We start from the raw sequence: 70781 nt of genomic DNA, 5'->3' as shown, positions 1-70781 counted from the left end.
GAACCAGGGGTCGACTCCCCCTCAGAACCATGGAGCAGCCCGTGTGGGCCGGGTCAGGGAGGGGCTCCTGACCACCTGCCCCAGGCACGGTCTCTGGTGGAAGACCCGAGCCCCAGACTTGGATGTCTGAAAAGCAAGTGGCCAGCTCTCGGACCCCAAAGCAGAGATCCTGGGGCTGAGGGGGGATTCAGATGAGTAGCGGAGAAGCAGGCCTGGCCACCCCACGAAGTCCTGGAGCCCTGTGGAGGAAGCTTCCAGGAGCACAGCCCATCCAGGCCAGAGCCCTCAGCCCGGTGATGTCATCCCTTTGAGCCCTGGGAAGGGAGGGGCGGAGCCAGGCTGGAGCTCTGCGACTTGACAGGCTCCACCCCAGACCAGCTCAGTTTTGGGCCCTGTCCGCCCAGCTTCAGCCAGGCCTCCAGGCTAGCCTGCCTGCAGAAAAAGGCAGGCAGAAGGGTCCCACTCACCCACCCCAGCAGACGGCTTACCTGGGCCCCTTGTCCATCACGTCTGCATCCACCTAGGGGAGCCTATTTCCTGGCACCCCAGCCTCAGCCTTCCTCTCCCCACAGCAAGTCCAGAAATGTTCGTCTGCAAAGTACCAGGTGTCCCAGTGGAATTTCTTCTCTAAATAGTGCTGCGGGAGGCCAACAGCAAGCCAAGCGCTACCTTGGGATTGCAGCACTGAGCTAAAGGAATAAAGACTCTGAGCTGAATCTGGGACTGTTCTGAGCCCCAGGGCCAGACAGCACCCCCACAGGGTGGCCCCATCGCTGCTCACGTGCTCCTGGGGACAAAAACCCGCTCAAGGCCAGTTGCTGGCCTTCTCTCAAAGTTTACATCAGCCCCAGCACCCTGACCACCTCCTCTCACTACCCCCGCCTGTACCAGCCACCGTGGCTCAGGGCCCCGAGGCAGGCTGGGCAGAATCTGGCCTTCCCACACCAGGCTCAGAGGTCGAGGTACTGTCGGGGCTGCCTCGGGGCCACGGAGCTGGAGTGGCACAGAGGTAATAGCAGCCAGCCCAGGGTGCAGGACTCCTCACGCCACAGGGCCTCTTGTTCTGGACTCAGCTGCTTGGCACGGCCCCAGGGCCCAGGGGCTGAAAGAAGCCCTCCCAGGCACAAGCCCTTAGGAGCCTGGGAGCCAGGACCACAGCAACCCACGTGCCAGGACAGATGCTGGGCTCCGTGCCAGGCCCTCCTGGCCCTTCTAAGACCTTGGCTCCATAGCCAGGACCTGTCTGTGGCAGACAAGAGTGAAGACGAGAGTGAAACCAGCAGGAAGGAAGGATGACTAGAAATGAAATTTCTGCTTTGTTCACTTGCCCAGGGCCCCTGGTCCTTTGTTCAGGACCAGGGGCCCTGGGCAAGACCGGCTCTGGGACCCACTCACGCTGGGAAAATGCTTGGCCGGATCTCTGACTGGACTTCACTTGTGGGACCACCCATGGGTCACGCGTGTCACACTTGCCAGGCTGCTTCCTTGCATATCAGGTTTGGTTCCCGTAACATTGCCATGATTGATGGAGATAAGGCAATGTTTTAATCCACTTCATGGATGAGGAAAGTGAGGCTGGATTTAAGAGTCTGTTTATTGATGGCCTCACAAGGCACATGAGGTTGCCCAGAGATAAATGAGCAATGGAACTTATTATGAGCTGGGCTGAGCAGAGAGCCCAGGCTCCCAGCCTCCTTCCCCACATTCACTGCTTCCCGTCCTCAGCTCCACAGGAAGAGACTCAGCAGGAAGATGCTGGGGAAGACCTGTGACCCAGGGATGCTGCTTGAGGAAAGAGGGGGCAGTAGTGGGTGGATTTGTACCCTGCCCGGGGCCTGGGAGAGAGGGGACTAGGGGTGGGGATGGTGTGAGCACACATGTCATGGCATGTTTTCAAGGTGAGCTGGGAAGGGTGAGCACGAGAGATGGTGGTCACCATGCAGCGTGCACCTCATCCCCTACCTGCGGCAAACTCGGGTCTGGAAGATGCACGTCACAAGGAGGGAGGGACTTCTCCCTGCGTGATGTGAGCAGGGCCAGTATTTGGTGAGAAGGAAGTGGTGCAGATGGTTCACGCAAGTGTCCTCTATTAATGCCTATGTGTTGATGTGCACACACGTACCTGTACGTGAGTGCCGGGGAGCAAGTATGCAAAGGAAAGTAGCTCACCTGGACCAGGGCACTTCCTGGCACTGTCACTAAGATGCTGAGTCAGGCGCCTCTGTTCTGGATACCAGGGACCTCAGGGGGTCTTCCTCCCAGGATGAAAAGATGAAAAGGTGAGTGAACCTGAGCCCTGAGCAGCACCCCCACTCATCCCCCCCCTCTGCAGAAGACCTGAGCAGAGGACCTGAGCGGGTTGGTCAGAGCTGATGACATTTAAATTCCAGCCAGGAGTGCTGAGGAGGCCAGGGAAGAGGAAGGAAAAGGTGGCGTGGATTCGGAAGGAGGGACTGGAGTTTGCAGATCTTGTCACTCAGCAACTGGAGCCTCTGAGCCCCGCTGGGCCAGGAATTCAAAGGTCAGGTTGGTGCCAGGACCTGCCTATGCCTGGGGCAGCCCAGAGCTGCACCCCCTCAGGGCCTTGGAGCAGTTGGGCTGCCCTGCCCTCCTGACTTCCCCAGCAGGTGCTCCAGGCTGAAGGCTAGAACCGCCTCCCTGCACGGGCGATGGCTGCCCAGGTGGTTGCCCCATTACCACTCCCCCTCCATCAGTTGGGGATGCATAGGATCGGCCCCAGGGAACTGTCAGAACAGGTGGCCTCAGCCTCAGGCCCAGAGCAGAGGGGACAGGTGATAAATCCTAATACCAGCAGCAGGGCAGGGGCAGAAGAGTAAGTCACACAGGAGGGTGGGGTGGGGGGGGTGCCTGAGGGGCCTGAGGGGGCCCGGGTGGCCGAGAGCACAGCTCCCACCAGCCGCCCAAGTCTCCTCCCCAGGGCTCAGGTTCTGGCCCAGGTCCCAGCCCTCCATCTGGGGGCACTTCCTCCCCAATCCCTCTGTGAAGGATGGACCTATAGGGGCCACAACATATATTCTAGACATATCCAAGCTGGAAGGACCCTCAGCTCCATTTCAGAGCCCAGCCCCCTCATTCCACAGATGAGGAACCTGAGACCCCAAAGAAAGTGGGGCTTGGCCAAGGTCATAGAATTCATTAGACCACCACCAAGATATGAGGTGTTAGAAGTTTTTACCAATGGGTTTTCTTTTTTATTAATTTATTTATTTTGGGCTGTGCTGAGTCTCTGATGCTACATGTGGGCTTTCTCTAGTTGTGACAAGCAGGAGCTATTCTCTAGTTGCAGTGCACGCGCTTCTCACTGCGGTGGCTTCTCCTGCTGTGGACAGGTTCTAGGGCGCGGGCTTCAGTAGTTGTGGCACACCGGCTCGGTTGCCCCACAGCATGTGGGATCTTCTTCCCAGACCAGGAACTGAACCTGTGCCCCCTGCGTTGGCAGGCAGGTTCTTAACTACTAACTAACTATAGTTTGGTAGAACTTAGAAATGTTTCTGAAGGCTAGACAGTCTGGGCCTTAATCTGCACTGTGATTAAAATTCAGCCGCACGCCTCTTGCTGGGAAACGCTGCGGTGGAGCCATCAGCGCCCGCCACGCAGCTGCCTCCTGCTCTTCAAACGGGGCCCTGTGAGCACAAGGTCCTTGCGTCAGCTTCCTGGGCTTTGTGAGCGCTTCAGATCGTAGGCAGACATCTGAGTGTCTGTGCTCTGGACATTTTTCTGGAGAGAAGCTCACAGCTTTAATCGATTTACAAAGAGCTGCAGGATGTGAAAGGTTGAGAGTCTTGGCTAAAAGCATCAGGAATCCGGACTCCAGAGAAATCAGATCTTCGCAACCAGTTGCTAAGCGTCTTTGCAGCATTTACAGACAGAGAGGGGTTGGGCTCCTGTTTCCTGGGTTTATGCGTGTATTTTTTTTCAATGTGAAAGAGCTTCTAAGCTGCAGGATCTAAGTTCCTCCAGGGTAAGTTTCTGGCCCTCTTGTTCACTCTCGAAGGGATCCTCAGAGCCTGGGTGGGGGCCTGAGCAGATGAAATGTGATTAATGTCTTGATCTGCCCACCACTATCTGAACTGCAACCATGACAAGAATCACAGTCATACAGAAGCTGTGACTCAGGAATTGCAAGAATTATTTTATGATTCAGTGCTGATTTTTCAGGACCCTTTTTATCTGCTGTGAAGTACTGATCACCTTGGGGAGATCAAGGCAAATGCAGACCTCCTGACACATTTTGTGAGGCATACCACTACTGCCCAAGATCTTTGGTGGGGTGGGGGGTGGGGAGGGCTTTCTCTTGCAGACAGAAGGGGAGAGCTTCCTGCAGCAGGGCAGCTATGCCCAGAGCATCTCAGAGCCCAGACCTCGGGCGTCTTAGTGCTCAGCTGTAGAGAGACTTCTGAGTGCGGCGAGGAACAGCATGCCCAGCCTCAGGACACTGGCTGCAGACCCTGGCCTCTACCTTCCCTGTCCCACTTTGCAGCCTCTGCAGCTCAGCCACTAAGCCCCCTGGGGATTAAGACACTGGGGGAGGGGGCCAGAGAGCAGTTCATGGTGGGGGGTGAGACGTGAGCTGCCTTCCAAGGAGGCAGGACACAGAGTTGGGGTCCCAGGCCCCCTGTACCCACCTTCCTCAGGCTTGCCTGGGGAGTGGACCCTCCATTGGAGAGTCAAGCTCTGCGTCCTGGCTGCACAGCTGCTGTTTCTGTCTGGGGCTAAAAATAGCCTCCTGTCTGGCCGTGTCCAGCTCAGCCTGGGCCAGAGCTGTGAAGGGGACGTACAGGCAGGAGGGGGCAGAAGTGGTAAAGACTCACGCTGCCCAGAGTGGTACAACCCAGAGGCGAGACAGGAGACCTCCCCAAAGGGGGATGGTAGACCCCCTCAAGGAGAGACAGGAGACCCCCCCAAAGGGGGATGGGAGACTCCCATAAGGGGAGATGGGAGACCCCCCAAGAAGAGATGGGAGACCCTCCCAAGGTGAGGCTCCCCAAAGGCAGATAGGAGACCCCCAGGGGAGATGGGAGATCCCCCGCAAGGGGAGACAGGAGACCTCCCCAAGAGGGGATGGTAGACCCCTCAGGGGGAGACAGGAGACCCCCAGGGGAGATGAAAGACTCCCCAATGGGAGACAGGAGATCTCCACAAGAGGGGATGGTAGACCCCTCAGGGGGAGAGAGGAGACCCCCAGAGAAGATGGGAGAAGCCCTCAAGGGGAGACTCCTCAAGGGGAGGAGGAGACCCCCCAAAGGGGAATTGGAGACCCCCATAAGGGGAGATGGGAGACCCCCCAGGGAGAGATGGGAGACTCCCCCCAGGGGAGACAGGAAACTCCGGTCCTGCATCTTGACTCTGATGCCCCAGAAACTCCTGAAGGAAAGGGTTGGGTTCCTTGGGCCATGCTTCTCGAGGGGAAGGAGGCGTGGAAAGGCCCAGCCAGCTGACCTGGCACTTATGTGCTTGCCAGGGGCCTGTTTCACTATTTGAAGCACCAGAGACATAAAAAAGGACCTGATGATGCAGGTGATGGTGGTGGTATTTTCTTTGACAGTCGAAGAAACAAAGGCCCAGAGACAAAACTCACCAAACCCACAGAGCCAGCAGCCCCAGTGCAGATCCCACTGAAGCACAGTGGGGTCCGAGCCAGGTAAGGCACCAAGGGCTGGGGAGGAGCACACAGGATCCCAGAGCTGCCCCCGGGAGACCAGCGTGGGGGCCCAGCCCCGGCCTCTACGGGCTCAGCCTGGACACAGCTCACGTCACGAGGCTCAGAGCCGTTTCCTCAGATTTGCTCCGAATTTTCAGGTAAACCCTCTCTGGCCGCCACCTGAAAACGCCCAGGGACATGATGCCCAGCCAAGTCCTGGGGCCTTGGGACCCCAGAGGCTCAGAGGGAGGAGCGGTCATGCTCCTGGGGAGAGGCAGGAGGGGTCTCTCGGGACCGGATTCCTTTCAATGCCTGGAATGACGCCGATTCGGGCTTCACACAACTGGGGTGGAGGTGGAGAGAGGATGGAGGGAAGGACTTCAGGGGAGAAAGGAAGGGAAGGCAGGTAGGGGTGGGCAGGGGGAGAGAAACAATGACAGAGGCAGTGAGTCCTGGAAGATGGGCTGCCGTCCATCCAGGCTGCTATCTGCACCTGAGGAGCCTGGAGGAACCCAGGAAGGAGGGCCGTCCTGCCTAGCTGACGACTACAGCTGAGCGGGGGAGACCTCTCTTGTCAGCAGGAGGCCACACACGCCCAGCCCTGTGCCCACTAGGTCTGCTCGCCTCGCCTTGTGGAGGCCAGGCCCCGGTGCCCCAGCAGAGCCACTAATGCAGTTACCAGAGCCGCTCACAGACCCTGCCTGGTCCCAGCCGGCTCCTCCGCCCCGGGGGCCAGTTCCGGGGACCTGGGTGGGGGGCCGTCTGCCCGCTCCAGCTTCGGAGGCTCCCGCCTGACCACCCGTTCCTCTGCGCGCCCCGTTGCAGGGAGGACCGGGAAATGCAGGGGAGTCAGAAGAAGCTGAGCACAGGGCGAGGGGCAGGGGTCGGGGTGGGGGCTTTGCCTGCCAAGCTCCCCAGAGCCCACAGGAAGCCCCCCACTTTGGGGGTGATTTTACCTCTGAGGACAGAGCATGAGACCGAGGGTCTGTGCGAGGATTCCCGCACGACTTGAAGGCGGGATTGCGCGCTTGTGTTTTGTGCGGAATGTGTGTGTATGTCCGTGTGTGTGTGCTCAGTCTGGAAAACTGGTGACTCACTGAAAAAGGGAGCTTTCTGATCCAAAGAGCTTATTTTCAGCTATTTTTATCTCTTCTTGTATCCTGGCCCTTTTCTCCCCTTGTCTTTTTCAGAAGTGGAGGAATTTGGGGGCAGTGAAAGCTGTGTGTGCCCGTGTGAAAAGACTGGGCCAAGAGGGGACCCCTGGGGGTGCAGAGACAGTGCCAACGGAGGTCTGTGGGTGCACGGAGGCCACCCAGCTCTGGTGCGTGCATAGGAACAAGTGTGCGCAGGCTACAGAGGTCCCTGACCTTCCACCCCTGTGCACCACCACCCCCATCGTAGGAAGTCTGATGGGGCTGGGGTGTAACTCTGCATTTTCACCTTGACCTCTGCCCGCTCCCAGGCCGCAGCCCCTCACACCCACCAGTGGGCACATTCACGTGAATATGTGGCCACGGACACAGTCCTGGGCCCCTGTCTTGGGAGTGGCCCTGACCCCTGCATCTTCTCTCTTCTCTGCCCAGACAGCCTCACGCCAAACACTGATGTCTTCTCAGGAAGGCCTTCCTCTGCTCTGACTGTCAATAGGGAAAAAGAACTGGGCTTCTCCAGAGACTCACCCAGCCCGGCCCACCCACTACCGAAGACACTTAAAGCCCCCTACCCAACCCAACAGTGGCCCAGATGTCCTGGGTCAGCTTGTACCTAGTCTTGTGGGCCTGGCCATCGCTCGGAGAAGCGGGCCAAGAAAGAGAGGGAGAGGAGGGGTAGGGCGCTCCTGATTGCGCTGCCTTGGGAAGCTGCTCTCCCCACCCTGCACTGAGGCTAGAGTCGCTTTTGGTGAAGGCCTTCCATCAGGCGGCCTGGGTTCAAATCCTGCCTTAACTCTGGCTTGGGAGCCTGGCCTCCAGGAGGAGATGTTTTGAATTATCTTCCTCTCCTCTCACCCCACACAGAAGGGAAAATCTTCGGCTTTCTTGAAAGATCTGAATCCCTTCCAAGCGGGTGCCTTCTACGCATCTATAAAATGGGGATGTTAATAGGGCCGCCCCACAGGGAGGTTCTGAACATTAGTCCTGGGGAAGGGTGAAGAACACACTAACTTATTAGTCATTACTATCAGCCTGATCTGTCGGCCAAGATGGTTCTCAATCGATTGTGCCCCAGGGGACGTCTTGCAGTGTCCAGACACATTTTGGTTGGTGAAACCTGCAGGGGAGGGGGAGACTGGCCTCTAGCTGATTGAGACAGGAATGTTGCTAACACTGTACAGAGGACAGGACGCCCCTGTGCAGCAGAGCATGCAATTCAAGAGGCAAATTCTACAGAGGCTGGGAACCCCGGGCCAGGAGCTCACCTTCCTCTTGAAGACAATGAGGTGATGATGAGCTGAAGCTGAGGATGACTCAAGGAAATCTAAGTTCTAGACAGAAAAATTCCAGCAAAGTTGCAGCATGACCACAGAGCTCAGTTAGGGGCCTGTGGACCTGCAGATCAGCAAGGTGCTGTGAGGGTAGCCTGGGGTGGTGGGGAGGTCAGGAGGGGGACCTAGAGAACTGGCCGGGGCTGGGAGGGAGGGCCCAGTGGGGTCAGGGGGTGCTGAAGCTTCTAGTTTGTAGGACTGGGTGGGGAAAGCCTATTTAGCCTCTAGGAGTCCTAGTTGGGGCGAAAGTCCCTCCAGCAACCTGGACGTCAGCCGTGTCCCTTTCACACCAGTGTCCTGACTCCTCCCCAGGACAGAGACCCCTTCCCCTCCACACCCCGGGGCCCAAGAAGTGGGCATCTGATTTCTTCCCCTTCTCCCTGCAGCCCCTTGAATGGATGGAGATAGAGCCCCTCAGCAGACAGAAGAGGAGGATAGCTCTGGGCCCTGAGGCCAGGGCCCTCCGCAGTTTCCCAGGGACTGGAGCTCCATGCCTGCTAGATACAGAGGGTGAACATGGAGCCTGGGTGGGCTTGATCAACACGCAGACTGAGCTTCCTTTAGCCCGTTTCCCTGCCCTTTTGCACAGGCTCTGAAGACAAGTTATAGGACATGAAGACAAGTTACAGGACATGAGAAGAAACCCCAGGTGGCCTCCCCATCAGCAGGTGAGCAGGTGGAGTCCTGACCAGATGCCAGAGCAGTTTAAGATGTCACTTCATCCAGAGGGCAGAGGACAAGCAGGAGACCAACAGAGGCCCAGATGGTCCAAGGAGCACTGAGTAAGGACCAGACCACAGCTCCAGCCCATGAGCCTGGGGCCTGAAGCAGTTTCCTCATCCGCGCTGCAGTTGAAATGACCCCAACTGTCCGGGTTAAGGACGGCGGTAGCACTTCTCCCTGGAACGCTGTGTTGAGAAGGATTCTGAGGCTGTGGTTAATTTGTGATGTCTGTGGGGAGAGCCAGAGGTTGCTTATCAATGTCTTGTTACTTCTCTACCATCCTGATGAAGAGCAACAGACAGGGGTCGTTTGTGAGGGCTCTTCCAGCTCCCAAATTCTACCAGTCTATGATTTCGAAGTTAAAATTTCCAGGCACTGGCTGGAAGCACCGGAAGTCAGAGGAGGAAGCGATGTGAGTGGGTTAGAACCTCAGGGAAGGCTTTGGGGAGGAGGCGGAACTCCACGAGGCTGTGCGGGTGCCACGTGCTTGTTGTGCAGGAGGTGGGAGGACATTTATGGGCAAGAAAATGGGGCTGAGCAGAGGCTGTTCATGGTACAGAGAGGAGGAGGCCAGCCTCACTGGAACATGCTGTCTCTGTCTGGGACAAACGGGATCAGACGTGTGAGGTCGTGGTGGTGCCTGAAAACCAGAACTGACTCCGTGGGAAGCCGCAGAACCAGATGCTCCGGCACCATTATCCCAGGGGCCTCGCCCACACCCCCAGGTGAGCCCCGCTTCTGAAGAAGGGGACACACATCAGGGCCAGGGTGACAGGGAGAGCCTGGGGTTCAGTCAGGCTCGGGTTCTGATGTGCAGACAGGACCTCTGCTCTGTGCAACCTGCCCCCCCCTCCACCTTGCAGGACAAAGGAGATTCTCTGAGGTCCAGAAGGAGGGCAGGGACAGCTGCATCCCAGGAAGGAAGACTTGCTGGAGGAGATGGACCACACGACGGCTCCCAGCCAGGGATGCCCCGCATGAGCGCTGAGAGCCCAGGTTCTGGTTCCTGGCTGCTTCCCCCAAGCCCTATATAGCCTGTTGGATTATGTCCCTGAACTGCAGAGAAGGCAGGAGAGCCTGGGGACTCTGTGTGACGGTGGAACAGATCGTGGCCCTGCTGTTTGGCGGGCTCTTCTGTCCTTCCTCCTTCTTCTCCATCTCTCCTGTCCCTGCCTCCCGTCCTGGGTCTCTCCAGATTTGCTCAACAGGACCTAGAAAGTTCTGTTGTGTGTCTCTCACCACTAGGCACCCAGGCAGAAGAGAGGATGGTGTCTTCTCCTCTGGGGCGTGTCTCTCTCCACCTGGGTCTGCCGGCCTGGCTCAGAGCAGCATGGGAACCCCCGTCCTTCTCACTGCCTCCATCTCTGATCCCCACCCGGCTCTTTCTCAGCAGGTCCCGCTCATCTCAGGGCCCCTCGAGGTCTTTCCTTCTGGCTCTGCTGCCTGGGCTCAAAGTGGGCTCTGGCCCCCACGAAACTTCCTCGAATGGAGGAAGGGGCTGAAGGTAGCAAGGAGGCTCCTGCAAACCCCCAACCAGTTCTCCTCCACCACGCTCCCTGCCACCCCCAGCTCTCCCCACCCCCAACTCTCTTGTCCACAGCATATCCGGCCCCCGCATAGGCCACAGGGCAAGAGTGGCCAGTCTCACAGTTGGAACAGTCATCCTCAGCTCCCCATCCCCTGTCCCCTGTCCCTGCCTTTCCTGGAAAGTCGCCTCCAAAGAACACCCCTCCTCACTTGCCCACCTTTTCCAGAGCATCCAACCCCCGCACCTGAGGCACAAGAAAGACCACTTTCCTCCAGTAAGGAGCAAAGGACAGCAACCTGGGGCCCCCAGGTCCCCCCACAGAAGCCAGTGCCAGGCCCTTGACTCCTCCAGCACCCCCCGGGTCCCCGAGCACTGCTTTCTCCCAGGGCCCAGGGCCCCCGTCCCTCCCCGGGCCAAGCCACCAGCACCCAACCTGCCCCACTCTGTTCACACAATCGCTTCAGGCCTTATCTGGGCCCCTGAAGGGACTGTGTTGTGATAAGCAAATGGACTCTGGTGTCAGAGACAGGAAATTCAAATCTGTATCCCTCAGCCTGGAGACCGAGGCCATAAGACAGCAGCTAGGGACCTGGGAGCTGGCCCTGACCTCACGTGGGGCCTAGGCAGACAGAGTTAGAGGGCACCGGCGGGTGGTCGGGGGCCCTTCCTTCCTCCAGCCCTGCCTGGTGCTGGACTAACAGGAGGGAAAGGATGGCCTCCCCATGGGGCCTGTGAAGAGACCTAAAGCCCTTTCCAGTGGGATCAGATGTCCCAGTGCTAGGCCCTCAGGGCGCCGCTGCCTGGCCGGCAGGTAGGAGGGACTGGAGCCACTGGGGGGAAGGGGGGCAGCATCCATTCCGGCCCAGCGGACCCCATTGTCTGTAGAACAGAGGCCCCGTTACATAAGCGCCAGCTGACTTGGTAGAAGCTATGACTAAGAAAACTTTCCAAAGACAGTTGGTGGCCCTCCACCCCCTCCAAGGGGTGAGAACTCCCCCCACAGAGAGGGGGCAGAGATTAGGGCTCCTCACTAGCTCCCTGGCCCTGACTCATCACACACACAAACACTCCCCAACACTCTTTCCCAAAACGGTTCCCACCCACCCGTCCACCCTCCCACCAGGGCTGGTGACAAAATGAACGCCCCAGAGATCTTGCCAAGTTCTGGGCCAGGCTGAGCCCAGGGAACACGAAATTCCCCATGAAGTAGGAGGCCAGATGCCCACGGAAGCCAACAACGTCCATTCAAGGGACGGCCACCTCCGGACCCCACCAAGATGGCTGAGTGGTTTCTCAAGTAGCCAGGGCAACTCTCCCTCCAAGAAGTTCATACTAGCTTGTAAAGGGGTCTTCAAGACAACCCTTCCCCTTCCCTGCCCTCCTCGTTTACAGAGAATTACCCATCCATACTGCAGCCCATGGGGTCACAGAAGAGCCGGACACGACTTAGCGACTAAGCAACAACAACCACCCATCCCCACCTGGATCCATCTGTTCCATCACCAGTCGTTACCAGGCTCCTGGCATGTGCCATGAACAGTCCGGGCAACGGTGACCTGAAGACCAGTCTTTGCTCAAGGAGTTCATCACCACATCGGCGAGACAGGCCAGGAGGCAGCTGTGGCCAAACACTAAGTAAGGTTGTGGGGGGGGGAGGGCAGGTTCCAGAAGCAACAGGCGTGGGGTGGGACGGGTGGTGGGTTCACGGAAACTTACTGGGAGAAATGACATCTAAGCTGGCATAGGAACAAGAGGGACATCCCACTTCATTCACTAAGGGTCTGCCCAGCACATGGTGTGGCCAGAGCAGGGCCAGGCAGGCCTCATGAAGACGAGTCAAGATCATGCCCACTACTGGAGCTGCTTACCTGGCAGGGGACTTAAGATGAAAGGAAGCGTGTGTGAGGCATCACCCAAGGGAAAGGTCAGTGAGGCCCAGGGCAGGTCCAGGAGAGGATGAAGGGAGGGATACGCAGGTGGGAAGACCAGGAATAGCTTAAGGGAAGGAGTGGAATTTGGGTTCACTGTGGGGGTGGGTGGAATTTAGAGGTACAGATGAGGAAGGGGGAGCATTGCAAGCAAACATAATGACACCAGCAAAGTTTAAGAGCCAGTGATGTCTGGGGGACAAGAATAGACCTGTGTGACTGGTAACACAAAAGACGACCTGATGGTGGTGGGTGTGGCTTGAACACAAATAGAGGGGGGCTTTGTAACAGGTGGTTCAGAAATTTAAGACGAGGCCCAGAGGGGCTAAGGAATTCTCTCGGTGTCACTGAATTAGTAGAAAAGCAATCTGAGTTCAACATCAGCACTCCTTCTGTAGCCCTAGGCTGGGAGGTGCCCCTTCCCAGGCTTTGAGCCCCTCCCCAGGGCCCACTCCCCTCTCCCCTGCCAGAGGCGGGCTTCCCCCTCCTAGCTGGTAGACCCCAGGCTGTCAATGCAGGCTGCTCTGCTCTTAGTCCTGCATTTTTAGATGGGTATAGAAATGCCTAAGAGGGGACAAAAGTCATGTCAAGGCCTGGGTGAAGGACCAGCCCAGCGCAGTCCAGCCTAAAATACCTGGAATTCTCCCAGCTGGCCCAGAACCTCTTCCTCACCCCATCCAGATGGCGGACCCATGAGTTTCAGGGTTAACCTTGTCTGGTTCTGTGCTGCGTGCACGTGGGTCCCCAGAACTCCCTCTGAACAGTGGGCACAGAATAAACACCTGGGTTGGAATCCCCCAACCAGCACAACCAGCACCAGCACCCAACCAGGAGGACCAACCAGCACTCTGGCGTTAGGGCTGTGATGGTGAGAGCGGCCACGAGGTGGCGCCATGAGCCTGGCGCCCGGCTGGCCCGCTAGTGGCCGACACCTGCTGTCCGGGCGGTCGCGGGGCAGCAGTCCCGAGGCCGCCACGGCGGGCGGGTTGGCCGGGGAGAACCAGACCATGGCTGCTCTCAGCCCCCTCCTCTCCTTTGTCATCCATCTAGGAACACTCGACTGGATCTTACTCAGTGGGAGAAGAGTGTGTGGGGGGGGAGCGGGGGGTGAGGTGTGCTGCAGGAGGGATGTGTGTGTGACCTTGGAGTTTGAGAGTGGGGGTGGGGCAAGGTCAAAGATGCCTTTTTTCTGAGCCTGATAAGCTTCTTGGAAACAAACGCCAAACCCTGGATGTCTGCTGCTGCCGCAGAATCGGACATTTGAATGGGCTATCCCGTGAGGGTTTGGATGCATCTAATAAGCTTCCTGTCTTGTTTTTCATCCAGAACCCAGCCCTCCCAAAGTCCACGCTTCGCCCATCTGTTTGTTTCTGTGGTTAAATATGCATTTCTCCAAATGTCACTTTCCAGACCCCCTCTCAACAGCTTTCTGCAAAACACAGCTCAGACACACATCTGTGCACACAGGTCTGTCCTCTTGCCAGCACCGAGTCCCCCCACACACACACCATCACCGCCCCACACTTCTCACACGGGGCTTCTCACAGAGTTCGTGCGCATTATCTCACAGGCATCACTCTTTGTGGGAAGGTAGATGCGTGCCAGTGTGTGTGCATGAACACCCACGTGGACACGTGCACTCACACACGCACACACCCTGAGACAGCCGACCCGGGGTGATGCTGACCCCCGCCCAAGGTGAGCTGCACACCCTTTGACCTTGGGTGGGAGATTTGCTTCCATTTCACACAGGCTGACTCGGAGCTCCGCACAGAGGAACTGGACCTGGGCGTGGAGCAGAAACAGGACAGCCCGTCCTCAGCTCTGAGGAGAGGGAGTCAGAGTTTGGAATCTTCTGTGAGGTCAGGGATGAGGGAGACGCGCCTGTGCCCACAGGAGCCAGGAATGGTTGCCTTTGAACTTTGCCTTCGCAGGTCAGCCAACCGTCAGGGAGTTTGTTGATGCAAGAACAAAAGTTACACTAACTAGCGTGGAGCTTGAGCTGTGGGTGTTCAAAAAAGGGGAGGACCCGCGGGAGAGGAGGGGAGGACTAAACCACAGAGGTGGGAGCAGCAGCTAGGGACAAGGAGCCCAGCGGAGAACTTGGGAACAAAGACCATGTTGAAATCTCAGATGAGGAGGGAGGGGATGGAAGCTGAGAGGGGCTGAGGAGGACACCAACCCAGGGCAGGGCGGGGAGGTGGCGGGGTGGGGGGGGTGAGAATGTGGGGGCGGGGAGCCTGAGCGCCTTGATGGCTGGCGGCTCAGCTGTTACTTACAAGCACAAGCTCTTCTCAATCCTGATTAACAGGAATTAAGTGGCATATGGCTAATCCTCCCGCTTGCTATTAGTGCTCCCAGCCCTGCAGAGGGACCGGCGGCCCTCCTCAGCCAGGCCCCGGCATTCACACATCAGGGCTTCCAGCCAAGGGGAGGAGGAGGCTGGAAAACTTTCTCTACCTCCCTGCACAGAACACCCATCCTCTGTACATGTTCCCTTTGCCTTTCCTTCTTCCAAAATTCATTCCTGTCTGTTGTTTTATATAGATCATCACAGAACACCACTGAGAGACAGAAGACCAAGTGATTCTCATGAAAGAACTAGGAAAACAAAACGCAGAGAACTGAGAGGATTTAACCTAGGACTGACGGCTCGGTAGAAGACTCTGGGGTCTTTGCAACCAGCCCAGTCCAGCCCAGACCAGCCCTGGAAGATGGTGACTCATCTGCTCCTAGAGGAAGGAAAAGAGGAGGGGGATGGGAAGGAGGAGGGTGGGGAGGGGACAAAAGAAAAGAGCTGGAAAGATTTGAACTTCTGACCTTGGCTGGAGCAGAGTTAGGATAACTGAGGACCCCAGCCTCGTGGCTGGGGCAGAGTTAGGATAACTGAGGACCCCAGCCTCGTCCCAGGTGAGTAGGAATCAGGCCCTGGGGTGATGAGGATTTGTGTGGAGGAGTGTGCTCCTCGGGATAGTCAGAGGCTGGTGAGCAGTCAGGGAAGGGAGGGAAAGTGTGCCTTTTAGGCAAAGCCCCACCCCCAGCCTTAGCGGACCCTGGAGCAAAGCCAGGAAGCCAGGAAGGGCAGGCTTCATCCTCCTGCAACAGAAGCCCCTCCCCACCAGGGACGGGCTGACTCCCAGGCACTGGGTTCCCTGAGCAGGTGGAGAGTAGCCTGGGGGGTCCAGGCAGCCATCACCGGAGGGAGGAACCGAAGCTGGGGGAGGACAGAGCCGGCACCCCCTACTACTCACAGAAAGCTCCCGGCATCAGACTGAAATGTTTCTTCCCCTTCGGTGTTCAGAGAAGACAATTGCATACCATTCACACCTATGTAAATAATGATAAGCTATGATAGACACTATTTAGAGCTTCCCGATGGCTCAGTGGGTAAAGAAGCTGCCTGCAATGTAAGAGACACAGAAGACTCAGTTTCGATCCCTGGGTCAGAGAGATTCCCTAGAGGAGGAAATGGCAACTCACTCCAGTATTCTTGCCTAGAGAATCCCCTGCACAGAGATACCGCCAAGATGCTTTGGAATACAGGAGTAAGTGTTTAATTCTGCCCAGGGTGGGTGGGGAGGGTAAAGTAGGACTTGCTCCCCTGTTAGAAAGCCTTCCTAAACTCATCTCCTTCCAGATGCATTAGGAAGCTCTGCCTGGCACCCAGGTTCTTTGCAGGGACCCCTTCACCTGCTCAATTGATCTGGAAGCCATGCACTTCTTTTAAGGAGCATGTTCCTGAATGTTCCAACTCCACGCTCTTAATTCCAAAAGTCTAACTTTAAGTTAAACATTTGCTGTCCTCCCTATGCTCTAAGTTTCTTCTAACCATAGATTTTAATGTTACTAGTGTCTAGTATTTTAGGTTTATTTTTCAAAACTGACATGCTAGGTTATTATTATTATCATCTGCTTTTAGAGCCAGTGCTTGCCTGCAGATTACCCACCTGCTCAGCAAGGTTTTTGCTCCTCTTTGCTTCTTTCACCCATAGCTTCCTTTTGGATCATTTTCTCCTTTTCTTTTAGATCATCCTCAAGTATTTCTTTCAACACATACACAGCCGATCAGCTGTCACCTGTTTTTACCCTTACTCCTGAGCCCTTGTTTAGCGGGAGATGGAATCCTGGACTGTTCTCTCATTTCCTCAGCTCTTTGGAGCAGTTCTTTCCTTTTGTTCCAGCCTCTGACTGCTGTTGTTCGCTTGTAGATGTCCTGTCTTTTCAGTGTACCTAACTGTGGGATGTTTCTTCTAGTCTTGGGTTCTGATACTTCACCATGTTATGTCTAGAGTTGGCCTGTCAGGCTGGGCGACTAAACGAAAGGAGACATTTCTCTCTCCTGGGCACTCACACAGGATGCCTTCTCAAACTAAGGATCTGTACCTTTCATCCGTTCTGGGGCTTTCTGAGTCATTGTCTCCTCACTTACTGCTTTTTCCTTGTTCTTATTTTATTCCTCTACAGTTCTTATCCTCTCTTACAAGTCTTAACATCTTTTTCAAATTTTCATGTCTTTACCTCTCTGTGTCTGAACCTGCATAATTTCCTAAGATCTCTCACTTCATTAATTTTCTTTCAGTCAATTTTTTAAAATTATATTTTATTTATTTGGCTGCCCTGGGTCTTCGGTTCAGCATGTGGAATATTTAGCTGTGGCGTGTGAACTCTCAGCTGTGGCAAGTGGGATCTAGTTCCCAGATCAAGGATGGAACCCAGGCCTCTTGCACTGGGAGTGCAGAGTCTTAGCCACTGGACCACCAGGGAAGTCCCCAGTCAACTCCATGGAGTTCTTTTTTTTTTCCCCTCCTAAAGGTTTTATTCCTACTAACTCTGCAAGTGCATGCATGCTAAGTCACTTCAGTGGTGTCTGACTCTTTGCAACCCCATGGACAGTAGTCCCAGGCTCCTCTGTCCGGGTAAGACTACTGGAGTGGGTAGCAATTCCCTCCTCCAGGGGATCTTCCCAACCCAGGGATCAAATCCAGGTTTCTTAGGTCTCCTGCATTGCAGGTGGGGTCTTTACCACTGAGCCACCATGGAAGCCCCTACTAACTCCCTGTGTAGCTCTTTCTTGTCTGCCTCATCTTTCCAGTGCCCTTGTGTTCCTCCGTGTTTTCTAGCCCTCTTATCTCTGTGCACTTTGTAAGGCAACTTACTTTATTGTCCCTTTTAGATGATTTCACTATCTCAGGGTTCAAGGCTGATTCCCCTGCTGGTCACATGCTGCTTCTGTGTGAGGTGGGCCATCTCCTCCCAGGACTTGTAAATTATGATTTGCATCTTTGTGGGGTTTTTCCCTTCGTGGGGGCCTTTGTGCTCTCAGGACACACCAGGAGCAGTTGTGGGTTTGCTTCAACTGATTGCCCACAGGTTTCCCCAGTGTGAGAACAATTTTTACATTAATCTGGGGCCTTGGGGATTCCCACACCCTGAGAGATAGTGTAAGTTCACACCCTACACCTGGAAATTTGAGGTTTTCACAGGAAACTTTCTTTTTTTTTTTCCTTTTCCAGAGCCTACGGCAGAAAATGACAGATGGAGATTTTTCCTAGCCATCCTCCCACTGCTAGAGCCAGAATTTCAGGTCCAGAGTCCTGCTTCAGATGGGCCCTAGGCCTGTCCCCGTCCTCGTGGGTCATGAGCTACTCCCCTGGCTTTGCCTACCCTCCTCCTGTTCACTGTGCATTAGCTCCAGTTTGCAGACTTACTATTTTGGCTTTAAATTCCTTCCTTTTTCTGTCGCTTGAGGATTTCTTTATTTCAAACTCAATGTACATGTTAATTTTCATGTTATATTTTATTCAGAATCTCCCTGTGTGATGCAGCGGAGCAGTGGAGATCCACACTGGCTCATTCTGTGAGTTGCTAGACGCCTAAGGCACAATTATTTTTCCTTCTGTCTCTCCTATGGGACTACAGGCTCCTGGAAGAAGGAAACTGTGCCTGAATTATCTCCAGTTCTTCGCTCAGTTCCAGGGACAAACACAGTACGAGAGTGACGTTTGCTGGACAGATAGTTAAATGATGGAAGGTGATCATCAAAGGTTATGCAGGTCTTTTCACATGTCCAGGAAGAGTTCCTCAATCATTCCAAACACACAGGTATTATTTTATTCTGAAAAATCTTTACAGGTGATTCTGTAGCATATGTTATGATTGTGACATCGATGTGCCTCAACACTCTTAACATGGCCATCACGCAAGCAGCATGCCTGAGGCCCTCAGGAGATGTGACACAAGGCCAGCTCTGACCTGTGGCCTTCCAGCTAGAGGCCGTGACGTGGAGGTGGTTTGCGTGATTTCATTCACAGAAAGCACTGTGTGTTTGGTAGAGAACGTTCACCAGGCCTCCCTGGGAGAGCAGCTCGGGTTACAGGGACTTGAGGGGAAGAGGCTGCTGAGGCCTGAGGCCAGCAAGGGCAACCTTGTTCTCCTGGTGAAGCCTGAAGCGGTGGGGTGGGGAGAAGTGGAGGCCGAGGAGGGTGGAAGCCACATGTTTGCTCCACGCTGTCCACCGGGATGGCACGATGCTCCCAAACCCGGGAGTTCATAGAAAATACAGAAACAAAATGATGAGAAATCCATAATCATGGCCTGATATTTAACCAAACTTTCCCAGATATTAATAGCTAAATTAAAAAAAAAAAAAGCCAAACAGAAAGTAAAGATATTGATGTTGTAAGTGGCACAAAAAATAAATTTAACTGTGTGAATATTCAAAACCTTAAAAGGGATTCCCAGGTGGCTCAGTGGTAAAAAACCCACCTGCAGTGCAGGAGACACAGGTTCGATCCCTGGGCCTGGAAGATTCCCTGGAGGAGGAAATAGCAACCCACTCCAGTATTCTTGCCTGGAGAATCCCATGGACAGAGGAGCGTGATGGGCTACAGTCCATGGGGCTGCTGAGTGAGACACCACGCAGGAAGTAAACAACAATCCACAACCTTGCACCCAACTGAGGCAGGAGACAGATGGGCCCCTGGAATCTGTCACCTGTGGACAGCTGCTGATGCTGCTAAGTTGCTTCAGTCGTTCCAACTCTGTGCGACCCTACGGACAGCAGCCCACCAGGCTCTTCTGTCCATAGGATTCTCTAGGCAAGAATACTGGAGTGGGTTGCCATTTCCTTCTCCCACCTGTGGACAAAGACTCCCAAGATAAAGAGAATGACAGGGCAGGGGGAGCTGAGTCCCCTTTCCCAAACCCCTGAGTAGGTAGGAGTGTGCCCGGGAGGGAGTATGAGGCACACAGGTGCCCGGCAGCAGTGGCGAGGCCCTGGTCTCTCTCCGGTGCCTCCAGGAAGTAGACACTGGGAATACAACTCGAGTGAAGAGAAAACTAGCTCTCATTCGGAGGGTTGGGATAAAAATACCTCCAGTGTGTAAACACAGCAGCAGGACGGGTGTCTGGGAGGGAGCGTCCAGGCTGCAGGTCCCGTCTGCCCTGGGTCTTCTCACCCTGGTGTGGCTCTAACTCAGATCACACATGTCTCCAGTCTCAAAACATAGATTAGGAAAAGTGTCTTGCTTTCCCCAGAACAGTGAAAATATTCTTGAGGCCAAGGGGAGAGAAAGAAAGAGCTGGTCTGTTATATTTCTCAGCAGGTATCCTTCTGGGAGGCCATGGGGAGTGTTGTTTATCAGCCCCCCGCCCCTCGCCCCCCATCCCTCTTGGCGCCCAAGCCCTGCTTCTCCATTTACTCAGAGAAGGCGCTATGGCTGACACCCTGAACCCTGACCGGGAGCTGGCATCCATCATCCTTAAGGCCCTCATCCTGGGAGAAGCCAATCCTACGCCAGGCTTTCATGTGGGCATGTCACAGTTTGTCCTTGGTGGTGGTGGTGTCATGGTTCCCTGTGTGCCAGTGAGCAAAGAGGCCCTGGGTGATGCTGACCCCAGGCAGGGGGGAGAGGCTTCCTCTCTCACCCGCGGCACATGTGATTCCTTTGCTTAAATACACAGCCCACGCTGACACACTCTGGCTTGTGACGCTCAGCCTCCTTTGGGTGAAACGTGAAAGGCCTGCTAAATAGCTTCTTACAAAGTTTCTCTCTAGGAAGCCACTTTAAGCCCAAACTTGGACATTCATATGACCTTTTTCAAGTGAACCACTGCAATGGAGAGGAATGCGCAAATAAATCAAGGTGCACAACTTTGCTACTTAATCCAACACAAACAGTATGTCTGATTGTTAGCCCCCAAAACTGTGTTTGCCTCTAGGTGGGTGTGGAACCAAAAGATACAACCAAGCCAGAGAGTGGGCGGGGGGAAGGATGTATTAATTTCAGGAAGTGAGGAGAACATGGAGGGGGGGGTATTTCCCTAAGCAGTTCCTCCCAGAAAAGCAAAATTGGGGAACTTTTACGCTGAAGGTTACATGCATCTTCATGAAGGGGCTTGAGCAGAGGTGAACTCAGCATAGAATTGGGGCAAAGGTCAGCAGAGTCCAAGCTTGAGTTGATGGCAGCCAGGAGAGTCCGCATCATCAATCGTTCTCCTGGGTGGACGCCTGAGTTCCTACAGAACCCAGAGGCTGTGTGAGATGGTTATGTATTTCCCTTGAAGAGGGACTGGGACTCTGTTTTATCACTAAACTGTTGAGTTTTTGTTTGTTTTGCTTTTTGTAGATTTGTTTTAAAGATTTTTTTTAATGTGAACCATTTTCAAAGATTTTATTGAATTTGTTACAATATTGTTTGTATTTTATGTTTTGGTGTTTGGTTGCGAGGCATGTGGGATCTAGCTCTCTGACCAGGGATCCAACCCCGTCCTCGTGTATTGGAAGGTGAAGTTTTAACCACTGGACCGCTGGGCAAGTCCCCTGCACTGTTGTTTCTTGGCTGCTTCGCCTTTGTTTCTGCATTCCGTCTCTTCCCTTAAAAGCATTGATTACTGAGACCTGTTCAAGGGCAGGCACTGTGGCCAAGATTAGATAACAGAAAGGCTCAAGCCAAACACGGCTTCTTTTATGTCTAGAGGAGAAGGGGGCGACAGAGGATGAGATGGCCGGATGGCATCACCGTCTCAATGAACATGAGTTTGAGCAAACTCTGGAAGATAGTGAAGGAAGGGGGAGCCAGGAATGCTGCCGTTCATGGAGTCACAGAGTTGGGACACCACTGAGTGACTGAATGATAACAATAACAATGCCTGGATTTCTTTCTCCAGGGACCACCTACCCTATCTGTTTACATTGTTAGAGGAAATGTCTGCTACTTGCTGACAAAAAAAATGTTGCCTGTCATTTGAGTAAACGAGAGCATTGCCCACCAGCAAGTCATAAGCCAGTGAAGCCCACTGGCAGTGAGCCTGAGAGGAGAGAGGAAACCAGTTCTCAGGCCCTAGATATATAAGGTACTTGTCAAAGAAGTGATTCTGATGAGTGCAGACTCTTGCATCATCCCACATATAGAAAAGCACCAAAGTCATTAATTTGAGATGTCTGGTTTGTGTGTATGTATGTGTGTGATTAGCACTCATCTCTTGACATTTGACTACATGTGATTTTTTTCAGTAAAAACTTCTATACATCCTAACTCCCCTTGGCTCTCTGGAGCAATCCCTCAGACTATGAGAGGCTGTTTCCCTGGTTGTATCCTCAGTAAATCCCACCCCCCTGCAAAAAAAAAAAAAAAACAACACCACAGTTTGCAACTTTTAAGTTGTATGCTTTTTTTTTTTTCAGTCTACATACTGTTTCCTGAGATTATGGGGAGGTGTCCTCCTACTCAAATAAAACTAAGGAAAGACATTGAAGAGAAAGAGAAGATGATAGTTAAGATAAAATGTGAGAAAACAGAGTTGGAAATATTGCAAGAGGGCAGGGCTTGAAGAAAGGGGGCCTGGAGCCAGTTACTGTTACTTTTTCAGAATTCAGTCACACTGAAGCCGGGTTGGACCCTGTGGGGCCCTGGGGCACAAAAGCCTTTCTGTGTCCTCCCTTCTCTTGTTTGTAGAAAATAGCTTCAATCAGCTTCCAGGAACCTTCCCTCATTTCTAATGGGCAGGTTCAAACAGTTGCTAATAGAGAAGGGAAGAGATGCAGAGAGGAGCAAGGAGAAGTCAAGGAACAATAGTGCAGCCTTAGGTCAGGTCCTATTTCCTTCTCAAGGGGAAGCTGTTTTACGGGTACTGGAACCCCAGCCAGGTGGGAGAAGTTAACTGTGTGCTGCCCACACGCACTCAGATCCCTGACAGGTTGGATCTAGTGGATGATGTTGACATCTGATTCAGTTCAGTTCAGTCACTCCGTCGTGTCCGACTCTGCAACCCCACAGACTGTAGCATGTCAGGTTTCCCTGTCCATCACCAACTCCTGGAGTTTGCTCAAACTCATGTCCATCAAGTTGGTGATGCCATCCAACCATCTCATCCTCTGTCATCCCCTTCTCCTCCTGCCTTCAATCTTTCCAGGCTTCACGGTCTTTTCTAATGAGAAATGAGTCATTTCTTTGCATCAGGTGGCTAAAGAATTGGAGCTTCAGCATCAGTCCTTCCAATGAATATTCAGGGTTGATTTTCTTTAGGATTGACTGGTTTGATTTCCCTGAAGTCCAAGGGATTCTGAAGAGTCTTCTCCAGCACCACAATTCGAAAGCATCAATTCTTTGGTGCTCAGCCTTCTTTATGGTCCAACTCTCTTATCTGTCTATACAAGAGCACCTAGTATGCTCTATTCTTTTTCAAAATCTTTTCTCACATGATCTCCAAAGTGACCATTTGAGGTGGATATTGTTATCCCTATTTTATAGACAAGGAATCCATGGCTTACAGAAGCAACTTTCCCAAGTTTACAAAATCCAAGGTTTTGAATCATTGTCCATCAGATGCTAGAGCCCATGTTCCTCCCTTGGACATGCTGCTTCCAGCATCTCTCCAGTCTGTTTGAAGGTGAATCTGTTTTTTAATATAAGTTCACGTGCTTGACTCACAGTGAGACCAAATCAACTGAAACATTGAAGTTTGGAACAGAGAAAGGTTTATTGCAGGGACACACAAGGAGACAGGGAATTCATGCTCTAAAAAATCCTATGCTCCCTGATCATTTTGCAGGAAGAGTTTTTAAAGGCAAAGTTCGGGGTGAGCGCTGCAGTGTGTGTGACTTCCTTCTATTTGGTTGGTGGGAAGATAACAGGGACCTTGTGCTCAGCCTGAAATTACCATCCTCTACCTGGGCAGGGGCCCTGGTTCTTGCTGAAGGACTCAAAGGTATGTTGTGCACTACCCGTTAGGAGGAACCAGGACCCTGTTTTATTGAGGTATTCTTGTTTCTTGACTCCTCTTTGTTTCTGCATCCTCTCTTCCCTAGTTAGGAACTGTTTGAACCTGCCCTTTGGAATTCAGGGAAGGTCTAGAAGGCTGAAGCCTTTTTCCTGCTTTGGATGAAGAATTTCCCTGCCATATCAGTAAACAAAGGATGTTTCAGCCACCAAGCTTTTGACCCATGCAGCCTCCCCCACTCTGAGGAGATTCAGGAGGGAGAAAAACAGGATACTGGCCCTAGATAGTTAAGAGACATATCAAAGGAATGATTTCAGTAAGTCAGGACTCTTCCCATATTAGAAAAGCCCAAAATTCATTAACTTGAGGTATTTGGCTTTTCTTTAATTAACAGTAATCTCCTGATGTTCTGACTATCTGGTCTTTGTTGCAGAAATGGCCTGCCAGAAATATCTGCCCTGGCTCCTCCCTGCCCTCTTTGGAAAGGTCCCTCAGAGCCATCAGAGGCTGCCTCCCAGGCTTAAGTCCAGAGCAAGTCCACCAAATGAAACCTAACTCTGATTTTTTTTTTTCCCAGTCAACACTACTGACAAGAAACGGGGGTCATGGAAAGGCTTTTGTACCTGAGGAAACCCCATAGCATCCTGCTTGATTTCAAGTCTTGAAGGAAAATTTGATTCCCCATTTACTACTTGATTTGCACTTTGTGTTGGTTTGAAAAATATTGCAAAGGCTGTTGTTCAAATTTAGCACAAATATATTTCATTCCCTGAGCTCTTTTTTAAAAAAATATTTATTTGTTTTTATTTTTGGCTGCATTAGGCCTTTGTTTGGAGAAGGAAATGGCAACCCACTCTAGTATTCTTGCCTGGAGAATCCCAGGGACAGAGGAGCCTGGTGAGCCGCCATCTATGGGGTCACACAGAGTCGGACACAACTGAAGTGACTTAGCAGCAGCAGCAGGCCTTTGCTGCTATAAGAAGGCTTTCTCTAGTTGCATTGCACAGGCTTCTCATTGCAGTGACTTCTCATTGCAGAGCACAGGCTCTAGGGTGCACAGATTCAGTAGTTGTGGTGCATGGGTCTAGTTGTCTGGTGGCATGTGGGATCTTCCTGGACCAGTGATCAAACCTGTGTCCAGGTAGATAGTCAGGTAGATTCTTAACCACTGGACCACCAGAGAAGCCCCTCCCTGAGCTCTTTTAAGACCTGTGTCTCTCCTTAGTAAGCCACCATTAGAAAGAAGCATAGTCAGTTGGATAATATGGTGATAGAAGCATAGACTCCACAGCCCTGTTCACTAAATGTTTCCAGAGCTCTGACACCCTTCTACACAGGGTCAGAACTCTCCCAAGAACAGTGAAATCATTGGAGGAGATCATTTGACAGCCAAGTGCATCCTACCATGTCACTAGTTAGTCTCCATTTCGGGATTCTGTCTCAGCCACTGGTCCCAACATGCAGACTCCATCTGTAGAGGAAAATCAATGTTTTACAATGAGGACCTGCATTCACTCTCATAGGAATCTCTGCTCCATGTAGAATATTCATTGAGCCTTTCTCTGTGATCTTGTTCTGAGTTTCAAAAGATTCCCTAAGACTGTTTAACAGACAGAACAATTTCACAGTGCAAACACAGGAAATTCAGCAGTAAAGAAGAGGCATTGATTCTGAAAACTGTTGTTTTCACAATCAGATACTTTGTCATAGTTCCTAGGTCACCAAAATGGCAAATATGCTTGAGTGTATAATTAAGACTAAAGGGAATGGCAGAACAGAGAGAGAGCAGAAGGAAAAAAAGTCAGTGGGCCTAAGTAGAATTTTACTCTTTTAAATTTCTCTGTTGAGTTTATTTATGGGACAGAGGCTGCCACTATAAAATAGTTTTTACATATTTTTACTTGTGATTTTAGAACATGGTGATCTGGAGCAGAAAAGATTTAGGAAAGGAAAGACAATAGAATCATAACAGGTGATTGAGTTATTTTTAAATTTTTATTCTGTCTTTATGGGATTTGAAGGAATATAATTAATTCACACTTAACAAAAGTGTGAACAAAGACTTATAAAGAAAATCGCCTAGTGATGGCAGTTGAAGAATATCCTTGACAACAACTTCAATCTATTTCATGTTTCTTGACATCCATAATTTAGTATATATGTAAATTATATATGTATATGCATACTTATAGACACATTGTTCTACTTTGTAAAAACTAAAATACTAAAATATATTAATACTTTAAAAATTAGGATGACTGTGTGAAAAGTGACATTCCTAAGTTAAACATTAAAAAAATATTAGTTGTTGGAAACTGCATTATTTTGCTAATAACCATACTAAGAATTTTGTTTTGAGTTTGTTGTTTCCTGGAGCATTAGAGATATACTATGTTGGATGTAAAATAAGTTATTACAATCATTTCCCACAGTATTTAATGACACTCGACATCTTCTGCATCCTTGGGTCCAATTTCCATGTAATCCTTCTGTTCATCTTGTGTGCTTGTCCTTATAAAATTCTTCTTTTTTCCTCCCTAACCTTACCATTTCTCAATATTCAGAAATAAGAGCAAAGAATTATCTTGCTTTTCTGTGCGATAAACTGTCATGATTATTGAACTAACATATCAATAAATATACTACCATGCTTTTGATCTAACAAACTTTTATTTTAGAAATATATCACTTTTATGTACTACATAATGCATGTATTCCTTCTGTTTTATATAGATTTCAGCACTTTCCCCTCTCATCACATTTAGAATCAGGCCCCAAGGGACTCAGATGGCAAAGAATCTGCTTGCATGAAGGAGACCTGGCTTCAATCCCTGTGTCAGGAAGATCCCCTGGAGAGGGGAATGGCCACTCACTCCAGCATTTTTGCCTGGAGAAGTCCGTGGACAGAGGAGGAAAGGTCACAAAGAGTGGACACGACTGAGCGATTAACGCTTTAACTTTTCTTTCCAAAAAAGGCACAGGCAAAAATGCTTCCAGGACAACTGGGCTCCAATCTTATTTGTGAAATAAGAACTTCATTTCTCAAATTTTAACGGAGCATTCCTTTCCGGATCTGTAGTGACGGATTCATTTTGTAAATGTGGGAATTAACCCGCCCATTCTTGAACGCGCTCTTTCACTTCCTCGCACCAAATTCTTTCAAAGAGACCCCAGGGGCCAGGTCCAGAGCATCCCTGCCTCCATAGCAACCAGACTCGGGCTTCCCATGCACCATGGCGACGGCTCGCCGCCGTGGTCGCTATGGTGACCGGGGCGGGCGCAGGACCGCGGGCAGGGCGCGTGCGCGGGGAGCGGGCCCGCGGCCCCTCAGCTGCGCTCGACATGGCGCTGAGGCGAAGGCCCTCGTTGGTCCTGCTGCTGCTGGTCGTGCGGGGTGAGTCCGCAGGCCTCCGCCAGACGCGGGCCGAGGGAACCAGGCGTGGGGAGCGGGTCTGGTGGCGCGGGGGCCCGGAGCTCAGGGCTGCGGGGGGCGTCAGGGAGGAGTCTCGGGGGTGAGGGGGTCCGGCTCAGGTCCGGGGTCAGGGATGCGGGGGTCCCGGCGTTCGGGCTGAGCGGGGAGCGGTCCTGGAGGTGCGGGGTCCCAGGGGTGCGGGTCGCGGGTCTGGGGTCGGGGTAGGCGCTGCGGGTCGGGGAAGAGGTCGGGAGGTGTGGAGGTCAGGAGTATAGGGGAGTCCCGGGGGCCGGGGGCCCCGGAGTTGGGAGTCCAGGGGATCTGACCTGGGGGTTTGGGTGCAGGGCGTCCCGGGATGTGGGGTCAGGCCCGGGTCCTGTGGACCCGCGCTCGGTCCCTCTGCGAACAAAGCCGACTGTCCCCGGCCCCTTTTGTCCCGCCGGCCCCGAGCCCTGCAGCCCGCCCAGGAGTGGCGCGGGGGCCGCCGGGGCCGGGCGTTGGTCTGTCCGCCGACCCGCGCCCCGGCGGGAGGCCCTGGGCAACCGAACGGCCGGACCACACGCTGGGGGCCGTGGGCGTGCGCTGGGCGCTGGAGAGCGCGGTCCCACGTAGTCCTCAACGCTGTGTCCAGAAAGCACTCTGAGGAGCAGGGGACGCTCAGACCCGGTCCCCGGCGCCGCGCCGGCTCGCCTGGGGCATCCGCAGGACTTCCCAGTTCTCCGGGTCACTTTGTCGTCTGCTTCCTTGCCATCGTCATCCCATGGTGTTTTCAGAGTGTACACAGCGAGGCCCCAAGAGACTGTTCGGGGGTGGGGTGGGCGCACTAGGGAAACAAAGGCTTCTGTGTTGAAGGTTCAGTGAGGGGAGTGGTCCTCAGGGGTGGCGAGAACAGTGAGGGTCCCCGCAGAAGCCGGGGAGCAGGACTCGGTGGTAAGGGCTGAGTTCAGGGAATACGTGTCCCTATACTGCGCCTGAAAGTGGTTTCCATAAACGTGTGTTTGGGAGAGATGAATGATCAAAGGCTAGCCAGGGGACAAGGGTGTCAGGAATGTCCCCTCCCGGCTTTGTTGGTCACACGGACACTGTCCTATTCACAGACTGGAACAACTCCCCATTGTTGAAAAGATCTGTTCACGCGAAAGTTTGCAGTTTTTACCGCAGAAACATTTGGCAGTTTCGCTCAGGAATGAGTTTCAAGTCGGTGGTTTGTTAGTAAAACTAATGGATGATAAGGCCTTCACATCAGCTTCGTTTTTTCTTTTAATTTTAGTTAAACAAAAAAAGTTTTTTTTCTGGCCGAGCCATGCCTCATGGGGGAATCTTAGTCCCCATACCAGGGATGGAAACTGTACCCTCTGCATTGGGAGTGAGGACTCTTTTTTTTTTTTTTTTTTGGGAGTGAGAACTCTTAACCACTGGACTACCAGGGAAATCCCAGTAAACTTATTTTTACTAACTTCTTATTTTGGTTTCCTGGAAACGCTACTTCTGTGATTTCCTTGATGTTAAAGATTGGAATTTACCTGTGGAGCATAGGAGGACTAATCGGATTTTGCATAGTAGGATTAATGACAAAGAGTAAAGGTGGTAGGGTGTATTAATAGGCTCTGAAGGGATGTAGCTCTTTTCTATTATTTTGTTTATGCTGTGAATATACAGTAATACCTTGAAAACTATTCGTTCACAGGGCATCACAGCTGCACCTCTTATTTTTATGATTACGCTTCTTAATTGCTATTATTTTTGAGTGCTCTCATTAAAAAAAAATCTGGTTCCTGATATAATACATTCTTATTAGTTACCCTTTGCCAGGCTCTGTTATAAAAATTTAATATGTATTCATTTAACATTGATAACAACTCTAAGAGGTTGTTAGTATCATTTTGAGTTACAGAGAGATTTAGTAACTTGCTCAGGGTGACATCCCTCGCCTGCCAGTTTGGAGATTGTCAACCATTTGTGTTAATCCTTTTTTTGTTGTTGTTGTTACTTAAATTGTTCCATTTGACAGTGAAGTTCTTGCTATGGATCATTTTAACCAAATTATTAAATGTTCAATGCTTTATGGTTTGTAGATAAAGTATTCTTTTGTTGAATTGGTGACAGGTGCAATTCCTCTTTGCAAATGTTATGCCACACGTCTTTTTTGAATGATTATGTGGTAATTGCCATTGGGTTTCCAAATCTTCAGATGTCATAGAGAGATGCTTCATTAGAGATAAGAGAGTTACAGTTTGTATTCCTGGGGTAAGACAATTTGTTAAAGTTTAGCAAAATCTGAAAATCATAATTTCAGGAAATTTTTGAAAAAAGTTCTAAATTTTCCATTTGCATTTGTTTGGACTTCTGAAACATTTTAAAATGACGTCTTCTTTCATGTTGTTTTCAGTCTCTTGAATTAATTATATCTGGTATGATTGTTATCAGACATGTGTGTGCACGTGTGTGTTCAGAAAAACAACGACCACCTGCCCTGAAGCATGCCCTGCTTCAGACCAGCTGTTCATTCCCAGAGGGCCTGTTGAAGGCATTTGTTCTGAGTGCTTCAGTCTGGGGAAACTGAGTGGGAAGCTATTAGAGATACTTAATCATAAGTAATTGCAGCGTTATATCTAGACAGAGAGATCACACATGCCACCCCAACTCTGGGAAACTTTCTCTTAAGCAGCCTCACAGGGTAGGCTTAAATCATTTCTTTTGAAAGAAACCTGATGTGTCTTAACACCCACTTTTTGAGATGGCCATATAATATGACTGTAGAGGCTGTGGATTTAGTACAATCCAGCCAGCAGCTGTTAGAGATGTAATATTAGCAAATTCCTTCCCCACAAATTCTTTGCATTTTTTCACAAGCACAAGTGTGGTAAAACAAAGAGAAGTTTGTGCGTGGATGAAGTCAGGAGGTATGGAGTCTGCTTGATACCCTCGTCGTGAAGTTGGACACTTCTCAAGATGTGTTTGTGATCAGGTGGTGAATGTGATGCTGTGAGGGCCGAGCACAGATTTCACATCTCATGTATCTACTTTCTGGATGCCCACAGTATATACAAATAGCTTCAGTGGATTCTAAAGCATTCCTGAAAGAAAGTTTTGGTAAGCACATTCTTTTACACCCAGTTTAGCAAGGACAGTATCCACTGTGGTTCTCTATATGGAGTTCTAAAGCCTTAATTTACTGCATCTTTCCAACATGTTCTGACACACAGAAAGCCTTCTGAGAATTAACCTTTGTTTCTGATGTCTAGGAATACTGTCGAACTTTGTGTTGGTGTGTTTGTCTTTAAGGAGTATCTACTATGTGTTGCAGGGCTTCCCTGGTGGCTCGGGGGTAAAGAATCCCTGAGTCTGGAAGATCCCCTGGAGAAGGAAATGACAACCCACTCCAGTATTCTTGCCTTGGAAATCCCATAGACAGAGGACTCCAGCGGGCTACAATCCACGGGGTTGCAAAAGGGTTGGACACAATTTAGGAACAAAACAACAACTATGTGTTATGTATTATATTCCTATGAGTAGCTAATATGTACAGCTGAGGTTTCAAAGCTCGTTATGTGGAAACATCAAACTTGTTAATAGATTGGTAGTGGTTTAGTTGCTAAGTCACATCCAACTCTTGTGACCTCATGGACTGTAGCCTGCCAGGCTCCACTGTCCATGGGATTCTCCAGGCAAGAATACTGAAGTGGATTGCCATTTCCTTCTTTAGGGGATCTTCCCAACCCAGGAATTGAACCTGGGTCTCCTGCATTGCAGGCAGATTCTTTACTGACTGAGCTACGAGGAAGTCCTTTTTTCTTTTTTCTTATACCATCTTTCATTTTCAGAGTATCCCAAGGCTTCTGTGGGGGTCAGCTTGCTTTCTGCAGAATATTGCCCACTTCAAGTTCTGCCATGTGCGTGTTGTCTGCTTTGCCCAGCTTCACTCAGCTCACAGTGATCCTTCCTATTTCTAAACAGCATAGCTTGTAGTCTGTACTAGTACAACAGACATTGACTGTGTATCTGTAATACGTCCTTTGTGCTAGGGGTGCAGACAGGAATAAGGCTCCTCAAGCCAGGATGACTGCCCACTGAATTACGTTGCACTTTTGTTATTGGGTGTAAATACATTTTATCTTCTCAATGTTATTAAAAATTCATTGGGAACAGAGGCTGAATTGAATTTCTTTTGTATCTTTCCAGGGATGGCTATAGTAAGTATTGTCTTTGTCACTTGAAAGTCAGTTAACATTTCTTAAACACTTCCAATGCATCCAAGCATTTTTTCATGTATCTTATCTCCAATGACCCCAGAAACTTTTGGAGATTCTTGGTTTTTACTACAGTAGTTTTTGTGGAAGAATGAGGATGGTAAGTATTTCTCAACTTGGTTTACTTTAAACATCTTCTCTCACCCACTGTATGCGGTTATATGAAGTTAAGAAGGAAAACATGGGGAAATGCTTGTGAAGTCATTTAAGCGACACAGTCATATACCTTATGATTCCAACAACACAAAACATCTCGGGGGGGATGTTTAGAGGAACTGAAAAGATAATCAAAACTGAAAGATAATCAAAATGTTGATGGGGGTGCTGTTTTTCAGTGGCAGGTCTTATGGCTGTTTGTTTTCTACTTTTCCCTTATTTACCTGGCTGATTATTTTATAAGGATTTATATATATATATAATGGAAAAAATTTCATTTGGGGGTCCTCCAATAACATAGTGGACTTTTAAGTTTGACACTTGTTAAGGATTTTCTTTTAAAATGGGAAACCAGTTTAATGTGTTAGTCTGTGATTGTGGCTCCTTCTGTCTCCGGAGTTAATGCCAGCTGCAGAGCGAGGAGGAGGGGCAGCCTTGGAGCTCGGTTTGATCAGGCATCCTTTGTGACTCATCTGAGAGACTTGCTGTCACCGCTTCTGGGTTGGGGCGCCAGCTGTGGTGTCCTCAGCAAGTGCTTGGTGGGAAGACAGAGAGAGCTGATGAGAATACCTGCCTCTCCCTGTTTTTGAACACACAAGTGAAATCATCCAAGCAGCCACTTTGGTCTGCCTGTTTGGCGCAAGCCCGTGTTTAGAGGATCCCCTCCTCTATGCCAGCCGGGCAGCTCCTGGGGGGCCTGTTTTCTTTGTCTTGGGTGATAGGAATACCAGGTCAAGTTGACTTCCTTGGGAAACTGACTCCGAAAGATGTTTCCTGAAGTCAGCCGAGAGCTGAAGGTCCCTTACCACGTCTTCCTGCCCGCCACGACTTCCTCCTTGGATGTCTTTCTCTAAGGGAAACTTGACGTCTTTTAGAATGAAGTGCAGCTGTCTGGAGGGTTATAAATAATGCCGCACAATCTAAGACAACTGCCTTTTCTTTTTTTTTTTAAATTCGATCCCTTGATCCTCCTGTAGAGCATCTCTACCAGGGTGCTGGAGCTTAATCAGCCGATCCATAATTATTTCACAATCTGGCATTTTCACATCAGCAAAACAGAGACATCTAACATAAGTGCTTCCCCAGACTAGAAGCGGTACACAGTTTAGGTGGTTAACAAACAGAGCACCCCTTCGAGTAAGTGTTTTACATGTACAGAAGTGAGAGCTCTTAACTTGGGCTGACCTGGTAGAGGGACATTTTAAGAAGCAGCACCAGGTATGGGCTTCCCTGGTGGCTCAGAGGGTAAAGCATCTGCCTGTGATGCAGGAGACCCAGGTTCAATCCCTGGGTGGGGAAGCTCCCCTGGAGAAGGAAATGGCAACCCACTCCAGTATTCTTGCCTGGAGAATCCCATGGACAGAGGAGCTTGGTGGGCTACAGTCCACAGGGTCGCAAAGAGTCGGACACGACTGAGCGACTATGCACTTACTTAAATACTTACACCTTTTGGAGTAATTTGGTTGACTTAGTGCAGATTTGGGGGAGTAGAGGTGTTAGGGTCCAGGAAAGTGGAGGAAATGCCACAAGCAGAGGCGTTGGGAATGCGTGTGTTGTATTCTGGGACCAGTGAGTTATGATGATAACTAAGGACAGCTGCCAGTTATTGGAAGGCTGTGCCAGGCACTGCTGACCGCGCCACCTCACGGGAGTCTTAGTCCATCTCAGCAGGCAGTCCTTATAGGCCTCACTTTGCAGGTGCTCAACCTGACACTTGGGCAGGTTGGTCACCTGGCCCCGGTCACAGCTGGTAAATCAAGGAACCAGATCACCCATGGAAGAGAATGTCGCAGAGTAACTCGACAGAGACTGAAAAATGCTTTCAGTGCCGGGCTGAAAAATGTGGACCTTGTCATGTATGTTCTAGAAATTCATGTGGCAGTTTGGAGCAGGAAGTGATCTGATCGAATGTTTTTAGGTGTGTTGGCCTGATACTACATTCAAGAAGGCTGGAGAGGGAGAGTCAGTTAGAAAGCTTCCAGAGTAGTTCATGCCCATTCCCCTTAGGGGAAGTCTCTTGAATTCAGTTTTGTTCATATCTGAAAAATATATTTTTACCTTTGTTCTTGAGATGTAGATCTATTGGGTGCATAAATTTAGGTTGACAGTTGTTTTGATTCGGAGCCTGGGCTCCATGATATGATGCTGTCTGGTTTCCTTTGCTCCTGTTGTGAAACTGCTATCAGGCCATCAGCCTGCCTTTCTCCACCTGCTTTAGAGATCTCATCTTTTCTTTGGCATGCTGCAATGTTACTACATGTGTCTGGGAGGCATTTCTTTTTAATTATTCTCCTTGTTAATTTGTTATAAGTTGTGTATCTGTGAGTTTACATCTTTCTAGAGAATTCTCAGGGAGGGTCAGTTCAACCACTGCCTAGCTTCTGTTTTCTTAATTCTTCCCTTTTAGAACTCTGATTAGATATATTCAGTCTTTCATCTTCCAAGACTGTTAACCTTTCTGTCATAATTTCATGTTCTTCTTTCTTTTTGCTGTTCTGGGTTATTTATTAAGTTTTGTTTTACAACTGTGTCTCTTGCCAACCATGTCTATAATCTGTTTAACCAGTGTATGAATTTTTTTTTTAACCCATTATATTCATTTCAAAAACTTCACCTGGTTCTTCCTATAATCTAGTTTATTTTGCTTGCTCATTTTTCATTTCTTTTTTATTTTTAAACATTTCACACAAAGTTGTTTTATATTCTACATGTGAGACTTCAAATATCTGAAGTTCTCTGGAGTCTAAACCTGATGCTTATTGTTTCTCGTTAGCGTTACTCGTAGTGGCTTCTCTTTCCTTGTAAACATAAACTGACGTCTGGTTGATTGCAATCTATACAGTTCTGGGATGCGTTTTGTGAGAGAATGTTCTGGTGCTGGGCGGCGGTCATCTGGGATGGCTTTCAGGGTCCCTGGCGTTGTTTGGAAACTTCAGGTTCAGCTCTGCCTTCCCGTTAGCCCAGCTGTGCAGTCTCTGTGATGACCTTCAGGGTCACGGCCCACCCATCCTATTACTTGCTGGGTTCAGCCTACAGCTATTTCACTTGTTTCCCATGAGCCCAGAGGTACAGTAAAAACTACAGTTTGTCTGCGTGAGGTCTCACTGGAGTGTAGTTAAACCACTTCTGTAAACAGGAACCCTGGCCTCCTCCTGAAAAACTTAAGTCACACACCATCCTCAAACTTCTATATTATGAAGGTAATGCTTGTGTTTTCATTTTTCAAGTATAAGATGAAGTTAAAATACTGGCTCTTTTTTTTGGTGGGGGGGACACATATGCCCCCACAGAGGTTCTGATAGGTTTAGGGGGAGGGGTTGAAGGAGCCTTGCTGAGCATCAGTGCTGCCAGGATGAGGCTGTAATGTCCTGTAGATACACACACCCCCTACTGCACAACTGTCATCCCTGTCTGCGGATGGGTTTATCTGAAGAGCAGTGAGCATCAATGATTCGAGACCCAGCAACTTGAAATTTGGAGAATTACTGCTGTTCCATACTGGACAAGTGTTTGGTGGAGGAGCTCTCCGCTCTCCACGGGGAAGGAGCTTCCCAGATTTTCAGATTCTTGCTGGATGAGGCGAGAGGGATAGCCCACCCCAGGCTATGCTGTGTACTGCCTCCCAGATCCTTTTCTGGGTGGAGGAGGGAGCCTCTGTGGGTGTCAGGCATTCTGGACCCGCTTCCCAGCTTTGCATGTGATTCATTTGGGGACCTTGGGGAAATATTAATTATATTGGTTTTAATCCAAGTCAGTTGAAAGTAATTTAAGCAGCATTCCTCTCCCCTTCCCACCAACACATTCACATTTCTGTTCATGGATTCGTTGAATTAGTTTGTTAATTACAAGTGTAAGTGAAAGTTTTGAAAGCCTAGTTCATAGAATTGTCTTCCTCTTCTGAAAGTTTAGAAGCTTTTAGAGCCAGGAAAGCAGTGCAGGATTCAAAAGACACCAATTTGATCCCTGGGTCGGGAAGGTTCCCTGGAGGAAGGCACAGCAACGCACTCCGGTATTCTTACCTGAAGAATCCCATGGACAAAGGAGTCTGGCAGGCTACAGTCATGGGGTTGCGAAGAGTCGACATGACTGAAGTGACTTGGTGCACACACACAACCTTGGTTTTAAGTCCTCTTCTACTCCAAGAGGTTAGGACAGTTCATCTTTCAGAACCTCAGGTTTCTGGGGGTTTTTTTGTTTTTTATTCTGCTGTGGCCTTACTTACTAGATCTAGTGTTTTGAGAGTTCCTATGTTTGTTTACCAGGAAGAAAACAGTGGACCACTGTTTGGTTGGGTTGGTGATTACCGTTTGATATCGCAACAGATTATGGAGTTTTCGCTCTGCCCACATTCGGTCTCCCTTTTAAGTCCACTGCTGGTGGAGCCCCTTCACCATGAATCTCTGAAGCAGCAGTTCAGTAAGAACAAGTGTTCGTGTCTTTAATTTACCGGGTGCTGTTTCAGAGTTGTTTATGTTGCAGAGTCGTGAACACTGTAGGAGGTGGTAGAACTCATGGCCCTTCCCTCCACATGGTACTTTCATGTACATATATGGACATTTTATATGCTGTCTTGGGGGGGCGGTTTACAACCCCCAGAAGGTCACTTCAGGTGGAGCGGCCTGCTCAAGGGCACAGGGCATGTGTTCTGAGTTGATGCCGACTCTATGCAGGGTTTAGGACCAGCATACATCCAGGAGGGTTATTTTATTGTTCTGCTGTTTCTTCTTCCCCTTAACTCTGGTCCAGCCCAAATTTTCTGTTAGACTGTGTTACAGATGGTGACTATTGGTGTGAAACATCTGGTCATAATCTCCGTACGTTGAGAGTTTACCTCACTCTATGGTTAGGTCAGAGGGAAGACTTGATTTAGATGGCTGTAGGGATGGTTTCTGCACTGCTTCATCATGTTAGCGGAGCTCTAGGAGGTGTGCAGGATGAGGCCATAGGAAAAACAGTGTAACCCTTTCTGGGTTACACCCGCCCTTCCATTTCCCTCAGTGTCCTTGTCTGTCTGTCTCTACCATAGGCAGTGGGGATGAGGGAAGAGGCCTCAATGACATCTCACGACATCAGATGGGGATCTGGCCTTCACAGAAGCCAGAACAAACACCTTCCTGGTGGCCATGTGGCTAACCCCCTACCCCCAGTCCCCACAGCATCCTCAGGCTGGTAGCTTTCCCCAGGAGGACTGTGTTTGTAAGTGTGTTGTTTTCCCTTCAGCTCACAGATTTTGCTTTCTGTGCTGTTCTCATCAGGTACGCTTTCTCCGTGCAGAGTAACGCAGAGTAAATAAAACCTGTTAGGATTTGGTGCTTCCGTCCTCATGAGCAGCTCAGTTTTGACACTGCTTCTCATGAACCCTTGAGGAAGATGCTTTAACCGGCACTTGGAGGCTTCGACTTGGGGCGACCCGTCCTGGTCCTCCTGCCTGCCCCACCTCTGTGGGGGCTGGGCTCTGTAGCCCTGGGCTCCAGTGGGGAACACTGCCTTTGTGAGGACTCATGGGGTTTGGGCTTGGGGTGACGAAGACGAGGCACTTGGGTGTCCACACTCACCCTCTCCATAGAGGAGTTAGAGTCTAGAGAAGCGTAGCGTTTTCCTTTTCTTTTATAAGATTACGGTTTTGTCATAAAGAGAAAAATTGATCCTTACAGTGTATTTACTTAATTCAGTTTTATCAGGGAACACACAATTTGGAACGTGGTCTTGGGCTCTGTAAGGCATTTCATCACCGGCTTCTGAGTCACCTTATGTGCCGTGTTTCTGCTTTATCATCACAGCCCATCCACTCCAATGCAGGTCACCCTCTTCCTGTTCAGTCCTGCTCGTTCCCTAGTATCCAGCTCAGCGTACTTCTCCATAAAGCCTTTCTTAGCTCTCTAGCCTGGAGCGATCTCTTCCTTTCTGAATTCACGTTCAGCAGGAAGAACATAAGCTAGAATGAAGTTTGAATCTCAGCTCCTCTGTACAACCTGTCCAAGTCAACATCCTTATCCATAAAAGAGTAGAAAAACACATAACTTTGTAGGATTGTTTTGCAGCCCAGTGACTATGTATAGTGCTCCTATCAAAGTGTCTGCATGAGTGGTAACAAAAATTACACCTATTAATATAGTAACATTACAATTACTAGTGTAAATTGCATACGTGCTTAGCAGAGGTCAGGCATAATGATAAGCTCTCAGCATTTGGTTGTAGAGATTTACTGTCAGTGCTAACTGCTGCTGCTAATACTATTACTATGTTGTTGTTTAGTTGCTAAGTCCTGTCCTATTCTTTGTGACTCCTTGGACTGTAGCCCGCCAAGTTCCTCTGTCCATGGAATTTCCCAGGCAAGAATACCGGAGGGGGTAGCTATTCCCTTCTCCAGGGGATCTTCCCAACCGAGGGATCGAACCCCCATCTTCTGCATTGGCAGACAGGTTCTTTAACACTGAGCCACCAGGGAAGCCCATGACTATGTTACTGCAGTGCGTCTGATCCTCAGTTATTCAGAGGCAAATTGAAAGTGAACCTCATCAGGCCCCTTTCAAAGCCCCGACTTTCATCCTAGCAGTATCCTCAGATTTGCAGAGCATAGCCACCTTAGCAACAATCAGGTAAGAGTGTCCTCTTCTTCCCCTCTGCTGTCCTCCTTACATTGGCTGGCCCTGCACTGGCCCAGCACAGGGAGATGAGTGTCTGTCCTTAGTTTTTGTTTGGGAAAGAGGCAGGGGCTTCACTGGCCATTTTAGATAGGGGATGACAGATATTTCTGTTCGAACGTATAACAGCCCAGACAGATGAGAAACCATGGCCTCCTTCGTGTATTCCTTTCCTTCCTTTTTAATATTATTTATTTATGTAGCTGTGCTGGGTCTTCATTCTGGCTTGGAGGATCTTTGTTACGGCATCTTTTAGTTGTGGCCTGCGAGCTCTCAGTTGTAGCATGTGGGATCTAGTTCCCTGATCAGGGATGGAACCTGGAGCCCCCACATTGGGAGCGTGGAGTCCTAGCCACTGGACCACCAGGGAAATCCTTGTATGTTTCTTAACTGTTATTTTAAAATAATTTCGAGTCAGGAGACCTGGTTTCCACTTTGGTCTCTGATATGTTCAAGTTTTGAAGCTATACCTGTCTGCTAGTATATCTTAGTGACTGAACAACAACAGCAATGTATATGAGCCTTCTATCTGTGGAGAGGAGATAACATCCGGTTTTCAGCGTTTTTCCAGAGGTCAGCCGAGACTGTGTGCAAGTGGTCTGTACATTTTAAAATCTGTGCAGATGTAAACATTACCGTTCTCCTTTGTTTCCTGTGAGTCCTTGAGTTTCATTAGTCTTCTGGTTCTTTAGGCTACAATCCTAATTTAGAGGAACTTTCTCATATTGAAGCTTCCTTGATGGCTTATTTTGATGAGACAGCAAGTTTTTACATTTTTCTATATAGGAGAGACATTTCATCTAAAGTACAGATTGGTGTCCTGATTTTTTTCTTTAAAAAACCCCAAAAGTCTAGTTTTAAGTTTCAAGAGTAAAGAAGAAATTATCTGACTTTCTTGTATTTAAAAAGCGGTTCCACAATGTTTGTAGAGAAGATTAGACCTCTTTTGCCTGGGGAAATTTTTATGCCTGCGCTAGCAAACTTTGAATAATAAAAAGTTTCAGTGGAAATTCCAGCATATCTTTAAGTGAAGAAACTGCCAATATAAATCTGTGTGTTTACATTAAAAATAAGCATCTTTTTAGATGAATAAGTATGAAGAATGGATGAGTTCAGGAGAATGTCATGCGAGTAAACAGGACTTTGTGTCCACAGGAATCCCACGTCCCGAGATGGGGAGCTGGGGTGACCGTGGGAGCCCCAGCTAGGGGCAGGTCCCGGGAAAGTAGGGAGAAAATGAAGAATAGCCCTTGGGGACTCAGCAAGTCACAAGCCTGGGCGAGAGCACATGTCTGGGGCCACGGCTGACCCTCTCCCCCAGTGGCCTCTCTGTCGGGGGAGGGAGAGTCAGCACAGTTCTGCCTCCCAGGGCGCCAAGCACTTGGCACATAGGAATGCTCCTGGGGACGTCAGCATGCATGTGTGTGAGATGGTGCATAGCCCGTGTATCTCTGTGAACAAGTATACACACTGCATTCTTGTTTAGATGGTGGTTGTAGTTTGACTTGGAACCTGCACATCATTTCCAATCCAGAGTGTACAGCTCATTTTAAATTGTTCTCCCCTGTTAAATTTTGCCACATGAGATGGGTCCTGTCATGTACAAGCTATTTTTCTGTTTCTAGAGACCTATTGTCTTCTTGGGTTCCAAAATCACAGCCGTGTGATAAAAGGAGGTTTGGGGGAGGAGAGGCTGGGTCCCCGTCGCCCTGTGGCTTGGCTCAGGGACCACAGTGGACCTGCGTTACAAGAGAGGGAAATCGGGTGTGTGGGTGTCCTGGTAATTTGTGGGTCTGCTGCTGCTGCTGCTGCTGCTAAGTCGCTTCAGTCGTGCCCGACTTTGTGCGACCCCGCAGATGGCAGCCCACCAGGCTCTTCTGTCCATGGGATTCTCCAGGCAAGAATACTAGAGTGGGTTGCCATTTCCTTTTCCAATGTATGCATGCGTGCTAAGTCGATTCAGTCGTGTCTGACTCTGTGCGACTCCATGGACAGCAGCCCACCAGGCCCCTCCATCCACAGGATTCTCCAGGCAAGAAGACTGGAGAGGGTTGCCATTTCCTTCTCTGAATTTGTGGGTCTACAGAAGCAAAAAATGACATCCTTCTCTATTGAGATGAATTATCTCAAAAGAACACAGAGATTCCTGCTTTATTGTTTATCTGGACTGAGAACAACACTTTTTTCCCAGGCTCAACTTTGCTTTACTTTTTCATTTTACAAATTATTTATTTTTGACAAAAATAAAAAAGAGTGCGTATATATGCCATGTAACTTATTTTTAAAAAATTAATATAATTGGTTTATAATGTGTTAGTTTCACATGTACAGCACAGTGATTCAGTTATACATATATGTCTGTTCTTTTTAAGATTCTTTTCCCTTGTAGCTTATTATAAAATATTGAATATAATTCCATGTGCTATACAGTAGGACATCGTTTATTTTGTATACAGTTTGCTTTTAATTTGTGATTTTTTTTTTAAAAATATGTATGTTTTATTGAAGTATGGTTGACTTACAGTGTTTCAGATGCACAGCAGGGTGATTCAGTTGTACAAATACACATATATTATTTTTGAAATTATTTTCCATCATAGGTTATTACAAGATATTGACTATAGTTCCCTATGCTATACAGTAAACCTTTGTTGCTTATTGAATATATATTTTTTAATTAAAAATCTAGCGTTCTAGTCATACTAAGTCAAACAAGTAGAATCAAAATATAATTTTTTTAGTTAGGCAAAAATTCTTAAGTTTTCTAAAACATGTATATGTATTTACATATATATATACATACACAAAAGCTTTTATACTACACCTGATAAAAATTGAGAAGAAACATCAAAAAAAAATGAAGAGATTGATAAATTGGAGAACATAAACTAAATGAAATAGGAGCACTGAATATGAAAAAAAAAAGTGAAACAAACTAGATAAAAGTAAAAGATCATCATATAGTCTAGTTGTTTTAAACATGACTGCTCATTAGAAATCTGGAGCTCTGGAGAAAAAAAACAATACCTGAGCATTTGTATTTTTCAAAAAATTTCAAGATAATTCTGATATGCATCTGGGTTTTAAGAAGTGATCATAGACCCCAGAGCTGGGTCGCCTCAGGCCAAACAACTGCAAGGGATGGAGTGCAAACCCACACATCAGCAGATAATTGGATTAAAGCTTTACTGAGCAAGGCCCTGCCCACCAGAGCAAGACCCAGTTTTTCCCATGCCAGTCCCTTCCATCAAGAAGCTTACACAAGCCTTACTTACCCTCATCCATCAGAGGGCAGACAGAAGAAGCACAGTCTCACAGCAGCTAAAACAACAACCATATTACAGAAAGTTAATCACAATGAAAAAGCAGAAAGTTATGTCCCAGATGAAGGGACAAGATACAGCCCCAGAAAAACAACTGAATTAAGTGGAGATAGGCAACCTTCCAGAAAAATAATTCAGAATAATGACAGTGAAGATGATCCAGGATCTCAGGAAAAGAATGGAGGCAAAGATTGAGAAGATGCAAGAAATGTTTACCGAAGACATAGAAGAACTAAAGAACAAACTGAGATGAATAATACACTAGAAGGAATCAATAGCAGAATAACTGAGGCAGAACAGATAAATGACCTGGGGGACAGAATGGTGTAAATCGCTGCCACAGAACAGAAGGTATAAAAAAGAATGAAAAGAAATAAAGAAAGCCTAAGAGACCTCTGGGACAACATTAAACATACCAACATTCACATTATAAGGGTCCCAGAAGGAGAAGAGAGAATGGACCTGAGAAAATATTTGAAGAGACAATCACTGAAAACTTCTAAAACATGGGAAAGGAAGTAGTCAACTAAGTCCAGGAAGCACCGAGGAGTCCCAAGAAGGATAAACCCAAGGAGAAACACACTGAAACACATGGTAATCAGACTGACAAAAATTAAAAACAGATAAAATATTAAAAAAGCAACAGGGGAAAAATGACAAATAACATACAAGGGAACTCCTATCAGGCTATTAGCTGATTTCTCAACAGAAACTCTACAAGCCAGAAGGGAATGGCAAGATGTATTTAAAGTGATGAAAGGGAAGAATCTAAAACCAAGAATACTCTACCCAGCGAGACTCTCCTTCAGATTTGATGGAGCAATCAAAAGCTTTCCAGACAAGCAAAAGTTAAGAGAATCCAGCACCACCAAACCAACTACAACAAGTGCTAAAGGAACTTCTCTAAGCAGGAAACACAAGAGAAGGAAAAGACCTACAGAAAATAAACCCCAAACAAATAAGAAAACGGTAATGGGATCATACATATCGATTATTACCTTAAATGTAAATGGATTAAATGCACCAACCAAAAGACATAGACTGGCTGGGTAGATGAAAACGTGCATTTATACACTTCCACTTACCACATCACTCTGCTTGACCCCCCCCCCCAAGTTGTATGTAATTATTTTATATTGTTAATTATATTCCCATTATGGCTTGCAGTTGTAATTATCTTTGTTTGGCTATTGATTGTGAAAACTGATAAACATCTTTTAGTTATTGTGATTATATAACTATTACTCACTTAATACCATTGTATCATGATTGGTCAACAGAAAAATAATAGAAGTCTATATCAACAAAAGTGAAAGTCTCTCAGTTGTGTCCAACTCTTTGCACCCCATGAATTATACAGTCCATGGAATTCTCCAGGCCAGGATACTGGAGTGAGTAGCCTTTCCCTTCTCCAGGGGATCATCCCAGCCCAAGGATCGAACCCAGGTCTCCCACATTGCAAGCGGATCTTTACCAGCTGAGCCACAAGGGAAGCCCAAGAATGCTGGAGTGGGTAGCCTATTCCTTCTCCAGAGGATCTTTCTGACCCAGGAATCAAACTGGAGTCTCCTGCATTGCTGGCAGATTCTTTACCAGCTGAGCTATCAGGGAAGCCCTAAACTAGGATCTAATAGAAAAACCTGTAATCACTTTTTAAAATTAAAAGGGAAAGAGTAGCAGTTGGATATTTTATAGAATGTCCCTCAGAGATTTTCTGATGTCTTCTAATGATTAGACTTGTGTCATAGATTTTAAGGGGGTGGCTGGGTGAATACCACAGAGGTATAGCACCTTTCTTATATCACCATGACACGTCACTGATAATGCTGCCTGAGTCTCTGGGTTTAGGTGATGGCTTCTGGGTTTCTACCCTGTGAAGTTACTATTTCTCCTTAACACTGTTTGAGGTTCAGCCAGCCTGCCTCAAGGAGAGGGGTGTTAGACTTCACCTCCTGCGGGGCAGAATATCAAATAATCTGTGTTCATATGTAAAACCACCACAATAGCTATTAAATTTTTGGGGGATCAGATATTCTGAAACTGTCCAAATGTTCTGTTTCTCCTTAAAGTTTTCCCACTAATTTTGGCAACCATCAATGGATCTTGCCTGAAGCAACTATTACTCTGTTATTCTAAAGATGGTTTTCTGTTTCCCTCATTCATTCTACATTATTAGTTGGGATTCTTCCATAAAGAAAGTTCTCTCTGTCCCATCCATTTGCATATTCATTAGCATATGCATATCATATGGACTTGTGGATATTTATTTTATTCTTTGTGTTGTAATACCGTCTGTCATTTATTTTTTGTGCTCAGATCTTCCAGCTTTAGTCTTTGGAAGCTCTTTTAGTTTGGCTTCTGGTCCTTTGATATTTTTGTTTGTTTGTTTTAACACTTCCTCACTTTCTGGCACTACAAGATGTTCCAGGCTTATCTTGTAATATTTTCCCCACCCCAGCCTTAGAATTAGCCATTTCTCCAAGGAATTCTAGCTCCCTTCACCAGGGAATGGTATTTAGAAATCAGGATCTGAGTACTGAGTGTGCTCTTTGTTATGGAGGTGTCAGGACTCTAGGCTCTTGGTAAATGGGGCTAGGAAGTGTGTGTGTTTATAGCGACCCATGTATGCACACATGTTTGTATTTATTTCTGTACTTGTGTATATGAAATAAACATTAGTTTGTGTTAGTGCCTCTCTGACTGATCCAGCGCTACAGGGCTATTTCTGGCTTCCCCTTGCATATTCATAACTTCTTTTTTTTCTGACTGTGAGGAATTTGGCTTTCATTATTGATGGTGCCTTTATAGTGTTTATTTGTTCAACCCAGTTAATATGTGTAAAGTATTTTCAGAGTTGCTCACCTATACTGCTGTGAGGCGTAACTTTATCAACTAGAGTGCAGTGTTTGTGCAACGTTCTTCTCTTGGTAGCCTTGTTGTATCCAGTCAGAACATATTTTCCAAAGTTATTTTTGTCAATCCCTTTCTTCCCCTCCCCCTTAAGTGAGGTTGTTTTACTTGTAATACAGTTAGTTTCATTTGTCAGAGCGTGCATTCCATCCTGGTTCCCAGGACATCTTGTATGATATATATGTACACATATATATGTGTACCTGTATTTTTGTCTGCATCGGGTCTGAGTCGCAGCACGCTGGGTCTTCAATGTGTCACGCAGCTTTCATTGCAGTGCATGGACTCTCCATTCGCAGTGCACGGGCCTAGTTGTTCTAGTTGGCACGTGGGATCTCAGTGGGCTGACCACTGACCAAGCCTGTGCCCCCTGCATTGCAAGATGGGTTCTTAACCACTGGAGCCCCAGGGAAGTCCCCGTACTTTTCAGTGTTAATGAAATATAAAGTTCACTCTTTGTGGCATACAGTTCTGAAGGGTTTGGTGAACACTTGGCCATGGATGCACCATCACAGCACCACACCCTGTTACATCTGTCAGGCAACCCCTTACCTCTTCTTAAAAGTGAAGTTATTCATTAGAATAAATGATTTCATGGGTCCCTGTAGTGGTTTTTTTTTTTTTTTTTTTTACTAAAATAAAACATGTAATGCTAAAGTCGTTTCTTCAGAGCAGCTTTTGACATGAAATACTGTGCAGGTCATCCAGAGCTGGAGTCCTTGTTTTGTTAGGTTGAAATTGTTAGCAAAACAAGTGAAGACGACCATGGCTTTACTCAATTTTTGTCCCGGAATGATAGTGTCTTTGATGTGGCTTCCCAGGGAAGAATTTCCTCTCCAGACAGGCATGTCTGATTTTCCTGTCCCTAGTGGAGCAGGTGAAGACCAGTTTAAAAAAATCAGACCGAGGCCACCCCTGCAGATGTTTCAGCAATCTCTCGTGCCGACTATTGGTCTGTATTCCATTTCCTCTTCTATCTACTTTTTTTTTTTTTAACAGTTTTGTACTTTCTCCCTTTTTCTATGTTTATTTTTATGTGTATTTATATAGTAAACTTTATGTATTTTGTCCTGGCTGTGCCTCTGTCTCTAAACTCTTGATTTTTCTCTCATACTGCCCAGTTTCTGTCTCCTCACAACTAGCTTTAATGTAAAATTAAAAATATTTATTTTTTTGCATTGGCTGTATTTATTGAATGTATAATCTGATCTGAACTTAAAATATAAGTAGATTGAATGTTTCACTCTTTGTTAAGATAAGAAAAAGCAAATTAAATTGCTTCATAATAATTTGTTTATTATGTGTATGACTCAGTCGCCATCAGTAGAAAAAGGTTTTCATACACCGGTGTTAGAGAAGAAATAGAATGTGTTCTTCCACCTCAGGTCCAGCAGCATTAAAACCAGTGTGGACAGACCCCTCCACCTCCCCACCCCAGCATCTCCACCCCCACCCTGGGTGTGCCCCCCATTCCTCTGCCCTTTGAGGCCGACCCCCCAGGCTCTGGTTTACTGGGTGGTTTGATGCTGAGGGACATATAGGACCCAGCCATTCCTCCTCCCACTCACCAGGTTGTCCCCCCCAGCTTCCTTTAGTGATGGGACTCCTCCCACTGTGACCCTGGAAGGGCTCCCTGGACTGTGTGAACCCCTCTGCCTGAGAAGGGAGGGTGAGGGGAGGGCTCCCACCAGGGCATTAGCTCTTCAGACACTCTCCAGGTTACTGCTTGATGGACTTTCATCTGCTCTGACTTGGCCTGGTTAGTGGGACCTGTGGTCAGGAATCTTCCGTGGCTTTTGCCTGGAGATGAGTTAAAGGAAACAGCAATCTGAATTGGCGTCAGCAGCTACTCGCTGACGTCTTGCTGCTTAGCAGAGCCTTGGAGCAGGATGTGATGGTGCTGAGACTCTGTCTAGAGTCACGGGGTACACGTGCCATTCCCGATAAACCTGGGATTCAAGACAAGATGCTCCGTGGCCAGGGTGTGAGTCAGGGCCCCCCAGAGAATTGCAGCAAACGGGTGTGTGTGTCTGTGTGTGTGTGTCTGTGTGTGTGTGTGTGTGTCTACAACAGAATGCATTTCCTTTACCTATGTATGTTCTATACACATACAGAGATTTACTGTTAAGAACTGGCTCATGTGATTATGGAGGCTAGTGAGTTGAAACTCTGCAGGGAAGGCCTGCAAGCCGGAGACCAGGAGGGCTCCTGCCTGAGTGACTGGCATTTTTGATCATGCCTCTTGACTGATTGGATGGGCGCTGCCCCCCCTTCCCTACCATTACAGAGGACAGTGCACTAAAAGTCCACAATTTAATGTTAATCACAGGTGGCACTACTGGTAAAGAACCGGCCTCCCAATCCAGGAGACATAAAGAATACAGGTTGTATCCCTGGGTCGGGAGGATCCCCTGGCGAAGGGAACGGCAACCCACTCCATGGAGTAGAGAATCCTGGAGAATGCCTGGAGAATCCCATGGACAGAGGAACCTGGGGGGCTACAGTTCATAGGGTCGCAAAGAGTCAGACACAACTGAAGCAACTTAGCATGTGCGCACACATATACACACACACAGACACACACACAAACAAAAACACTCTCAAGCTGAAAGTTGGACCATCACAGTCAGATTTATTTGGAACTCCATGATGCTTGGTTGGGTCTCTTCCTACTTGATTTTTAAGGGTCTCTTTGGATCACCATTTAGTTGAGCCAGAGTAACAACAGGCCAGCTTTAACCAGAGCTTCAGCTGCCTATGTTCTCATCAGAGCCCGGGTCTGATGGTTTTACTCTGGATTCTCTGCTGTGTGTCTGGAAAATATCACTGACATGGACCTTTCACCCTGCTCTTAGATTCCTGTAAAACTTGCTTAAGGAACCGAAGCAATGTTGAAAACGTGCTGTGATGGGAGGCCTTCTTCCTTGGACAGGCCCTGCTCAGCAGGCACACAGGCGTGGTCTTAAAGGGCGGATGTGCAGCCTTCTCACTGGAGGGCCCGCACTGCTGTTTATATTTAGCCCGGAGTCCTGGGACCTGCGAGGAGGCTCACAGTGGAGCCGCTGTGCGCCCGCGCGGCCCCAGGCCCGCTCGCTGGACTGGACAGAATGTCAGCAGCTAAATATAACTCTTTACAGACACACGCAGGCAGGCGAGTCCCGAATGAGCCAAGCATCCGGCTTTAGTGGAAACATTTTCTAACAGAGTCTCTTTCCCCTGTTTGGTTTACAGTAATGAATGTAAACTCAGATCAGTGTGATTTTTCATTGAGCGCTGTCTCTGCAGTTTAGATGGTTGCAGGCACTCAGAAGGCAAAAAGAAGGCCCCTGCCTGGCCCGGCCCAGGAGCCAGCAGGCCTGTCTTGCTGTTCAGATTGGTTTTGTTTCCATAGGAGGAGAAGACGGGCAGTTTGCACTTCGCCACCTGATGTGTATGAATGTGGGTTGGGTGGTGCCTTTGGGGTTTCATTTTCCCTCTGTCTCAGACTGCTTCAGGACACAGGCACCGGTGTGGGTTCTTGGGCAAGTGACCAGAGCAGGGCACCCTCTGCGGAGTTGGCTGCCTGCGGCCGAGATGGCCTTACCTCAGCAGCTGTTCCAGCTCACAGTCTGCTTTTCCATGACTTTTTTATTGTTATCAGTTCCTTCGGCCTGAGGATCCAGAAGCACTTTATAGCCAGTGATTCTTGAGAAAGCAAAAGGGGAGCAAGCCGAGTCCTCACACCCAGCAACAGGCCTGTGCTTCTGGGGACCAGGCTCTGCACTTGGGTTGGCCCTGACTTGACATGAGGGGCTTGGAGAGACGCAGACCCGGGCCCTTCCCAGCCTGTTGAGTTAGAATTTGGGGTATGTGCTCTCGGGCCAAGGAGGTAGAGTGGGAAGTGGGCTTTTAAATGGGGCCCTGAAGTAATCCCCCCACAGCCTGCCTGGCGTCAGACCCCCAAGCCTGGGGGTCTTGTGAAACAAAGTAGAAATATGTACTTGCTGCTCAGAGTTGTGGCATTGTTCCAGACGAGGAGAGTGATGCAGGCGTCCGGGTGGTGGGGGACGGGGACAGGAGGCTGCAGGACCCAGCGAGGCCTCCTCCCCGCCTGCCCACTCCTCTGCTCCCCAGATTCAGTGTCCCGGCTTCCCGGAAGGAAGAGGGAGCTGCTGGAGATGAGACACCGATGCCATGCCTTCAGAGGCTTCCTCGAGGCTGTTTCCCTCGCCTCTTGGCTAAGGAAGGTCCTGCAGAATGGAGGAATGTGAGCGGGGCTTCAGGGTCTGATTCAGGCTTCCTTCAGTCCCAGATCCTCTTGTCACCTGCTGTTGCTCTCTCTATAAATAAGGGACTGTTTGAGCAGTGAAGTAGGGACTGGGCGTTGGAACTCCTGGCTTCTGGTTTTGGTTCTGTGTTCATAGATGTGAACCAGCTGGGCGCATGGTCACCCGGCCCCTGACGGGACCTGGGAGGGGGCAGTGCATTCAGAGGATGCTGGAGCCAACCCACAGGGTGAAACCCCGGCAGCACCCAGGCCTTCCCACCCCTCCTGCTTGGCTCTCCTCGGCAGGCTGGGCGTCAGTCCTGTTCTGAGAAAAACCCCAGCAGTTCAGTTCTCCTTCTCAGCAAGTGATGGTCGAGCCGCAAGCAGCCCTGACCCCACACTTGCTGCTGGTGCGTGTCCAGGCCTCACTCCTCCCCGTGCTGACCCTGACACGCATTCTCCATCTGGCAGCCTCGCCCCCGCCCACCCCGGTCTCTCAGGAAGAGCACCCATTTCCCTTGCAGACCACTGTCTAGAGGGGTGGGGTCCTTGTCCTTCCGGAGCTCAGTCTCCTAACCAGATGACACTGGGACTTAGACACTGACCTGGCCCTCTGGCTCCTACTCTGCATCTGCTGAGCTGACGCCCCAGCCAAGGGGCAAAGACTGTTGTCCAGGTGGTGACTTGTGCAGTGAAACACCTCTGTGCCCGCCCCACCGTCTCTCTGAATTGTTGAATGGATGGTTGTGACCTGGAGCTCAGAGTACAGGTCTCCACGTGTTCTTACCTGTGTTGTCAGCTGAGGCCCAGGGTTAACAGGAAGGCCTTCTCTGGGGATGGCAGATTTTCCTAGAGGCCAAGTAGCTGAAGGACTCTTCATAGGTGGTCAGTGTACCTACTTTATCTTTTCACCCAAGAAAATCAGCTAAAACATTTTGAAACCATGATAACCGATTACAGCATTGTTTAAACTCATGGAGAGTCAGGAGCTAATTTTGAAAGAGATCACCATGCAAATAGCATGTTTTGATTTCTTCCATTAGCTTCACTCAGCTAAACTTGATCACCATGTTGTTATTTTTCTTATTTTACTCAAGACTGGAGAAAGCCTTTAATGTTGGGAACCACAGGTTAAATAAACAGCAAATCCAGTGAAGTGAAGCCTTGCCTGGCTGGTAACTGTACCCAGAATGTCCATGCCATCCTACTGGGAAGGTGCCAGGCCAGAGGGAGGAATGACAAGAAGGCCCGTGTGGATCTGGGAGATGATAAAAAGATTAACAGTGACTCTAAGCAAGATAAAATTCTTTAAAAAATTTTTTATTGCAGTAACATTGATTTATAACATTATATAAGCTTCACGTGTACATTATACTTCTGTTTCCACTACAGCTGCTCACCACCAAAAGTTTAGTTTCCACCTGTCACTGTACTGCTCACCCCTACACCTGTCCCCATCCCCTCTGTAACCATTATTCTCTCTGCTTGATCTGTCTATTATCCTTTGGTTTGTTCATTTATTTTCTCATTTCCTTTGCTTGCTTTTCCTATTTCACCAGTGACTGAAATCACACAGTACTTGTCTTTCTCCATCTGACGTTTCACTTGGAATAACAACTCAAGTTTCACCCGTGTTGTTGCAGATGGCTAGATTTCATCCTTTGTATGGCTGTGTAATATTCCATCCCACTCACATTTATACATACACATACCCGCCGCCACACACATCTTTTATCTGTTTTTCCATTTTTCCACTGATGGCCACTTAGTTTGTTTCCATATCTTGGCTACTGTAAATAATGCTGCAGTGAACATTGGTGTGCATATATCTTTTATAGTTAATGTTTTGTTTTCTTCTGATAAATATCCAGGAGTGGAGGAATTGCTCAGTCATATCTAATATTGAGTAGAACCATTTTTGTATCCCTGGATAAATCCCACTTGTTCGTGATGTGTGATCTCTTCAGTGTATTGTTATATTCAGTTTGCTAATATTTTACTGAGATTTTTTGCATCTATGTTCCTCAGAGATATTGGCCTGTAATATTCTTTTTGTGCGTTACCTTTGTGTGGTTTTGGTATCGGGGTGATATTGACCTTGAAAAATCAGTTAGGCAGTCTTCCCTCCTCTTCAATTTTGTGGGTAATTTAAGAAGCACAGGTATCAAATCATTGACTGTTTGTTAGGATTTACCAGAGAAACTGTCTGGTCCTGGACTTGTGTGTTAGGGGAGGTTTTGGTTACCATTTCGATCTCCTTACAAGTGACTGGTCTATTTAGATTTTCTTTCTTCATGATTCAGTCTTAGAAAGTTGTACGAATTTAAGAATTTGTCCATTTCCTCTAGGTTGTCCAGTTTGTCGGTGTGTAGCTCTTCCTAATAGTCTCTTACAGTCCCTCACAAATACATACTTCGAGGGAAAGTCCGAAAGCTCTAGTGTCTTTGTTCTGACACTAGAGCTTAGACATTTTGAAACCATGATAACCGATTACAGCATTGTTTAAACTCATGGAGAGTCAGGAGCTAATTTTGAAAGAGATCACCATGCAAATAGCATGTTTTGATTTCTTCCATTAGCTTCACTCAGCTAAACTTGATCACCATGTTGTTATTTTTCTTATTTTACTCAAGACTGGAGAAAGCCTTTAATGTTGGGAACCACAGGTTAAATAAACAGCAAATCCAGAAAGAGAGTGCACTCTGGAAATTCTCCTCTTTTCTCTGGATTCCTTCCGGGGAAGGTCAGACAGAGAAAGCCGTCACCCTGCCGTATCCTAAGAGACTTGGTTTTGGAATAGGATGTCTTCTGTCCCCTGTGGCTAGTGACTGCAGCCTCCATGAAGGAAAATCTGGCCTCAGGTGCGGGCTCTCTGCTGTTTCAGAGCCCCATCGTCTCTGACTTGACTTTTCTTTCTCCTCTCAGGCTGCTTAATCAGGGCCGTGAATCTCAAATCCAGCAACCGGAGCCCAGTGGTTCAGGAATTTGAAAGTAAGTACGAGGGAGGCTTGAGGCAAAGGGGTATCACTCGGTGGTCTGGCGGCTAATGCAAGACAGGCACACGGGCACGCGTGCCCGAGAGGCCCATCGGCAGCCCCCAGTGTGCGCGCATGTCAGCGCGGCTCGGCTTCGGCGGCTTTCGGCAACTCAGCGGGCTCCCTGCTGGCCACCACCTGGTCCCTGGAGCGTCTGCATTTACGTGGCCAAGAGCATTCTGACGTAGAAGCACAAGACGAGGGGGACATGCACTCTCTTTGCTAATCATCTTCATTGTTTTTCTGGCTAAAATTAAATTCTCTTGGAGTCTGGCGCTAACTGGATCTTTAATCTACACCACAGACCTAAATAGACATAGCTCGTAGGGTCTGGGTATACAGGTGAATCTGAAATTGTTCCACGTTCACAGAGAGTTTTTTTTTTTTTTTAACCCCTTTCTCATTAGGTGTAGAACTATCTTGTATCATTACGGATTCACAGACAAATGACCCCAGGATTGAATGGAAGAAGATCCAAGATGAACAAACCACCTATGTGTTTTTCGACAACAAGATTCAGGGTATGATCCTGTGGTCCTCCCCTTTGTACAGAAGGCCCAGGCATGCACTTGCAGCCAAGACTTGGCTCTGCATGGACCTACATCTGTAGCCGGGATTGGTTTTTTGTCTGTTTTCCTGTGGAGAATTCAAGCATACAGAAGTGGTGAGGATAGGGGTGGAGCCTCCCTGTAGCTGCCTCTCTGCTTCAGTAAATATCACCTCCTCAGGAGGACTTTAGTCCCCACGCAGCCATCTCTTTGAGGTGTCTAGTGAACGTTCCCCGAGGCCACTTCCCTATCATGAGCCATGACTTTACAAGTTCAGTGACTTCAGCAGCAGGGGGACAGCAGTGACCACTGCACACACCTGGATACCGATCACACCTCACAGGAGAGCAGGGTGGGGATGTAGAGTTGTGTCCAGCTCTTTACGGGGGTGCTGGCGGGGCACAAAGACATGGAAGCATAGGGAGCTTCATGACGTACTCTGCATATAAGTTAAATAAGCAGGGTGACAATATACAGCCTTGACATACTCCTTCCCAATTTGGAACAATATAACTGTGTGTGGCGGGGCGGGGGTTGTGGGGAGCTTGTGCTTTTGGCGTCATATCTGAGAGATCACTGTCTAGTCCAAGGTCACGTCATTCACATTTCTTTCCTCCTGAGGGTTGGAGTTGTAGCTCATGCAGTAAGGTGTGTGTTGTGTATGGTGTGGGCTGCAAGGTCGAGGTACAGGTCGCTGTTGCACGGGGGTACCCTGTGATCGCAGCACTGTCTGTGGAATGCTCCTTGTCTTTTAGTGCCGGGCGACTCGTTTTCTCCTTTAACGGGGAAGCCTTGTGGGGAGCCAGGCATCTGTAGGGAGTCCCTCAGTGCCTCTCCTCTCCACAGGAGACCTCACCGACCGTGCAGAGCTGCTGGGGAAGACGTCTCTGAAGATCTGGAACGTGACCAGGACAGACTCGGCCCTTTACCGCTGCGAGGTGGTTGCTCGGAACGACCGCAAGGAGATCGATGAGATCGTCATCGAGTTGACCGTGCAAGGTGGGGGTGCATGCAGGGCGGAGGCCCCTTGCCCTCGGCTCTGCATCTGCTGGTGGAAACGACCAACTTCCTTTTTTTCCAGAGCCACGTCCCTGTGGGTGTGGCAGGACCCACAGGGGCTGGGCAGGGAGGGCTTTCGAGAGCTATAGGCCGGGGGCAGGGAGGGAAGTGGAGCTTCTGCCTCGCCCCTCACAAGCCAGAGGCACTGTAAAGGCTGGGGTCCCCGCGGGGGCTGGGTTTCCTGCTGTGGAGCAGCATTCTGGGTGGGCTCGGGTAAAAGCAGGCCTTGCTGCTGGTTCTCACCCCCGCCCACGCTCCTCCCGCAGTGAAGCCGGTGGCCCCCGTGTGCAGAGTGCCACGGGCCGTGCCCGTGGGCAAGGCGGCCACCCTGTCCTGCCAGGAGGGCGAGGGCTTCCCACGGCCGCACTACAGCTGGTACCGCAACGACGTGCCGCTGCCCACAGACTCCAGGGCCAACCCCCGCTTCCGAAACTCCTCTTTCGTCTTAAACCCTGAGACGGGCACTCTGGTAAGAGCTCTGGGAAGAGGCGCGGTGTAGGCGTCTGTGCTGTGGGCAGAGCGCCTGTGAGCAGACAGGAGACCAGAGCTGCAGACCCTCACGTCATCGCCCCACCCCCCGCCCTTTATAGACAGGAACGCCTGTAAGTGGGTGCAGGAGGGCGGGCAGAGCTGCGGGGACAGTGGCCGAGGGGGTTGCAGGGCGCCCTGCCTGGCGCCGTCTGGAGCAGAGTCGGGAGGCAGTGGGCCTTGCTCGCTGGCCACATGGTCACATTGCGACATCGCTGGTGTGTTTGGGCTGCTCGCAGTGTTGTGGACGAGACTGAACCACACTGTCGTGTTTGGGGCCAGCCCCTGGTGGGGAGGTGGGACAGTGCAAGAGCCCTGTCACCGGATCTCCCTTCACTCCCGACCCCCGGCAGGTGTTCAGTGCCGTCCACAAGGAGGACTCGGGCCAGTACTACTGCATCGCATCCAACGACGCGGGCTCGGCCCGCTGCGAGGAACAGGACATGGAAGTGTGTGAGTGTCTGCTGAGCCTTGACCTGGGGGCTGGCGGGACGGTCATGCTTGCTGGTGCCCTCACCTCAGCGCCCTTTGTGCTGGCCACTCTCTGTGGGGCGCACGGGCTCCCCGGAGTCTGCTGGGTCTGGTGGGAGGACCCTCTGAAGGGCTGACCCACAGGTTCTCTCCTCAACCCACAGCTTTCACTGAAGTATCCTGAACTCCATTTCTTTGGTAACTGATAGAATCATGGAAACGTAAGGTTGTGTAGGGTCTCCAGGAATTTACCCAGTCTGACCTTTTTGTAGTAAGCATAAACTAGGGCTCACCCCAGTACTTTATGCTGTTGGGGTGATTCTTCCTCTGGGCTGTCAGGGCTCAGTGGAGGGGGGCGGGGTCCAGGGCCCACCCCACCTGTGGAGCCGGTCCCCAGGGGACTCCCCAGCTGCTGCCAGATTTGGGGAGCTGCTCTTGGGCAGGAGAAAGATTACTGGGTTGTGCCCCAGGGTTCCTGACCCGAGAGACAGAGCTTGGAAACTGACGTTATGAAATCAGAATTCAAATGCATCTTTAAGTAACTGCATGCTCACGATCAAGAACCCTGTACCAGACAAGGGAGAACTGCAGCAGCTCCCAGCCTGGACAGCGTTGGTCGATACACCCCTGCGTGGTTTCCACTGTGCTTTTATCTGCACAAAGGGTGCAGCCCCAGGCCCCACACTGAAACACAAGAGTGCAGCTGAGGATCTCCTTGAGGGACAGCTAGTGGCTGCAAGGCCACGTTTTTACCTTCTATTTGCCCTTTTAATGAACCCTTGAAGCTAAATAAGCTGCAGCAAAGAGAAGCCCTAGAAATTTAGGGGTTTTTCTTCCTTAGGACTCTGGTTCCTAGTTCTGTCTCTCTAGGGGAACCGTTTCTCAGTAAGAAAGCTCTAGGATTTGCCCCAGAGGCTTGTTACTCCCCATAGCGCAGGCCATGCTCCGTGGCTGCAGCGGCTATGGGGCAGCAGGAGGGTGTCACAGCCTGTGGGCAGAGCTGCTCCAGGCCGGGGGAGGGGTGGAGGGGGGAGAGCATCTTCTCACCCCTCCCCTTCTCCAGATGACCTCAACATCGGCGGCATCATCGGGGGGGTCCTAGTCGTCCTGACCGTCCTGGCCCTCATCACAGGGGGCATCTGCTGTGCCTATAGACGTGGCTACTTCATCAGCCACAACCGCAACGGGGAAAGGTGAGCCTGTCCTACGTGAACAGCGTGCCCTGAGCATTGCTGTGGCCGGTCAGGCATCACCCAGCTCCTATGCTCTGTTTCAGCTACAAGAACCCAGGGAAGCCAGATGGAGTTAACTATATCAGAACAGATGAGGAGGTAAGGAAGCCCGGAGACGGTGTCTGCAGCAGGGAAGATGACATCCCCCCAAAAACCGAGCGGGTCCCTAGGAGAGAAAGTTGAGTTATGTCCAGCACACGAGCCCCTCAGCATGCCCCCTGGCAGTGTGCTCGTGGGGCATTCGGTCCGCAGGCCTAGCGGGCATTCCCATCCAGGAGCACATCGAGGGAAGTGGTGTCGGGCTCCTTTTCCACCTGCTGACCACCCTCTAACCTTCTACGTTGGCCTTTCAGGGCGACTTCAGACACAAGTCCTCATTCGTGATCTAGATGGTGGCGCGGCTGTGTGCACACGCAGACACCTCCACGGGGGACCCTGCCAGGAGCAGCCCCTCAAGGGGCGCCGGATGGGGCTAGACACGCGCACAAAAGCTTTTGTTTTGGCCAAAGTTGACCGCTACTCCTTTCTTACTTTTTAACAAGCTACACGAATAAAAGAGTTTTCCTGGAGATGGGCAAGTCACCACAAGGCGAGGTAGTGGCCGGGTTCGCCAAGCCAACCCCATGGGGTCTGCCAGCCTCGAGGTGGGCAGCCCGGGCTCGGGAGGCACGGTGACCTGTCCCGTGGTGGGGCCACGCTGGCATGAGCGTCCAGGGCTGGCAGCCAGGGTCATGGCCCGAGTCTTGGCTGCAATGATGGGGCTCCACGTTGGCCCTGGGGCCGCTTCATCCCCAGGCTTTGCCAAGATAGTCCTGGTGTCCATCTGGGGGATTCTTTTTGGGTCAGCATTTTATAACAGCAGCCCAGATCAGGACAGTAAACAGCTTGTTAGAAGGAGGGATCTTCTTAGCTGTGGGAACCCTGCTCATCCACAGAGGGTCCCAGCATTGGAGAGCCTTCATCTTGTGCTGAATCTGAAATGGTACTGACATGATGTTCTGCTTTTCTATGGGTGTTTATTTTATAAAATTTTACAGTCTAAATTTTTGCTAGAGATGTATTTTGATTATTGAAAATTTCTATTTAAATTGTAAATAAGTTGTTGTACGCCGTTAAATACTGTATCTTTTTTTTTTTTAAAGTTCAACTTAAGGTAGGAGCCCAAACTGCTCCTGTTCAATTGGAAACACCACTGGTGGCTTAGGAAACCTTTAAGAAAACTCCAGCTGAGCAACCTCACGGTCTATTTGTGTCTGTGCAGAAGAGACACAGGGCTCCTGGGTGACCTTCCAGCTGCGTCTTCCCTGGGCCTACCCCCACCCCTACCCCAGGCCCTGAGACACAGGTGTACAGGCCACACGTGTGTTCGGAGCAGCGTTGGCTCCTGAGTCTCCAGGCCAGCCCTCCCTTCCTCGTCCACCTGATGCCCCAGCACGGGCCGTGGGCGGAACAGCTCTGACGGTGCCATTCACCTGCCATGTGGGTCCACCCAGGATAGCGCCAAGGGGGCTGGAAGGGCCCCTGTGTGGCCCCCCCAGCCTGGCTTCCCTGGGCCCAAGCTCTCTGGCTACGCGTGGCTCAGAAAACACAGCAGCCCTGCTGTCAGGCCTTTAAATTCCTTCTACTTACTCGGGCTTCCCTTGTGCCTCAGCTGGTAAAGAATCTGCCTACAGTGTGGGAGACCTGGGTTCAATCCCTGGGTTGGGAAGATGCCCTGGAGAAGGGAAAGGCTACCCACTCCAGTATTCTGGCCTGGAGAATTCCCTGGACTCTATAGTCCATGGGGTCGCAAAAAGTTGGACACAGCTGAGTGACTTACACACACATACACTACTTACTCATGCAGTTCATGAGACTGCCCAGGGCCAAAGGCAGTTTTGAAATCAAACCTGTCAACCACATTTACATTTGTTTCAAGACAGCGACCTCCTCTGTCCCTCTGCCTTGAAGACAGCGCAGGTTCCGTCTCACTTCCCAGGAGGCTGTTGTACGGGGTCGTGAGGCCAGCCTCTGATGATGGGAGGAAGGGTGGCCAGGCGACGGCCCGACTGATGGTGGGCAAAGCATGAGCCTGGGTCCAAGACAGTTTCCTGATTGTAATGAAGTCTTTGTCTACCCAACCCGCTGCCTGCTTCGAGGGGCATCAGGAACACCATCCAGAGGCCTTTGTTGCTTGCGAGCAGGCATTCCCAGCCTCAGACACGCCGCTGCGTTAACTCCCGACGTGAAGCCGTTTGGAGCAGGAGCTTCGCAGAAGGATGCCCCTGCTCCTCTGTGTCACCAGACAGTTTTCACGAAGAAGAACATAGTCATCATGAGGTTAAACATTCAGTGTCGTAATTTTTTATACTTTGGGTTTTTTTAATTGAACACTAAGACTGTGTTGACATTTCTTTCCTAAATGGTGTGGACACTCTGCCACGAGAACTGCAGCAGCGGAGGCAGCCCCTCATCTTGCTGGGGTAGCGTCTTCTCTGAGTTTGTGACCTGAAAGCGCAGACCTGAGAGGACCCTTCCTTCTCAGCTCCTCTCGGTGGAGAGGGAGGCGCCCTCTGTCCTGGGGGCAGCTCCGGTGACGGGGTAACCTTCTTGGACCCTAAAACCTCCACCCCACTGCCCTGTGCCCTGGCCCTGACAGAGGAGAGGGGAGTGAGTGTGGGTCAGGGAGGTTGCTGCCCGTCACTGCAGACATGCAGACAGAAAAGGAGCCTCGGGAGATTTTATGATGTAAACGTGGCAGGAGCCTGGAGGCCACACCTGCCGCTGTGGCCTCGGTATGGCTGCAGCTGTGCCCGGTGCCACAGACTTGTGCTACTAACACACCTGTACATTGGTGTTTGTTAAACCTCATTTATAAAAGCTTCTAAAAAAAAAGCAGCTCGGCCTCTTCATTTCCCTCCTTCCTGCGTCGTGTCAGGCACGCCCTGGGTTCGGAGTGCTGGACGGAGGTGAGGGCGTTGCCCCAGGGGCCGCCCTCTGACTCCACTGTGCACACATGCAGAGTGTGCTCTGCAGATGTGCACGCATGTCCACTCACACGTGGGAAGCCAGGGGTCAGGACAGCGTCCATTCTCTCATCCTGCCACCACTCCACGTGCCCCACACACAAATAGAAACGCTGTGCTTTCGCTCCTGCAGAACTGGGATGAAACCTGAGCCATCCGAGTTTCTTTCCTCTCATTCTCGGACAGAGCACACACCACCAGTGTTTTAAGGAGACTGGCGGTGCAGAGGAGCCTAAGGCCCCCTCCACTGCAGAGACAGCCCTCTGGACTAGACGCAAAGCAGTGCTCCTGTTGCTCTGGTGAAAAACAGGTTTTCTCTAAGCAGGGACTGCAGTCTATGCTAAGACATCTGCTGTGGGGGAGGTAGAAGACCTGAAACAAAGCAAGCTTGGGTCCCTTTTCCTTAAGGGGAAAGATTTGTTTGTATGCTTCTCAGACATTTCTGTCTGTTAAATGACTACTGATAAAAGCCCTGTGCTAAAAGTACTAGGCGGCTGTACCCATGCTTAACCTTTATGCATTTGAAGAATCTTTAAAAAGTGAAATTTACAAATAATAGAAAATATTACAGTCAGGATTTTGACATCAGACATAGGAAGCTATGTACTGACTATAAGGAACTGCCTACAGTGACAGCTTCCGGGGAGAGGCAGGCAGTTGGGCTTCTAGCAGGCCTGGCGGCATGATCTCTGGACTGGATGAGAAGGGACTGGCCTGTGAGGGGAAGTATTGGCCCAGGTGAGACCAGGTACCTGATTTCTGAGCTGAATGTGATGGTCCCTGGTGAGGGGAATGGTGAGCAGAAGGTTGGCAGAGGCCTTCAGGGAGAGAAGCTGGGGCGGGTGGAGCATGAGCGGGTGTGTGTCCAGCTGCGCATCCCACAGCAATGCGTCCCTGCGTCCCTCCTCCGGCTCCCCTGCAAGACTGGGCGGCTGCCCTGACCGCCTTCCGAGCACCAGTGCTCACAGCCTCATCAACTTTTTACGTAGTACTGACATATTAGGCATTATAAGTAACCTAGAGATGATTTAAAGTACTTGAGAGGTGGTGTTGGTTATATGCAAACACTAGGCCACTTTATATGAGGGACTTAAGCACCCATGGATTTTGCTCTTGAGAGGTGTCCTGGAACCAATGCCCTGGTTCACCAAGGCATTGGTTCATCACCAAGGGATGATTGTACTTGTTCAGTGGAATATCCTTCAACCTTAAAAGTAGAATGATGCTTCTTGTTACATGGATGTACCTTGGAAACCACACCCCCCCCCCCGCAAGAAATAATTCAGACATAGAAGAAAGAATATTGTAGGGTCCCGCTTAGTGAGGTCCCTCAAGTAGTCAAATCCAGAGACAGTGGCCTGGAGGTTGCCTGGGGCTGGGTTCTGGAGAAGTAGGAGCTGCTGTTTGCTGGGGACAAAGTGGGACGATGAACAGGTTGTGGACATGGATGGTGGTGTTGACTGTACATGTAAATGTATTGCCACTGGAGTTATACACGTAAAGGTGGTTAAAATGGTAAATTTTATGTTCTGTATGTTGTACCAGGATAAGCAATATTTTTAAATAGTGATAATGGTGAAGATGTGGGAAAATGAAAAACAGTGGGAATACAAAGGCAGAGCCCTCATGTCACATTCAGTTGTAGGAATCTGCAGAGATAAAAATGCTACATTTGATAAAGGGGAAATCTTGATGTCACCCTGACTGACTTTCTGTCTTCACTAACCTTCAGTTGGGTAGCAGAGCAGACTCCCTCATGGTTCAAGAATCCAAAAGCCAGACCTCAGACAGGACTGCTGAGTGACACGCACTGCAGATTATCCGTGACCACACAAGCATCCCCTTCATACCCTGTGGTCACGAATGCAGTTACACCAGTTGATGTTTTACCTCACATATGCGTTGAAAGAATTCAGGAGGCCTTAAGTAAAAGTCGTTAAGTAAGTTTAGTTATTAGTATATGCTTTCTGGTGTATGGGCTTCCATGGTGGCTCAAACGGTAAAGAATCTGTCTGAATATCAACACTTTTAAAATGGTTACATCACTTTCTTGCATACTCTGTAGATTCCAAATGCCATACTGTTTTGAGGATCATCATTTTAGAAATAGAGACATGTTCTCCAATTTATTGTTGGAATAATGATAGATTCACAGGAAGTTGCAAAGTTAATACAGAGTGGCCCACGGTACCCCCACTAAGTTTAAAAACAAAACTTTAGAAAGAAAACTTTCCTACAGTGAATTTTTGGTCCAGCACAACTCTGGAAAACAGCTAGTTTCTCCCCATGCCACAACATAGATTTTGTACTCTTGGCCATTTGTCCCAGATCAAAGGAAACATGTTCATACAAAAGTCTGCACACAAATGGACACAACAGTTTTATTCATCATAGCCCCTGCCATGGGTGAGCATTTAAAGTGTGGGCGGGTGGCCATGCGCCCTCTGAGAACTTAACAGTCTCAGTTTGGTTTTCTTTTCCAGCTCTGGGGGCTGAACATCCCAGGGGCCCTGTTGCGCTTGCCTCTTGTGGGAGATGTTGCATTCCCTTGCAGGGACATACCTGTGTGGGTTGGAAAGCCTCTGAGGGCCTGGGTATATCGGAAATGGGACCTGGGGTGGGACCCCCGTGATCTGGGACTTTCGATGCCGTCCAGCTTCCCTGGGGCGCGCATCCTGGTCCTGGTCTGGAGGGACTGGTTTCTGACTTCCTCTCCTCTCCGGATGTTTTACTGCTGGTCCCTGGTCAGGAGAATGGTTTGCAGAAGGTTAGCAAAGGCCTTCAAGTAGAGAAGCTGAGCAACGGTGGGTGCACATCCAGCTGCGGGTCCACCAGGCCCACGGCGGTGCCAGAGCCTGGCCTCCCTCCTCAAGCTCCCCTGCAGGACCCGACAGACTGCCTTCCAAGCACCAGCGCTCACAGCCTCAGCTCCTACCCAGCCACCTGTTGTGCCCGAGGGCCCTACCCGCAGCTCAGAGCCCCCGAATCCCACCCTCTCTCTGCCGTTTCTCCCCGTCCCCTGAAGATGCTGTCCTGCCCGCTGCCCCCTCCGTTCACTGCCACTCACCCTCCCACCGTGGTCTGACTTGGACTTTTCATCCCAGCAGCTGTGTAAGCCACTCTGAGAACCGTTGTCTCTGGGAGGGAGACAGGCACCTCCCTCAGGGGAGTTGCAGGGTTTAAATGAGATCATTCGGGTTACGTCCTCACTGGGTGCTCGGTCAGCAGAAGGTGAGTGCTGAGGACACAGAACCATGACTGCCATGTGCTGGTGGGGCTCCCGCATCACCAAAGGCATCTGTGTCCAAATCCACTTGTGCTCAGAGGGGTCGCCCCTCCACCTGGGCTCCACCTGAGAGCAGATGCCAGTGCCCCAGGATGCCCCCACCTCGTCCCCACTACCTCTGTCACCATGCCCGCCAGACGGCCAGGCTCCATGTGCCCCCTGCACTGTGACCGATGGGGTCTAGGGAGAAAAGTATCGTCTGCTTAGAAACCAACACAACAGTCACAGCACTGAGCTAGCCAGTGAAGGGGGAGCAGTTAGTGTTTATTTAGCAGTTAGTGTAACAGCAGGACCCTACAGGGCCTTCCCAGAACGCACCCCTGCCCCATACCCTCCCCCTGCCTTTCATCCATAGAAAACTAGTCAAAGGATAAATGTAATGAGGTGAGAAAATGCAGAAAGTCAAAACAAAATCACAGTTTAGCCATTAAACAAAGTCAAGGACTTTAGCTCCTCCTCAGGTGCTACAAATAATATTCTGAGCCATGTCCTTTGAGCTGTTTTGCAGAAACCAAAACCCCTACCAGGTGGAAGAAGTTAACTGTATACTGCTTACAAGCACCTGCATAGGTTGGAACCAGGTTGAGGATATTGGTTCCTGATTACTTCACCAGTCAGAAGAAGGTCTACAACCTGGTTCCACACATCTCTCGACCCCCTTCCATCACCTGGTCTTTAAAATGGTCCCTGAAAGCCTTTGGGGAATATTTGGTGGAAAGCAGTGAAAAAAGTGGAAAAGTTGGCTTATAACTCAATATTCAGAAAACTAAGGTCATGGCATCTGGTCCCATCACTTCATGGCAAATAGATGGGGAAACAATGGAAACAGTGACAGACTTTATTTTGGGGGGCTCCAAAATCACTGCAGATGGTGACTGCAGCCATGAAATTAAAAGATACTGGCTCCTTGGAAGAAAAACTATGACCAACCTAGAGAGCATATTAAAAAGCAGAGACATTACTTTGCCAACACAGGCCCGTCTAGTCAAAGCTGTGGCTTTTCCAGTAGTCATGTATGAAAGTAAAGAGTTGGACTATAAAGAAAGCTGAGTGCCAAAGAATTGATGCTTTTGAACTGTGGTGTTGGAGAAGACTTGAGAGTACCTTGGACTGCAAGGAGATCCAACCAGTCCATCCTAAAGGAAATCAGTCCGGAATATTCATTGGAAGGACTGATGCTCTAGCTGAAACTCCAATACTTTGGCCACCTGATGTGAAGAACTGACTCATTTGAAAAGTCCCTGATACTGGGAAAGATTGAGGGCAGGAGGAAAAGGGGAAGATAGAGGATGAGAAGGTTGGATGGCATCACCGACTCAGTGAACATGAGTTTGAGTAAGATCCAGGAGTTGGCGATGGACGCACCCTGGCAATGGCCAGGGAAGCCTGGCGTGCTGCAGTTCATGGGGTCTCAAACAGTCAGATATGACTGAGCAACTGAACTGAACTAAAAGCCTTTGGGGAATATTTGGTGGAAAACAACTAAATTATGTAAAGCAATTTCCTTCAATTAAAAAAAATAAAATCAGAAGAAAGAAAGAAAAAAGCCGTTGGGGCATCTGAGTCCTTTAAGCACAAGCTGCCTGGACTCCTGGCCAGGTCCTACAATAAATGCTGAACTTTTCTTTCCAACACCCTGGCATCAATAGGTTGGCTTTTTTTTTTTTTAATTGGAGAATAGTTGCTTTACAATGTTGTATTGGGTTTCTGCAATACAGCAACATAAATCAACCACAGGTATACCTATGTCCCACCCCTCTAGGTTGTCACAGAGTACCGAGTTGAGCTCCCAGTGTGGCTTTATTGATTCCCCCGCCCCCACCCCAGCAGACTCAAGTTTCGTTTGGTAACAGCTGGTGCAGGTACTAAATTAATCTTCACAAATGCCAGGGAAGGAGCGTTTAGAACCCCCATTTGACCTAAGCAACCGAGGCTTTACAAGGTTAACCGACTGGCCCACGATACTCAGACGCTCAGTGGTGGACTGAGATGCTGGTCCCACGTGAGACTGCAGAGCTCAGCTTTGGGAAAAGACCACCGCAAGGACAGGTAAGCTCTTCGGAAGCCGAGGGGAACCACTGAAGGATCAAAGACCTGGTGGGTTGCCGGCCTTGTCAGAGTGGTCCTAGAAGGGGCATGCGGCCGAAAGGGCCAGCACCAGAAGGGGCAGGAGGCGCCCCCAGTGCCGAGGCCGGCCCCAGAGAGGACACGGGAGAGCGGTCACCAGCAGCTGCAGGGACTGGGGGCGCCCACTGCTGTTCATTGACAATGGGCACCCAGGGACAGGGGGGATTATAAAAAATGTAGGTCCCCATGTCCTTCTCTGAGCAGTTTCATGTCAGAATGTGCTGAGGGTAAGTCCTGTGTGCCTCCAGATGCTGGAGCAGGAGACTCGAGCCTTGGGAAGAAGCAGAGGAGGCCAAGGGTTGCTGAAGACCTCCACCTCCTACACCTGCCCTGAGGCCACGTGGCCATGGTGGTGGTGGGGAGGTGCGGGGAGGCGGGGACTGGAGGGCCTGAGCTTAGTGGGGGCTGCGTAGATGAGGGAGGGAGGCCAGGGAGCAGACAGTGCGGCAGAGGACGGAGCCCTGAGTCTCCAGGAAGGCCTACCATCCAGCTTAGTGAGAGGCTGCATTGACTTATGTCAAGGGGCCTGTGGGGTGCCGGGGAGGCCTCATTGCAGGGCTGGCCAGCGGTCAGGTGAGGCTCATCACCCTTCAGGGCTGTGTCTCTGCCTCTTTCTCACGCATCCCAGGCCCCTAGGCTCAGCCAGTCACCATCTTGGTTCAGACTGGGGCTTCTCCTTCCGTGATTGCTTTACTTTTGATGCCGGCTCTTCCTTATGGGCCCTCTGCCTGCAGCACTGGATTGTCACCTCTGGTTGAGCACTCTGCATGTGTTCTAGTTTTCTGTTGATTTGCCATCTCCCCGGGGGTTGGCGGGGTGGGGGTGAAGGGCTCTGCATCCCCTGAGACTCCATCTCTTTGTCCTAGATCTCTGAGTCCTGAACTGTGCTAAATCCACTTAAACATCCTGTGAGGTCTAGGTCAGTAAAACTGCCTTTAAGGTATTTGTTTTGGATTCCAGGTACAGCTGTTTCCTTCTACTGATGAGATTAACCTCAGAATGCTCTGAGTCCTGTGTGGGGAGTGATGCTGTTTCAGGTGTGGGCATCGGGATTTGCCCTGTGGGGGCAGCCTGGCGGGGACTTGGGCCTGCGTGGCCCCGACTCCCCTTGCCCACAGGCCCCCATGTGGGTGGCACCCTCTCCCGGAACCAGGAGGCCTATCAAGTCCAGGGGCCGTACCTCTTGGACATAAACACAGACGTAGATGTGAACCAGCTGGGTGCGTGGTCATCCCGCCCCCGATGGGACCTGGGAGGGGGCAGTGTGTTCAGAAGGTGCTGGAGCCAACCCACAGGGTGAAATCCCGGCAGCACCCGGGCCTTCCCGCCCCTCCTGCTTGGCTCTTTCCTCAGCAGGCTGGGCGTCAGTCCTGTTCTGAGAAAAACCCCAGCGGTTCAGTTTTCCTTCTCAGCAGGTGATGGTCAAGCCACAAGCAGCCCCGACCCCACGCTTGCTGCTGGTGCATGTCCAGGCCTCGCTCCTCCCGCTGCTGACCCTGACACTCATTCTCCATCTGGCTCCCTCATCTGCACCCACCCCAGTCTCTTAGGAAGAGCACCCGTTTCCCTTGCAGACCACTGTCCAGAGGGGTGTGGTCCTTGTCCTTCCAGAGTTCAGTCTCCTAACCAGATGACACTGGGACTTAGACACTGACCTGGCCCTCTGGCCCCTACTCTGCATCTGCTGAGCTGGCGCCCCAGCCAAGGGGCAAAGGAGGGTGTCCACGCAGTGACTCGTGCAGTGAAACGCCCACCCCACTACCGTCTCTGTGTTGGCTTCTGGCTGAGGCCAGGCTCTCGGGCCCCACAGGTCCCTGTGTGTATGATTCTGTCGTCTGTGTCTGAGTGCAGACCTCCTGGCTGGAGGCCTGTCTGAATTCTCCGGGTGGGATCCCAAGCTGGCCCCCTCACTCACAGTAGCACCTTGACCCCCTGACTCAGCACCCAGATTTGGCAAGGGCACTGCCCCGTGGTCTGAGACATGCAGTGGAGATGGCTGAGTGACCAGTTAGGACCACAGTCAGCCTTGGTCAGGTCTCCCTATGGGAAGACCTGTACCAGACGCTGCTGCTTATGGCCGGGCATGTCCATGTGTCACCTGTCTAAGTCTTGGCTTTGTCGCTTCCTCCCCAAGTCCTGCTGCTTATACCATGTCAGCCTTACAGAGAGGGGGTGGGTGCCCGTGGCACTCTAGTAACGTGCTGTGGTTGGCACCATGGAGCCTGGCCCTGACACGTCATGGAATAGCCTTGCCTTTAGGGGACCATTTTAGTGTCCTTTAGCATCACGGAAATAAGTGGTTAGATTGTAGAGGAAGAATTCTGAGACTTTTCCATCATCGGCCACATTTCCTGTCACACGTGCACCACATATAAAACCAGCCACGTTTTAAGAATTCTTTGATGACGTCGTGGGGACAAGAAGGAACTGTAGAAATACAGTGAAGCAGAAAGAGTGTTGGACTCGGAGTCTCAGGACAAGCTTCATCCTCTGCGAAGGCCAGTCCCTCCCCACTGCTCCATAGCCTGGGATACCACTCACCATCACCGTCTTTAAGGGTGAACTGAGGAAGGGGTTAGAGTCATCCCCACCTCTAATGAAGTGCCTGTGCCACCTCTGATGGACTTGGTTTCAAGAATAAGAATGCCATTGTAATAAGCCACTTCAAAGCATGATGCCTCTGGAGATATGAATTAAATGTTTTTCAGGCAATTAGGCCCCATGGAGAATGAAATGACCACTGCTGCTCCTAGAATAATATGAAGACGGTCACAGAGGACAGGAAGAGGAAGACAGGCCCGTGATGCTGGCCTGTGTCCTCAGCTCCTAACCTGGCCCTCTTGCCTTGGTGTGTGGGCACCGTGGCTGGTAGATTAGTATGAGCTACCTCTGGGCAGAAAGCACATACTGACACTCACAGGGAGCCAAGTGGTGATTGTTTTTGCTTGTAAAAATAAAATCCGAGCCTTTTGGGTGTTATTTACAGGAAAAGAAAAAAGAAAGGGAAAAAAAAAGATTTCCCTCCTGGGTTTTAGCCTTGGCTCAGCACCAAGCTGATGTATTTTTGTAATTATTATCTGCTGGAGAACAGACCACTTTGAGGTCAGGTTTTCTCCTTAATGTAGTTGGAAATGCCATTCTGTAGGATTTCATAAATCCTTTGTCATCTCTGCTCACTTTCAGAGACAGGCCACCCAGGAGTGGACTCTGTGTGTGCATCTTCAGAACTGATCTGACTCCCAGCTGTGTTTAAACACCACTGAGCCAGAAGACCAACAGCCTTTGCCAGCTGAGTGCGAGCATATGTTGATGCTCAAAAGTTTAGAATTTCTGCATTTGGTGTAAAGTCAGGAATCATCACTTTGATGTTTTCTTTTTCTTTTTTTTTTTTGCTGCCTCTCAGGCCTCTCCTTTTCAGTTCCTCTTGTTCCCCTTCTTCCCTTCCCTTTTCTTTTTTTAGCCTGTCTCAAATCCTCCTTTCTCAGACATTGAATTTTCTTGGGATTCTCATTTATACTATTCCATTCATGGTATCCAGGGTTAATATAATTTCTGATTTCAGGGTTAGAGCCATTAAATTGGAAACTTAATGTTCTTGGGCCACTAGAAGGATGTTGGTCCCTATAAAGAAAATATAATGATAACAATGATAATAAATGACTCCTCTTCTAAGTGTTTATCATCAATTATTGGTGAAATGGACTTTCCAGGTGGCTCAGAAGTAAAAATCTGCCTGCCAGCAGGAGACTCAGATTCAATCCCTGGGTCAAGAAGATCCCTTGGAGAAGGAAATGGCACCCCACTCCAGTATTCTTGTCCGGGAAATCCCATGGACAGAGGAACCTGGTGGGCACAGTTCACGGGGTTGCAAAAGAGTCAGACATGATTTAGTGACTAAACAGTAATAACAATTGGTGAAATATTCTGATAATATTTTACAGTTGGAAAAAGTGAGGGCTACAAAATCACACTGAGACTAGGTAGGAATATTAAAAATAGTGTCCAGATTTCTTGTCAGCTCCTAGCTTTAGCATATGGAAGAGCTTTGAAAATGAAACTTTTAAGCCCAAGACTGATCAGTCCTCTGTCCTGGACAGATCACATAGTTCTTCCAGATTGAAAACACATTAGTCAGTCCCATTTAAAGCAATGAAACCTGGGAAATCATGGAACCCAAACCTGCCAGTTTCCCAATGTACATTTCCCAGAAATGACACCAAAAGAGCAAAGACAGTGAGTGGGACAATTCTCAGCTTGGATCCTGGTGCCCTGGCCAGCTTTGTCATGCTCTGCAGGCTTCTTTCATGATATTTATTACATTGTGTTGAAATCGTGTCTCTTCTTCACTGGCAGTCAAAAACATTTCCAAAAACCCTTGCATCTCAGGTATGATGGTAGGGAATTGGAGGTGCAAAGATACATAAGAATGGATGAAATAAAAAAGAAGAAGAGCAGCAGTGCTCATCTGGAATAACATCAGGAAAAGGTAGAATAGGAAACTCCAGGCCCTTGTTCCCCAACAGAAACATTGGAGAAGCAAACTGGAGCTGAACCAACTTTGTAGTCCTGGAAATGGTCAAAGGTTCATAGTAACCAAGTAAATGCCCGATCAAGAACAAAGATCTTCAAATGGTAGGAAAGCTTCATAACACGTGTACTCACCCTTAATGCCTCGCCCCCTTCTCCTCCTCTCACCAAAGTGGAGGGAGCAGAGCAAATCCTGTTTGTAGACTATCGTGTCCATTGTTCTTAGCTGCTTGGGGATAGTGGAGGATGGACATCAGTCTTAGTCTCCATGACTTAGGATGTGGGTGGGAAAGGCAGCAGGCACTGCTTGTGAGTGCTACAGGGGGATGACAACACCTCAGTTGCCTGAAAAAGATACTGGTGGAGGTGTATCTGCAATAGACCACCTGAGGCTGAAGAGAGAAGCTGTGGTAAGACAGGGATACTAGGGTGAAAGCAACCACGTTGGATCTCATGGTGAAGCCTGCACTCAGAGCAAGCCTAGCTGAAGCGGGAAGGAGGAGAAATGTCCTCCGTCTTTGCAGAGTCAGTTTGCAAAGACTTGAGACGGGGGATCCTCCCTCTCTTCCTCTCCCCTCATTTTTATCTCAGCTCTTGGCAGTCAAGGGAATCTTAATTTGAAGATGAGGTAAAGAAACCTCAGTGATCATGCTCAAAAGGAAATAATGTTTGAGAAAAATGTTTGGAACTCAAGACAAATGGACTCCTCCAGCCCTCAACAATAATTTTGAATACACACAGCAAACCCTGGGTAGGGAGAATTTGATTTCCATAGGAAATGTTTCATAATAGATGTTTAGTTTTCAACAAAAAAGTCACAGCATACAAATAAACAGGATAAAGTGGCTCATTCAATGGAGCAAAATGAGTGAATAGAAACTATCCCAGAGAAGGCCCAGATATTGGACTTACTAGACAAAGACTAATATTATTTGTCTTACATATGCTCAGAGCTAAGGGAAGACATGGAAAGGAAATCAGGAGAACATTGTATGAGCAACAAAGTATAAACAAAGAGAAATTATAAAAAAATCAGAAATTCTGGACCTGAAAAGTGTAGTAACTGAAATGAAAAATTCACTGGACTAGATAAACAGCTTGTTTGAGCAGGCAAAAGAGAGTCAGTGAACTGGAAGATAGGAAACTTGACATTATCCAGTCTGGGAGCAGAAAGGAAAAAACATGGGAAAGTGTAAACAGAACCCATGTCAGTTTGCTAGGATGCCATAACAGTATCAGGCCAAGTGGCTTAAACAACAGAAATATTTTTTCTCACAGTTCTGGAGGGTAGCTGTTCAAGACCAAGATATTGGCAGAGTTGATTTCTTCTGGGCTGCTCCTTGGCTTGCATTTGACCACCTTCTTATTGTGTCTTTGCATGATATTTCCTCTGCACACACATCATCCCTTGTGTTCTAACCTCCTGTTTTCTTAACACTAGTCAAATTGGATTAGGGTCCCTAAGAGCCTCGTTTTAACTTACCTCTTTACAGACCCTATCTCCACATATTGTCACATTTTGAAGTGCTGAGGGTAAGGGCTTCAAGATAAGAATTTGGGTAGCAGGGGGACATAGTTCAGCTCATAACAGATCCTGAGGGAATCACGGTGCACCCAAAAGCTTTATTTTAAGTGTTATTTTTAGGATTTGGCTTGCCTACCAATAGCGTAGAAGTAGACCCTTTTTTCCAGGCCCTGTCACCCTGGTATGACATCTCAAACCTCAGAAACTCTTACCTGTTGATATGACTATCAGTTTCATTTTAGCTCAGTTTGAATAGAGAAGCAAAAAATAAGGGGGCCTATTTTTTCAGGTTTCTTCAGGGAGAAAAATGAGACTGTTAGAAGATGAAGTATATGCAGCTTATGTGCTCTTTGAATCACTAATTGTTTGCAGGAATTTTCTTATTTTTTTTCAAATGTGACTTTTCATTGATAAGAAATAACATAAATAGAAGAAACTAATTTGAAATGATGGCTTGCTTCTACCTAGAAAATCTGAATACCAAGGAACCAGTGGGAACCACAAAGATCAGGGTGGCAAGCTTTTAAGAATATTTTAGGTTTACAAATAATAACTAGTATGCTTGCAATTTCAACAATATATTTTTATTCTGATAAAGAATATCCTTTTCCAGAAAGCTTCCAGTGTGGTTGCCTCCTGCTGGAAGCCTGGAATGCTGGATTCCGGCCACTTCCTGTCTTTACAGGACACTGGGCTGCACTGTAAGAAGTTCCTGGCTCTCCCCTGGATCCTGACCATCACGTGGTCAGAGAAATTGGTGACATTTTTCTTTTGCCTGTTGCAATGACACAGATTATTTCAGTTCCCTGGTGTAGGTGAACTGTGAAGCCCAGTGACGATTTCTTCTTCAAAAAATGTACATCCTATTTCCCACATGCAGGTTAGCCCCCTCCAACAATGAGTGATTGATTCTGCCTGTGTGTGACCTGTGCCTCCTGGGAGAGCAGCTTTAAG

The 70781-nt window shown here is 49.4% G+C and overlaps 1 protein-coding gene and 1 non-coding gene across 2 annotated transcripts; both read left to right on the top strand.

The window, feature by feature from the left end:
- Positions 1-26789: 26789 nt before the first annotated feature.
- JAM3 (junctional adhesion molecule 3) lies at positions 26790-56591 on the top strand. The gene is made up of 9 exons (XM_043451858.1): positions 26790-26937; positions 51410-51475; positions 51927-52040; positions 52914-53066; positions 53393-53595; positions 54008-54107; positions 55189-55318; positions 55402-55456; positions 55711-56591. The coding sequence occupies exons 1-9, from the start codon at positions 26805-26807 to the stop codon at positions 55744-55746; spliced, it is 990 nt and encodes a 329-aa protein (XP_043307793.1). The 5' UTR covers positions 26790-26804; the 3' UTR covers positions 55747-56591.
- Positions 32589-32660, top strand: TRNAH-GUG. The gene has a single exon. It is a non-coding gene; the product is annotated as a tRNA-His (tRNA).
- Positions 56592-70781: the final 14190 nt, after the last annotated feature.

Source organism: Cervus canadensis, chromosome 29, assembly GCF_019320065.1.
Source record: "Cervus canadensis isolate Bull #8, Minnesota chromosome 29, ASM1932006v1, whole genome shotgun sequence".
Lineage (NCBI taxonomy): Eukaryota > Metazoa > Chordata > Mammalia > Artiodactyla > Cervidae > Cervus > Cervus canadensis.
Note: the sequence above shows the minus strand (reverse complement) of the source record. Positions and strands in the feature narration are given on the sequence as shown.

What these genes read in the sequence shown, in the direction of transcription:
- JAM3 (XM_043451858.1), top strand. Translation starts at nt 26,805, where the DNA reads ATGGTGACCGGGGCGGGCGCAGGACCGCGGGCAGGGCGCGTGCGCGGG. An exon ending in AGTGGTTCAGGAATTTGAAA is followed by an intron (nt 51,476 to 51,926) that starts GTAAGTACGAGG and finishes CTTTCTCATTAG; the next exon opens with GTGTAGAACTATCTTGTATC. An exon ending in ATATCAGAACAGATGAGGAG is followed by an intron (nt 55,457 to 55,710) that starts GTAAGGAAGCCC and finishes TTGGCCTTTCAG; the next exon opens with GGCGACTTCAGACACAAGTC.